Source organism: Dipteris shenzhenensis, chromosome 11 (assembly GCF_047967505.1).
Source record: "Dipteris shenzhenensis isolate YYH24624 ecotype China chromosome 11, Dip_SZ_1.0, whole genome shotgun sequence".
NCBI lineage: Eukaryota > Viridiplantae > Streptophyta > Polypodiopsida > Gleicheniales > Dipteridaceae > Dipteris > Dipteris shenzhenensis.
The window spans coordinates 32,630,361-32,702,449 of record NC_141606.1 but is presented as its reverse complement, the minus strand read 5'-3'; the positions used below and the strand labels follow the sequence as shown (position 1 = coordinate 32,702,449).

The window sequence follows — 72,089 nt, the reverse complement described above, 5'->3', positions numbered from 1 at the left end:
TCATATTCTTGGTATGTGCATCATGCGTGATCAGAGTAGGAAATTCCTTTCCCTTTACCCCGGTTATGTACAATACTCGAACACATATATAAATGAATGAAAAAGAAGATTAGGGTGTTCTGCACCCACCAAAAAAACTTGTGTGGCTCTCTGTTTCTCTCCCTCCCTCTTCCGTTCTGCTTCCGTTGAGAGCACTCTCAGTCCGGAATTAACTGTCTCAAAGGATGGATTGTTGACCAAGGAGCATAGAGAGAGGTCAGAATTCGACAAGGCTCTCCATTGACACGGATGGAGAGAGAGGAATTTGATGCACAAAGGCACGCAGAGAGGGAGGAGACTCTCAAGATAGCAAAGAGTGAAAGACTTTTAAGACATATTATAAAAGCATGATAAAATCTCTTAGACTTCTTGAGTAACCTTTGTTATTGCCGCTCTCATCATGGGCGATTTGATGCGGATGCTGAGAGAACAATAAGAGCCTCATATAGAAATTATAAAGAAACAATCTGTGACTGCTTAAATTTCTTCCTTGCATGTAATTATGTTGAGGATACAGATGAGGAGGCAGTGGAAGATTGGGTTATTGAGAAGATAAGAGAGACCAATGATGAGATCTTCTAGACTTTGGATAGTGGAAGATTGGGTTATTGAGAAGATAAGAGAGACCAATGATGAGATCTTCTAGACTTTGTGTTATTGAGAAGATAAGAGAGACCAAGATGAGATCTTCTAGGGCTGAGTTAATGTAAGGTGTTTTTTGACACCATATGGCTTTGAGTTTACTTCTTGTACAAATGTGATATGCTCTTTTTTAAATGTACTCTAGTTTTAATGACATGTCACGTCATTTTTCTAATTTGATTTTTTAAAATCTTACTTTTTGTCTCTTTTAACATGTGATGTCCTCTTTTTTTAATGTACTCTAGTTTTAATAACATGTCACGTCATTTTTTCTAATTTGATTTTTAAAATTCTTTTTGACTCAATGTTTTGTTTTATAAGAGCCTCTCTTTTTTTAATGTTTTATCCAAAATTATCTCACAAAACCAATTTGGACAATGCACCAATCCAAAATTAATGAAATAGGTGTTTTCTTTAGCTTTAAACTGCAATGCTTACATGTGCCGTGAATGCATTCAATCCTGTGCCACTCATGGTCTCCCTTTAGACAAACCACTGGATCCCACATAGAACTTAGGCTACAAAACCTTCCCTCCCTTGCAACACACGATGAGGATCCAGGTGGCCTATAGACTGCACATCGTCAGGGAGGCATGGGCGTCAATCCCCATGGAGCAATGCTCCAACATGACCAAATCTCAAGTCATTCATAGATTGCAGGGCCAGGTCAAAGTCTGTGTGTGTTTTGCAACAACAAACATTCCTGTCTTTGAGTTTCCTGACATACCAAGGCTTACAATGCTCAAAGCTCCTCTCCCCAATTGAAATGTATGGATTATGATCCATAAACTTAAGATACAACTCCGTTTGCTGACCCAACATGCGGGAACAACAGAACAGTGAGCCCCCTTTTTACTACTACTAAAAGAAGACAAAACATAGTCTAATTAAAGTATATAATGAAGCATAACAATTTTCAACCACCGCGTGGGTTTAGGACAATCATCACAATTTCAATCATAGGGCTAGATTAGGACATGTTTAGGACAGTCAACCACGAGGCTGGTTTAGGACATTGCCACAATTTCAACCAGTGGGATGGTTTAGCCTGACAGTCTCAACTTCACACATTAGACAATAACAAGTATATTTCTTTTCATTTTTGAATTTCACAATTAGAAAATAACAATATATTGCTTTTCATTTATGAATTTCACAATTTAATAGGGGTATATGACCTGAATAGTAGAAAATTAAATTTAACGAATTTAAGTACTAGGAAACACAATAATTTCAACCACTGGGCTGGTCAATAACTAATTTCTATTCAACCACGCTGGTTCAGGACAATCACATAACTACTGATTGAGCTGAAGTAGCCACCCACAGTTGCATGATGTTCCAACCACCCAACTGGTTTAGTAAAATAACAATGAATTGTTAATTTTTTCTCAACCATGCCACCGGGTTGGACAACAACTAATGTCTATTCAATCACGCTAGTTCAAGAGAATCACATAATTGGCAATTGAGCTAAACCAGCCTACAATTACATGATGTTCCAACCACCAGGGTAGTTTAGGACAATCACATTTAGTCCAAGCCTGGTTAAGAAATGAAACAAGTAAATCAAAGCTCAATCACAAACAACCACCATGCTAGTTTAGGCACCACTGACCTGTGTTGTATCTAGCATGTGTATGATGTGCTCCACACCTTACATCCCATCCGCTTCTTATAGATGTCCTTTCTATTTGGAGAAACTCTTGTATTTTCATGCCAAAGCTTCATCACTGTAGCAATGACTTCCCGCACTTAGGCTCTCTCTTCTTTTCTTGCATTCTATTGAAGCCCACAGACTTCTGGGATCAGGATGATCATGCATTGCAACTTCTACTCTACATTCAACTGCTAGAGCCATGTTGGTCCTTCTCTGATTGACAACATCTTTGAAATTGTTCGCCCAAGCCATTTCTCCTTTGTTTCAGAGGACACTAACATAGCTAATGTCGCCCTCTTTGTAGCTAGTTCATCTAAGCTTTGCACCCCTTTCACTTTCTGTAGGCCATTTCTCAGGTTAGAGAGCATTGCCTCTTGGGCGTGCATCTCCCGAGGTGTTGGTAGGGTTTTTACTCTACAAAATTTAGGGTGCAGGCTAAAGCTTGTGAAGAGTCGAGACTGGTAATCACCTCCACGGCTTGATGTTGCTGCCTCAAATGTTCCCACCAATCGTGACACCATAGCTCATGTTCTTCGCTCTGATGGCAATAATTGAATGTGTCCATCTGCAACCACTTCTTGCTGCTACTCTGCAAGGATTCGTTCTTCTCGTTGTTTCTCCCTTTTTAGATGTTGCAAAAGTGTCTTCCGTTGTTGATTCAATATCATGCTAGCACTTTCCTCGACCCACACTTTGTTCCTTGCGCCTTGACCTGGCTTTTCAGCTTTCCTGTCTCATAGCCTCTGTCTGTTTCTCTTGCAAGCCATGGCAAGCTGCATGTTGCCATTGCCACCATGGCCACAATCATCCCATAATAGACCCAGAGAACCTAGCTGCTAGTGAGGCAATTAAAGAATAGAAGAGAACTTACCTGAAAGAAGACAATTCCAAACCAAAGTCTGTGCAAGGTCACATCGAGGTGTGTGCGGGATGCAGGACGTTTGCAAGGCAGGGGCAGGTTGCAGCTACTTAATCTTCCAAGATTTGATGGGCAGGAGGTGTGAAAATTTGAAATTCGCAAGAGTAGCGAAATTTCAACCGCTGGTTTTCCCCCCTCCCGGCGATACACATCAGTAGAATTGGATATCCCGGACAAGTGCAATGTGGCGTAAAATGCTTCAAAACACAAATAGGCCAAAGGGCACGCTATTGGGTTTGATGCTATGTATTATTAAATGCAATGACCTTTGGCATGCTTATGATCAATATAGCAAGCAAGTGCATGGAAAAAGAAACAATTAAAAATTGTAAATAGTGTTGGATTTATTAAAATATGTTTTCACAGTGCACAAATTGCAATTTTCCAACTTCTTCCATTTTAGGGTGAATCTAGATACCAATACCAATAACTATCAATGTTTTAAGACCACCATGTAGTAGTCCCACTAATTTGGATTCCAAATTTTCAATCCGTTTTGGTTTTCAACAAATCAAAAAAAAATTATGGACCATGCCCATTAACCCATGCCTAATGTTCTCATTTAGGTGTGTCCTTGGGTTAAGGAGAAGCTCACGTAGTGTATTTTTAAATGATTACTTGGTTGCATGTATGTATAGAACAAAATTTTGATGTTTTTGAATAAATTGCTATATTCTATAGTCTTCAAGATGCATGCTTCACATGCAACATAGAACTTGTAATGGTTTACTAGTCTCATTCCATAATTTTTTGCTCTCATGTTCAAGTTTGGAATGTGTACTACAACTTGAAGATAAATTTTGCTGAATTCTATTGAGCAATGCTATGGGTCATGCAAGATACGTATATACAAAAAAGTCCCTGAACCTCACCAAAAATGGTTACACCCAAGCAAACAATGACCCACTCAAGATGGGACTAGTGATAGTTAAAGTCAGATTCACATGCCTGGGCAACAAACAAGTCATTCTCAGCATGTCTAGTGTCCAAGCACACCAGGGTCTTAGAGAGATGTTTAATTGTCAATTGTTGTAGCTTAAACATCCTCTTTGTATCTAGAGTCTAGCTACAAGGATCGCAGTTCTCAATCTCTGATTCCTCCTTCTCTACTCTAAGTTGCTTCACAACTGCACTTACACTTTCCCAACTCCTCTTCATAACCATTGCATTTGTTAATGAAGTGTTTGCCCTCTCCAATTCTTGTGCAACAGTTTTAAGTTCAGCATCCAAGTGATCAATCATAGAAATTATTGTTTCCTCTGCATGTGGGTGGCAAACAAGCATACGACCCCTATTTTTCTTGCCTTGTAAACTATCTCCTTGATATGGGGGTTTCTTCAGGACACCCCTTCTCTCATCTATTTTAGGGATATCATCTAGAAAGTAATATTCCTCATCATCATGGATTGCAAAAATTCCTTCATTATTTCTCTTCCACTTAATGGTGTGGCTCTTACCAGAGTTTTGGAAAGTGAAGATAGTTTGAGGTCCTTAAGGGTTTCTCAGATACTGATTTGGGAGACCTTGATCTACATGCTAAAGATATGCAAGACTTTGCCACTGATGATTGAGAGGATGTGCATCACCAATTGATTAAGAAATGGATTTTAAAAATGATCCAATATATGTTGCAATGTGGAAACATTTCAATTTGGTTTGAATTTTGCAAGGTTTAGCAAGGATGAATATTGACACCTTTTTTGATGTTGTGTGTTTTTCTAGATGCTTTTGCAATTGAAATATCCATGCTACCTATAACAAACGATGCTAATATGGGCAAAAATGTAGGTGTTATGACAAAAATGTAGGCATTATGACTTTTTGGCTGTAATATTGATGGAAATATTCTTGGCCAAAAAACTAAGTAATATGCATTGAAAAAAAACCTCGTAAAAGGAACTAATGGTATTAGTGTTTGACCCTTCAAACATTGCATGTCATCCATCAAGAAAAGGATCTAAAGAAGTAAGCCACTCGTATGAAGTGACAAGTGATAGAAGAAGCTAGGTCTTGGCAAGATAAAGCCAAAAAATTAGGACTAATAACAATTTGCAAAGCATCCATGGAAGGGTTAAACCCTATGGAAGATCTCACCTTTGCCTCTACTAGGGTACAAGCAGACTACAACTATGCAAGGAAACTATTTGTTTAGCAAAAGCCTTCATCGGGAGCGACCCATAACCTCATATCCTACGAGATGTGCACCCAACTCTTGACGTTCAAGGTGACCCTAGAACCCACGCTTGTCATGGTATATGGAATAAATGGAAAGATATTTCCTACAATAGGTTGTCTAGAATTACCCATATTGATAAAGAACCATAGCATGGCTAGTAGATGTTATGTTATGCCTACAAGTGCCATGGACGAAACCCTGGGGGGTGACTATGTAAAAAACCCATATAGCACATGCAATCAAGGGGTATAAAAAAAACCTCTACCTACAGAATTTTATAACCTATATACACCCCTTTTGTGAATTTTGAGATGATTAAAGTATCCCTTATGTATGGAAATTTTCACTTTTTGAGTTAAACATCCCCTTATGTATGCATATTTTCTGTAACTACATAAAAATATTAAACCCCTTCTGTTGATCGCACGTGCAATCTTACATATTTCTTAGTGTCCCCTCCTAGGGGGCAAACATGTCATTCTTGTGGTAGGAGTTGGTGCTAGGTGGTCAATTGCCAAATTGATTGGTGTGAACGCAATTGCCAAATTGATTGGTGTGAACACATAGAGACCTTGACAAATGAATGCACCTCGATCATTTGGATCGGCTTTATGATCTCAAGACCATTAGCAACTTGTAAGCCTAGCAATACACCAACCCTAATCAACAAGGCATCCACTCCATTGAATATAACCATAGCTTCCTCATCCACTTTTTCTAGTCTTAAGATGGTATCTGCATCCTTTAGTGCAAATATGAGGCAAATACCACCTCCACATAAAGAGGGAAAGTAAAGGGACCACCCATGACAATATCTTTCACATCTATAGCCCCTCCCTCTATCCCTCCCACTAAGAAAAAAGAATCCCATTGGATCCCAAAAGGAGTGCCTCCTAGATCTATACTTTGCATTCCTCAAAAAATTAGTCTTTGCATTTAAAAATCTAGTTTTGTGCTTTAAAACTACATGCTTAACATTGTCGATGTTAAATGAAACTCATGTCTGGGGATATTATAAAAGTAGCAGAGCCTCTTAACAAAAGCAACAGCTTAAAGATAAGCATTTTTTGATGGCCAAGGTATGTGTGTACTCGATGCCAAAAATTCTTTGCACTTAGGATAGCATACACACAACATGATGCTTTGGATACTCAAATTCCAATGCAAAAGTTGTGGATAGCAATTCAAAGGTATATTAACTATAGTGAGCTATGGTTATGAGAGCATGGTGCCTTGTGTGCATAAATAAAGTGGCCATTTGTTATGATCATCTGCATATAAATAAAGTCACTGATTATTGAAATGAAACTTCCACCACCATGAAGAAAATAGACCAAGTTTGTTACTATGTATCAGTGCAAAAAGATTTATCAAAAGATAAGAAACGTAGTGGGTGATTGTACATGAGTTTGATGCCCTACAAATTCATATTAAGAAAGACATTAATATTGTGATTACTGAATGAATTCAAAAAGTCTTGCATATTTAACTTCTTGATAAATTGTCAAAGAAAAAATTTGAAACTTTTTAGAAGTTTAAATCTTAATAATTGCTCATCACCTCTCTTTGATTAAAGGATCAAAAATGAAAGTAAAAAATGTCATTTTATTACATCACCACCATCAAAAATGTATGTACAATGATATTTTATTCTACTCCAGTCAACTAATCTACAAACCTCAGAGCAAGATTTATTTTTTCAATAGGTTGCATAGACAACTTCGTTTTTACCAGCAAACACTTACAATTCTTGCACTACATGCTCAGGCATAACCTGGGTCATCTTCCATCATTCTTCTGCAAGTGTTTCTCCTTATATGTGGTCCACAAGTACTTGGTTGTGCATCCTTGTTCCAATAGTCACGCGCATAAACAAGAATTGGACTATTTCATAATAAAGTGTCATACTCTAGACTATATCTCTCTCTTCTTGCAAAATTTTGCAATTCTAGTGTAGCTAGTGGTTTTCAGCATGTTTGCCTTATGTTCTTGCATCCGTTGATGCAAATCCTCTAAACTCTTGCCCTACATGTTTGCCTTGTGTTCTTGAGTCCGTTGATGCCAATCCTCTAAACTCTTGCCCGGCAACTGCTTTAATTTCCTAAAGGATTTTTTGGGCTCCTCTGCAATATCTTATTCCATGCCCTAATCAATTATTCCAATATGACATGCACCATTTGAAGTAAGTTTGAGTAAGATGTAGATCTGTGTGGAACTATTGAGCTTGATGCAATTGTTCTACTCCTTGCATGAGAGCATGAGTCAAATGGATACAAAAGTATTTTATTCTTTCTCGCACATCTCTTGGTTCACTAATTGCATCACCAAGTCTTCCTTGTGCCTGCACCCTCCTATCTATGCCTCCTTTGAAGTGCAAACCAATGTGCTTCCTAAAGGACCCTTAATTCTATGGCAATTGGAGGAAGAAATGAGACAAGCCCCCACCATTGAAATATGTGTGATTGTCCATATGGTCTCTTTTAGGGTTTTTGCAATAACTCTCACGAGAACTAGATATAGTACTTGCATTGCATGTTCTCTTTGTGCTTGTTATTTACGTGTATGAATATCTCCATTGTATTGCTTTCTTATATTGAATGAAACCTGGGGAACTTATTCAATGAGGCAACAAAGGGTTGTTAATCATAATCTTTGAGTGCAATTTGTAGAGTCTAATATAAATAGCTTGCAAGAGAAAGAGATTCAAAGCATAATAGAAAGCACAAACTAGATACATAATTTCAAGGAGAGGATTTAAGATTGCACAAAAGAAATGCTTGAAGAGGATGCCCTCAATTGTGAGTTGGCCAGTCTGGTTGATTGGGAGTCAAATGAATTTATTTGGATCAATTCCATAATTGGTAATGCATCCACATAGTTTAGAAAGTTGATGATAAAGATCCAATACTTATCACTCATATTAGTGAAAGAAAGATGGAGGATTGGAATATGGCATGATCACAAAGGTATCATGATTTGATAAGACAAGAAGAACCATGGGGAGAATAAAGCATTATTGAGATATGGAATTGCAAAGGAATGTGCTCAACATTCGACAAAGGAAGGCATTGTAGTTCTGAGAGGCAAAGTGCTTGGAGGCACCATACCAAGATTACAACATCCAGCTAGTCAAGTAGGAAATGTGACTTATCTTTGCACTTTGACAGAGCAAGAGATCTTTTAAGGAGAGAGGATTGGGTCTAAAGGATATGGGACCATGTACAAGATTCTCCCACTGTTAACCTATGCTTAAGCGTACTGCTTGTAGAATCTTTCATGATGTTGCTTGTAGGAAAAATTGTATAACTTTTTTTTTTTTATATGTTTTAAATCTACAAATTTGAAACCCACGAAGCAAGGTGCATGATACAACACTATGGTCCTAACACTAGCATGGGGCTAACAATGAAAGATTAAGTAATAAGAACAATTTAAAATTATAATCAAAGTGCAAGAATGAACGAGATACAATAGGATGATTAAAGCCACCTCCCTCTTTGAGAGAGTCTAGGGATTTGACTCTTGGAGTGGTCCCGTCTAGCTCTCGTGCCTTGAGAGCGTGTACACCCAAAAACATTTATGTGACATTTAGCCCAACACCCAAACCTATTTCATGGGGTGGTACTTGGCCCCAGAGAGAGAAGTATTTCAATTCTTGATGCAAGGTGTAGAGGAAGCATTGCAATTCTTGATGCAAGTTGTGGAAGAAACATCCCTAATTCCATTAGGAGGATTTTAAGGGTAGAGGGAGGTTCAGGATTTAGAAGGAGGTTCCAAGGTTCAAAGAGAGGTTCCAGAGTTTAGAAGAGGTTCAAGGGTTAGAAGGAGATGCCAAGGTTCAAGTAGAGTACATGGTGGAGAACTCATCTCCCTCGTAGATCATGGAGGTCAAGGGTTGAGGAACTAAGGGTTTAGGGGGAGCATAGGAGTGGGAGAGGAAGTAGGCGTAAGATCATGGGGGGAAAGAAGAGGGAGGAGGAGAGAGGAAGAGGGAGGAGGAGGAAGGAGGAGGAGGCCTTTTACAAGTTATTGGAAATATTTATCGAGCTACTTTATGCTTACACTTAAAATGACAATTACTCGAACACAAGAAGGCAAGTGGGTCTTCCCACACAACTTACCCTTGGAAGAACATTACCTAGTGCAAGGCCATTGTGGGATCCCCACCTTGTATACTTCATATTCTCCACCGCACTAGCTTGTGTTGCGATTCTGTCGATTATTCTTCTTATTCATGGCTGAGAATCTCGCTCAAGTTCAATATGAGAGGCAAGTCATGTGCTCAGACTATAGAAGACAACATACAAACTTTGATAAATTATTTTTTTGAGTTGCAACAACTCTCCTAGCTAATGTTTGGCTGCTACAGAGATGATTTTTCTCCTCCTCGTGCTATCTGGTTGTTGAAAGCGGCATCTTGTAGTAAGTTGCATCACCTAATTTCCCACTTGTGACACCATCAGCATAGTGAACGATGTGTACGAACGAATTTTTCTCTTCACAAAGGCACGTTCTTACCTTTTGGTCGAACTAACTACAGTCGATATTCGAAAGATCTTCGAAAATGTTTACGACTAATTTACTTTGATGCATGTTCTGACATCTTTGTAGTGAAAATTTTGCGACCCAGTTCCGTCCTAAAATCCTTCTAACTAATCGCTCAAATTCCATTCTCGCAGTTCGGTTAGTTGCTAGATTATAACACACGACTAACTCAGAAGCTGGCCGCGGTTCATGACCTCCCACACAAGGAAACTTGCTTTTCTTACCGAGCATTGTTTCTAGACTTTCCTAAATCTGTTCTGCCACCAGACGGGTCCTCTTCTCACTTGCCATTTCTTATTGAGGAAGGTAAACTGCGATTCTTGAGCTACCAGGTTCCTGTAAATTGTTTTGGCAGAAACACGGCTAAGTATGGTCTTGCCGTTCTGCTGACCATCCATCGCAAGGATGCAATTGGTTGGCTAATTGTCCGGTATTCGTTCCAGTACAACTGCTAACAAGTTGGACTCTCCCTGGAACCTGGTCAGAGGCTCGTTGGTTAAGAGGATACCCATCTCTCCTGTGTGCCCACTGTGTGGGAAGGCTTTGGGAGCCTTAAACCATGTCTTTTGGTCGTGCCAGGTTTCCAGGGAAGTTTGGTTCAAGGTCGAAGCGGCAATCAGAAAGGCGGGATTAATGCCAAATTCTACCTCAAAGGCTGATGGAGATTCGTGTTGCTAGGGGAAGCGATGAGATTTCCCTTCACCCTCGCTGCATGCTGGCCGTATGTGCACCCAACAGTGTTTCTACCAATTTGGAAGATGAGAAACCATATGGCTTTCAAACTTCAAATCGAGTTGGGCCATAGAGAATCTGCAATCATCGCCATGGTTAAGTCGAACTTCATTGATCTAGGGTGGATGCTAGGAGAAAAATCTCCGGTCATAAGCCACAGTCTTCGCAGTATTGCTTCCCACATGTAACTACCAGTGTAACTACCAGTATAGCTTTGCTCTATTAGTGTAGGCCGAGGTATATCCCAAGAAGATGGCCAATTTTTGTATATGGTCCTTTTTGGCTTGACCAGCGATTTTGCAACATATATAACCTTTTTACCTTTTTGTTTAAAAAAACTAAGAAGCTGTCCAAGGTGGTGGGAGTTGAAATCTGCATAATTTCTACTAGCTTTGTGATGTATTATTGTGTCCTTACGTTGTATATAATGATCTATGTTGCATATTAAAATCATTGTATATAATGCTCTATGCCGCATGTTAAAATCATCTGCATTGCCTTAAGTTTACCTTTGGAAACTTTTACAAGTATATTGCTGTGTATATGAGCCAAATGAGCATGCTGATTTTTGAACCATGGATTATTTATGATGCGTACTAGGAACAAATCCCGCTCGGTGAGATATTTACATGTTTGTGGAGTACTTAGAAAGTTGGACTCATGTCAAGCTATAGTCCAAAGGTATCGTGCAAGATTCCACCTTCAAAACTATATGTGATCACCACACTTCTATTAGTTTCAGATTCTAAACACGAGTAACATGACCCGTCTACGACGGGCTAGAGACCCGCTCCACTGGGTCTCAAGGTGGGGTCTTAAAATGTCTTTGATTTCAAGAAATAAAAATGTCTTTGGAGAAGGACCTAAACACAATGCAAGCATAAATCCACGTGTAGAGGACGGATTCTTGGTTGCTAATGCTCCCAAATATTGAGAACCATGTCACTGTGGGCAGCCCTCTCTTTGGGCTCTCACGTGTCTCAGTGTAGAAGATGATGTCTCTGCCTGTGTATGTCTCTGAGAAGCCACCTGGGTCGGACCAAAGTGTACCATTACAGTTCCATACAGCCTTACTTAGCTTGTTTTGTGCACTCCTCTCCTAGCTCTGACACCGTCATAGTTCACCCTCTTCCTTCTCCCCTTCTCCCTTGTCCCCTTTGTCAGCTCTTTCTCGAATAATCACTTTGCCATCCCTGTAGGCAGTGCATTTCCCTGCTTCCCTTGCTGCCATGACCGATAGAAGGAAGGGTACTCATGCGCTTGCAATAGGGTTAAATGGTTCACTACTCCGAGACTACTCCTCGAGGTTGTAGGGTTCTTGCTTATATTACAAACGCGAGGCGTAAGAAAAATTCCTCAAAAACATGGTAAGAAAAGCTTTTAAAATCCAAAGATAAAAAGTTTATTGATGGATTGCAATGTAGGAGCGGCGATAGTAAATCTACGAATTGCTTACAATTTTTCCCTGATGGCCTACTCACAACTGATGCTCATGCTGATCTCTATCATCATGCCATTGCTTGTCACCTTCATGCTGCCCATAATATGCATTGCCAATATTTGGCTCACTTCTTGCTTGTATTGCTGCCATACCCATTCCTCATGATCCACCAACAAAAGATGCGCTTGTGTTTCCCATCAATTAGCTACCATTTATCTTGAAATTTGGTTGACTTTGCTACCACAGAAATTGTGCCATGTCTTGCTTATGAAACCACTATACTAGAGGTAAAAAAGTGCACTCATGCTATTCAAAAATCATTGTCACCTATTTTCTCGTCAAAAGCAACTGCTATGCCAATCTTGTTGTTCATGCTTGTTAGAGAGGGAGTTGCCTAAGCTAAAGATGGCTAGGATTACCTTCTTCCTCCTCTTCCTCCCTAAGAGAATCCTACAAAGAACCAAAGTTTCAAGATTCGTAGAAAATATAATCCTGGCTTCAATGCATTCCATGTTGTACTGCTATGTGGATCCTTCAGGATTTAAAAACTTGGATAGAGTATTTAGACATAAATTATAGTAGAATATCCTCACCTGTGCTTGAGATTCCAAACCATTCTTCTCTAGAAGCCTAAGGGACTTTGACAAAAGGCCTCCTTTCACCAACTTATAGTTTGACCTTATTTTCATCTACCATCACCATAGTAAAATGTCTCTACATCTCCTTGTGCTTGCCAAGTTGACACAACCCATGATTAGGCTTCAATCTTATTCACTAAATCTCTCCAAGATCAATAGGAGGCAGCTTGGGTTGGGAATCAATCATTGTCAGCCTTCATTTGGCACCAACATCTCCATGGATCCGCACCCAAAATGGGCAACTTCAAGAAGGATGTTCAGCTCTAGCTTCTACCCACCAGTCAAAATGGCACTCGTTGATGACCCAGCAACAAAACCATGGCATGTTTCCAACAATGGAGAATCTTTCAAGAGACCATGCTCCATCCCTTGCAACTTCATGGCAAGTGCAATCCCCTTATCCCTCCTAGTTCCCATGCCCAATCCATAGAGCTGCAACATGCTAGCTACCTGCTGCTAGTGAGAATCACAAATCAAGTGAAATCTTTGACATGAATTATCGGCCGACATGTGTTGGTAATGGATGATTACAACAATGATCCCTGGCATCCATAGATTCATTTACATGAAGAGAGGAGGGTTAATGGCAAATCAACTAAACTCAGGAAGATTTCAGCCCATGCCTCCAAGCTTCAAGCCTATCAAAAATTTTAAATGGAAGCTTCAAGCCCACTCCTCAAATACAAAGGGTGCCACATGGAGGGGCTACAAGTAAAGGAAGGTCTCTCCTTTTCTCTCTATGTGGCACCTTTGCTCCTCTACCAAATGGCAACTTTCATTAGAGATAGAATAGGAGAATAGGATCAAAACATGTACATATTAAATAGATCACATAGTGGGAAGGAGACATGCATTTTTCTTACATATTTTGATGGATGGCGTTTTAGTGGGAAGGCATTAAATAGTAAAAATTGAGAGGACATGATCGATAACATGGTGGGTGAAGATGGGCGCCATGGCATTCAAGGAAGCGTACATTCTCTCTCCTACAAGCAAAGACATGCTTCTTTCTCTTGACTACCAAAAGGGACCTCTTTATCTAAATAAATGTAACCCCTTAGGTCTAGATGCTGTATTCCCCGAAGAACCTTTACCGCCATCATTCTCTCTTACTTACTTCACGATGGCTGTCTTTGGTCCAAAAATCTCTTCTGAAATCTTCATACGATCGTGCAATGCCCATTAGAGCAAGTCATGTTGTTGTTGCTGATCGGACAAAGCGCGATGTGTACTGCCGTATGCTACACTGCCATGTGGGATGTCTGCATCTTGTGATTGGATGGTGTGTGACTGTGTGTTGCACTGGTGGGCCACATCATTAACACACGCCGTGCGAGTGTCAGTGCCACAATATATTGAGATTGATACTACATGTGACATTTATGCTAATGTTTGTTCATTGCTTCGTATAACTTTGCCATAGTTTTCCCCACATTAATGGCACTTAAAGCATCCTTAGAGCATTGGATCTATCATTCATCCCCTTAACTACTTCTTCTAAGGTAGGAAGGTGAATTTGTCTCTCTCTCTCTCTCTCTCTCTCTCTCTCTCTCTCTCTCTCTCCCTCTTCCTATCTCTCTCTCCTCTTTCTTCTCTCTCACCCTCTCTCCCTCTCTCCTCTCTCTCCTCACTTGCTCTTCTCTCTACTCTCTCGCTCTTCTCCCCCCCCCCTCTCTCTCTCTCTCTCTCTCCCCTCCCTCGCCCTTCTCTCTCCTCTCTTGCTCTTCCCCCCCACCGCTCTCTCTCTTCTCCCTCTCCTCTCTCTCTCTTGCCAATCTCTCTCCTCTCTCTCTCTCTCTCTCTCCCCTCTCTCTCCTCTCGACTCTGTTCTCTTCTCTCTCTCTCTCTCTCTCTCTCTCTCTCTCTCTCTCCAGTGGACGCGAAATCGCAGATCCCCTTTGAGTGCCATTGAAGTTTGAACTGGCCACAAAAGCCGGGGTGCAGTTGTCTACCGTGTCGCGCCATAATCTGCCACATCAACCCGTTGATTGGTCTCTTCTGCCAGCCATGCATCGCGCCATCCCACGACACATCATCCCTTGCACACTGGTGCTTCAGCTTGATAACCACCATGTGACGCATCCTCGAGATCCTCTGCTTCTACCCTCCAACCATCGACCTTCTATACCCGTGCCACATCATTAGCTCTGAACCGCCATCTCCGTCATGAACTCAAAGCTATTATTAGTTGTTAGTCCGTGCGCGCCACGTCACGCCATGGACTACAGTTCTGCCCACTTGTCTCATAGTCCACCCCCTCCTGCAGTTCTGGCCCCACGTGCCATCATTGCGGGATGCCATGTGCTGCACATCAGCCACCTTCTGCTCAGTGCTACGCACGTAGGCACTCTCCGATGCACCATGTGGCACTGCTTCTGCCAGTGAGGGCCTCCATTAATGCTGCCAGTGAGAGTAGTCTTCAACAATATATCCTTAATTACTACTAATCAGGAGGTCGAAAGTTTCATAACTGAATACAAATGATATCGCCTTTATCATTTTTTATACTGCTTTTTGAGCTTTAACATAATATCCTTCTAATCGTTTTATTTTAAAAAAGGCAAAGGAAAGGGATGAATAATCCAATGGGAAGGGTGGGAAGGTCATGATTGCAATAGAAAGGAGGTTATTCTCGACACGAACGTTTTGATGAAAGTGGAGTTCATATAAAATTAATGCGGAATAACAAAGGCTGAAGGTATTAGCACATTGATAAATTTGAAACAGCTAACATGCTGTGATTCAAATCAAGTTGACATGAGCCAAACAACGTGGTTTTTACATCAAATAAGTTTTGAAATATCACAACAAGGTTTTAAACAGTCCACACAGGTGCTAAACACGAGCACTTATGATTAGCTAGTTGCCAGGATCTCTAGTAGAAATTAACAACTCTCTCTCTCTCTCTCTCTCTCTCTCTCACACACACACACACACATATACACACAAGATAAACTAGAACATCCGCATTGGAAAGCACTCCAACTTTGGAGGCACTTATTAAGCCCTCCTTTGCTACCATAGTATAACTCACTTCAAAAGACCTACAAGCGAATATTTGCCTGCCTAACCAAAAAGAAAAAATCATGTGTGCATGTACTCATTTCTTCATATATGTCCTGTGCTTCAAAACTATTCCTCAGAATTTAGAAAGGAGGCCTGAGAACTGGTCACTTCTGCCAGCTTCATTTCTAAGCAGTTGAGGCTGCAATCATACCAGTCTTACGAGCATACGAAAATATACCCCCGGCATCGATGACAGGCCCGGCGTCTCCTAAGGGCTTCAATGCATACTGTATGTTTTGTGTGTGATTGATCAAGACGTTGCTTTCTAGATCAAGGGTGACATAGTCACCAGTTTTGCATTCCTTGGAGAGCGATGACTCACATTCGATCGGATAAACCTCCCCAGTAGACACGCTGTTCCTGAAAAAAAGCCTCGAATACGTTTCAGCAACCACTGCCCGTACCCCTGCAGCCCTCAGGGCGACGGGGCCGTGCTCCCTGGACGACCCACATCCGAAATTAGCCCCCGCGATCACGACAGGGTACTTAGTCTTGGTTTCCCCCTCCTCAATAAAACGGCCATAGTTGGAAGGCAAACCGATGAACGCCAAGCTCCCCAGCTTCTCGTACTCGTCGGGCTTGGAGGGCACGAGGGTGAGGTGCTCGGCGGGGATGATCTGATCCGTATCGATGTTGTCTTGGACGACGAAGCACTGGCCTTGAAAGGTCTTTCCTGCGGAGGAAGCAAGTGCGATGGGGAGGAAGGGGCGGCGGCAAGGACCAAGGGAGGAGAAGCTCTGAGGGAGAGAAGGGAGCTGAGGGAAGCTCTGAGGGAATTTTTGTGGAAAGGGGTGGAGACGGCGGAGGAAAGATGAAGGTGAAAAGCTTGGGAAGGGGAGTGAGGGGTGGAAGTGAGGGCAGACCATAGCCATAGCTGTAGATCGTCAAGCTGCTTCTTCTTCACTGTGTGTTGTGCTTCCTCTTCAGTGGAGCTGTGTAAGAGAGAGCGAGAGAGAGAGACAAGCTTGAAAGGTTGCCTGAAGGTTACCTTGCCTCTTACGGAACCTTGTCATACACTTTGGCTTGGACACTCCCTCCCAATGACGAATCTTTGGGAGTTAGTCATACATTTTGAGTCATGATCCCCATGAGGAATCTTGGAAGATCCCAACTACATGAGGAATCTTGGTAAGATTCCAACATACCCTCCCTCTTGGTAAGCTGAGGCAGTTTCGGCATCCCCCCACTTGAGCTAGTTGCCCACGTTTGATTCCCTCTTGTCAACGTGGTCCACAGCCTCGTAGTTGGCTTTGAGTGGGGGGGAGTTGGGAAAAAAGAAGAAAAGAAAATGAAAAAAAAAAACTATATCACCGAATCCCTTTGAATAGCGCGGTGTGCCCCATACTCGCCCCATATAGTTGGGCATGTGTGTGTGCAGTGTGGGGGATGTGTGTGTGTGGGGAGAAGGAAAACAAAGAGCAAACAAAAGAAAACTCTTGTTTTCTTAGAGTGCTTGCTCTCTCCAATCAGAATCCGTCACCTAGGTGTTATGCATGTTGTCAGTGTGCTCAGTTATCGAGATCTTTTATTGTTTTAATCTTCAATTGATGTTTTCTGGGAGCATTTATTATCAAAGGCTAGCATATCGTGTATAGTGCTTCGTAAGTATAAAGGTTGACATGATTATCTCTACCACCATGATCGTTGGCCACTTGGTAGCTCCATAGCACTACTAGAAGAAAACCGTCCTTAAGTGTATTTTGAACTAGTAAAAAAATGTCTTAAAAAGTGAGAAGGAGGTTATTTAAAAAGATAAATTCTATGAAAGTATTGATCTTTAGGGGTATTTAAAAGATATATCCTAAAAATCAAGGCTAATAATCCCTATTTGGAATATCGGTGAATGTTGCCTAACGACTTTACAAACTAAGCTTATATAAATAAAAGTATTATATTAAAGGTTATATTGTATATATTTTTAATAAATTGTTAAACAAATTGATCCATGACATGGCTTGGATAATAACCCTTGACCAAATGGATAAATCATTAGGGTCATTGTTTGCTTGGGTGTAGCCATTTTTGGTGAGGTTCATAGAATTTTCTATATATAGGTATCTTTCATGATCCATAACTTATGCATTGCTCAACGAAATTCGAAAAACTTTGTCTTCAAGTTGTAGTACACATTCCAAACTTGAAAATAAGACAAAAAATTTATGGAATAAGGATTTGGAATGAGACCGTTAAAGAATTACAAGTGCTATGTTGCAGTGAAGAATGCATCTTGAAGACTATAGGATATAGCAAGTTATCCAAAAACATCAAAATTTTGTTCTGTACATACGTGCAACCAAGTAATCATTCAAAAGTACACTAAGTGAGCTTATCCTCAACACAAGGACACACCTAAATGAAAACATTAGGCATGGGTTAAAACACCTGGACAATGTTGTGCTAAAGTGATGCACACCCATTTGAATTTGAGGGCACACTCCATAACTTTTTTTTTATTTGTTGAAAACCAAAACAGATTGAAAATTTGGAATCCAAACTAGTGGGAGTATTGCATGGTGGTCTTAAAACATTATAGTTGTTGACATCGGTATCTAGATTCACCCTAAAATGGAAGAAGTTGAAAATGTGCAATTTGTGCATGTGCAAAGATCTTTTAATAAATCCAACACTATTTACAATTTTGAATTGCTTCTTTTTCCATGCACTTGCTTGCTATATGGCTCATAAGCATGCCATAGGTCATTGTATTTCATAATACACGACATCAAACCCGATAACATGCCCTTTGGCCTACTTGTGTTTTGAAGCATTTTAGGCCACATTGCACTCGTTTGGGATATCCAATTCTGCTAACGTCGTGTATCACAGGAGGGGGGAAACCCAACGACTGACAATTTTGCTACTCTCTCGAATTCTGATTTTTCACACCTCCCACCCATCGAATCTTTGAATATTAAGTACTTGCAACCTGCCCGCGCCCTGTAAACACGCTCCAACCTACACGCACCTCGACATGACCTTCCGCAGACTTTGGTTTGGGATTGTCTTCTTTCAGGTAAGTTGTTTACTATTCTTTGCTCGCCTCACAAGCTAGCTTCTTTGGGTCTATTTTGGATTGATCATGGCCATGGCGCTTAGGGAGTTTACCTCTCAAAATTTTAGTATACCACGTCCATTCAAAAGGAGGGGTATTTGAACTCAACTTTTTGAAAATTTTTAACAAGATTACAATAACAAGAGGTGTGTTTAAATTCAACTTTAGGGAAAAATCACTTAGTTCATAAGTGAAGAGGGGTGCTTTTATTGGGACTTTTCTTTTTAGTTAAGGGGTTTTTTAATACCCCTTGAACGCACGTGATACATAGGGCACCTCCTGAGCCATGGAGTCAATGGCAACATACAACTCGCCAAGGCTTGCAACAAGAGAAGCAGAGAGACGCTGTGAGCTGAAAAGCCTAGTCAAGGCATAAGGAAAGCGATGGCATGGTATTGAAACGACAACAGAAGACACTTTTGCAACATCTGCGAAGGGAGAAACAATGAGAAGAAAGAAGACTCCTAGTAGAGAAGTAGCAAGAAGCAGTTGCAGATGCACACATTCAATCATTGACATCAGAGCAAAGAACACGAGCTATGGTGTCAAGATTGGTGGGAGCATTTGAGGCAGCAACATCAAGCTATTCGGGTGATTACTAGTCTCGGGTCTTCTCAAGCTTTAGCCTACACCCTAAAGTTCGTAGAGTAACAACCCTACCAACACCTCAGGAGATCCACGCTCAAGAGGCGATGCTCTCTAACCTGAGAAAAGGCCTACAGCAAGTGAAAGGGGTGCACAGCTGAGATCAACTAGCTACAAAGAGGGCGACATTAGCTATGTTGGTGTCCCCTAAAACAAAGGAGAATGGCTTGGGCACATAATGTCGAAGATGTTGTTAATCAGAAGAACCAATGTGGCTCTAGTGGCAGTTGAATGTAGAGCAGAAGCAATGCATTATCATCCCAATGTGAGAAGTTTGTGAGCTTCAATAGCACGCAAGAAAAGGAGAGACAGCCTAAGTGTGAAAGTCATTGCTAGAGTGACGATGTTTTTGCACGAAAATATGACAGTTTCTCCAAATAGAAACGACATCTGTAAAAAGTAAATGGGGCGCAAGGTGTGTGAGGAGCACATCATACACATGCTTGATACAGCGCAGGTTAGTGGTGCATTAACCAGCTCGGTGGTTGTTTGTGATTGAGATTTGGTATAGTTTTCTTGTTTCATTTCTTAAACTAGGCTTGGAGTTAATGTAATTGTCCTAAACTAGCATGGTGGTTGAAACATTATGCAACTGTAGGCTGTTCAACAACGCTAGTTATGTGATTGTCCTGAACCAGCGGGTTTGAATAGACATTAGTTGTTGACCAACTCGGTGGCGTGGTTGAGCAAAAATTAACAGCAATATATTTCGCAACAGAAAAGCAATATATTGTTATTTTACTAAACCAGCCCAGTGGTTGGAACATCATGCAACCATGGCTACCTAAGCTCAATCACCAGTTGTCCTAAACTAGCGTGGTTGAACAGACATTAGTTGTTGACCATCGTGGTGATGTGGTTGAGTAAAAATTAACAGCAATATATTTCTCAACAGAAAAGAAATATATTGTTATTTTACTAAACCAGCCCAATGAACACTATATAAGAGAATTTGGGAAAATCCCAATTCCCATGAAATAAAATATAGTCACTTCAAAAGTAAAATTTGATATTTTTTATTGAAACATTAGCTCCATTGAGGACCCAAGTTTCAGTTATGTTGGGGGAGACTAGACCATGCACAATACTTTCCCAATTCCTAGAACCCAAGCAACAAGCTTCCATATGTTGCTATGGCAAAAGGCCTTAATAGATGTGAACATGGTCCCATAGCCAAAACATTTGTGATTTGCTAGTGAAAGAAAGATGTTTGTTGTTTCATATACATCAAAACCACAAACAAAAGCCAATTTATAGATGTTGCATTAGGAAGATTCATTGGAGTAAATTAAATTGCAGTATTGATATATGCAATAGGATTGTTATAGAGCTTTGACATCCATCATATAAATGTGGTGTTCAAAAACAAAATTAAACTTGCAACAACTGTCAATTTTTATTTGGTATATTAGATGTATCAAATTAATGCCAAATGCATATGTTTCTATGTTGATAAATTGCAGTATTGACATATGCAATAGGATTATGGTAGAGCTTTGACATCCATCATATAAATGTGGTGTTCAAAAACACCGTTCCATCACAATAGAGTTCATGAAACTCTCCATCACAATAGAGCTCATGAAACTCAGAGACATGGTCTTGATAAAAACCTTTTTTTTAATTCCTTTCTTGTGCTAAATATAATCAAAACCATTGACACATAGCCAAATTTGCAACTAAATTTTGCATCACATCGTTTAACACAATCATTTACAATTCCATACTAGTATTCATACTCACAAAGTAGCTCATCTCCGAAGGAGATATCCTTTATGGTTTGCATAGTAATGTAGCCATGGGCACTCAAATCTCCTTGTGACTTTTGAGCCCAAGGTGGTAGCTTAGGGATGTATACAAATATAACATTTGTTCTTTCTTTATAATACATTGAGATATTTATATATCCAGCAATGTTTCCATACAATACATGTCCCACAATACATTTCACATCTGTCAATGGCTCAATGGATCTTCAAACATTCCATAAGTCTTCATCCTTGGGAAAAACTTGAGGTGAGATCTCCAAGTATCATAATCATACTTTGGACCATTATATACCATCAAATCTTGTTTCTTCTTGATGCTCGTATGTACAAAAAGACCATATCCTACCCCAGGTATTGTTGATTTCTCTACTTCATAATGGATGCCATTCATTTCGAACATGTGCTCAATGGGTATGGGCAATTCATGTTTCCATAAACCATTGGATGCAGGATCAAAATTTGTAATAAGATAGCTCTTCAACTTTTTAGGACAATCTGCAACACCTATCATATGTTTAAAATCAAAGAATCATTCTTTTAGTGGAGGAATACAAACTCACATCACAAAGCACATAGCATCTTTTGCACAAGGTACTAACTCAATGTCTATTAATTCTTTCACAAAACAAATTGAAACATAATGTTTTGCAAATCGAACTAACCAAATAGTATCCAAATATAAATCAAAATGTAGCTACAAATGTTTTAACTGAGCATTTGTGTCTGCAACTCTAATTAACAAGATCACCCAGATTCACTAAGCGTTGTCTATGCAATAAAATTGAATCAAGTTGGCTAAGAATGCCCTTGCAGCATCAGCAGTGATTCCCCTTTCCTTGCATCCAAGAACCATAGCAAAGCATTTTGCCTCACTATCTTTCAACGGCCCCATTTTGGTAATTTTTCCTAGCATGCATTCTTCCTCTTCATTCAATGTAACATGTTGAGCATGCACCATACTTCTTGTAGTAGGACAAGTCCCTCTTACTCTAGTTTTGGTTATAGGTGAAGCAATACCTTTCTCTGTGTCTTTTTTTGAACTATGAGTAGACATATGAGATTCGACATCCATCCTTTTGAGCACTTCTTTGTTTTTTTCTTTGAATTCAAGGATCACTGGTTGAAAATAATAGAACATATCATGCCCTTCGACAATCGGAGCTTGACCAAATCTGTTAGAAGAGATGGCACTGCGCACATCTACTGCATCATCTAGCATCTATAGGTATGTCAATAACTCATGAAGCAAAATAGAATCACCACAATCTATATCAAATTTTGTAGGGAAAATGCAATTTTATGCTGGATTAACACAACCTGTGTAAGGCGAAACGTCAATGAACACTGTTCTTGCTGGTTTGCATTCCTCTTTAAAACAACACCACACTCTCTTTGAAGTACTGGAAGAACATGATTGATGAGCTTGATAAACCAAACAATAGTATAGAGGGCATGTACAAGAGATTTTGGCCAAAGACGCAACATATTGATTGTGTGCAAGTAGTTGATAATGAAAACGATGAGTTTCAAGGAATTGAAGAGTTGAATGATCACTACTGTGGACCTCAAAGGAAAAAGCCAAAACAATCATTTGATCTAATGGTTGATGTACAAAAAGGACACTTTCTTTTGGTCCGACCAGCAGAAAAAATTTACCCAATTTGGCTAGGCATTGCTCAAACTGATGTATAGAAGGATAATAAATCTAAAAATTTCAAGAAGGTTTTCATACAATATTGGGCACCCATATGCAAAAGACGCAATGCACAAATTGAGGAGGTGTATGCAAATTGTTAGAACAAGATTTGGATGTGCAATAAAGGTGATCCTCCACGTTGGGAATCTGTTGATGCTATTGTATGGTCATGGGTTCCAAAAGGTAACCTCTCAAAGAAGGTTTCCTCAAAGAGCAGCAACCTCCCCATCAAGGTGAAGATACCAACCATTGCATGCAAGCGAGCTTTATCTAGTTTGTCTCATAGTACAGATTCCAACTCTGATGCTAACTCCACCATGGAGTGAAGGTACTTGAAAAGCATGACTTTTTTTTTCTTGCACAACGATAATTTAATTGAATACTGAAAAATATTTGGAAGGTATGACATTGATATTTTTTCTTTATCTTTTTTTTTGCAAACCATTACTTTGTGGTTGCAAGTTCTGCACACTTGACAAAATATCAAGGACTAGTGTTGCATTCTTACTTTTTCTCCAACTAAACTAAAATGGTGTTTTTGAACACCACCTTTTTTTGAGAAGAGACAAAAAATGCTTCGCTAAACTCAATGATATGATGTTTTTTTCTTGGCTAATGCAGAACATTCACACTCCAAACTGTGAGTTTCATATACATGGCCAAATCCAGTGAGAAAGTCAATGGAGTGCACTCAATGCATTGTAATTGAAACCCCTCAAAAACTACCATGCATTGGTCGAAACCTCAACATTTGACATTTTATTTATGTTGATGCAAACCATGCACATTTGTGAGATTTAGATGGACTACCAAATCTATGAGAAAAATCAATGAAAAACATTGAATGTTACATAATTACAACCCCTCAAAATTTCCCAAATTATCAGGATTTTCCCAAATTCTCTAATATGGTGTTAGTAGTTGGAACATCATGCAACCATGGCTGCTTCATCTCACAATCACCAGTTATGTCATTGTCCTGAACCATCATGGTTGAACAAACATTAGTTGTTGATGGTCCTGGTGGTTGAAATTACTGGGTTTCTTAGTACTTAAATTAGTTAAATCTAGTTTCCTTCTATTCAGGTCATATACCACTTGATTTCTAGATCGAGATGGTTTGGACTTAATGTGATTACAACTCGGTGCTGGTTCAAGACAAACAATAGTTTTTGATTGAAATTGTGCTTGAAATCGTGAAATTCAAAATGAAAAGCAATATATTGTTATTTTCTAATTGTGAAATGCTATTTTCTAATTATGAAATTCAAAATTGAAAAGAAATATACTTGTTATTATCTAATATGTGAAGTTGAGACCGTCGGGCTAAACTAACCTGGTGGTTGAGGTTGTGACAGTGTCCTAAAGTAGCCCAATGGTTGAAATTATGATTGTCCTAAACCAGCTCGAGAGTTAAAATTGTGACTATCCTAAATGTGTCCTAAACTAGCCCGATGGTTGACTATCCTACACGTGTCCTAAACCAGCCTAGTGATTGAAAGTGTGATTGTCCTAAACCATCCCGGTAGTTGAAATTGTGACTATCCTAAACCAACACGGTGGTTAAAAATTGTTTTGCTTCTAGTAGCTTGATTAGTTCAACTTAGATTCATTATATACTTTAATTAGACCGCGTTTTTGCATGTACTATGTTTTGTCTTGTTTTAGTAGTGCAAAAAGAGGGCTCATTATACTATTGTTCCATTTAAAAGAGGGCTCACTGTTCTCTTGTTCCCACATGTTGGGTTAGCAAATGGAGTTGTATCTCAAGTTTATGGATCAGAATCCTGATATTTCAATTGGGCAGAGGGGCTTTGAGCATTATAAGCTATGGTACATCAGAAAACTCAAAGACAGGAATGTTTGTTGTTGCAAAACACACATAGACTTTGACCTGGCCCGACAAGCTATGAATGACTTGAGATCTAATCGTGCTGGAGCATTACTCCATGGGGATAGATGCCCATGTCTCCCTGATGATTGCATAGTTTGTCGACCACCTGGATCCTCATCATGTATTGCAAGGGAGAGCAGGTTTTGTAGCCTAAGGTCTCTATGGGAGCCAATGGTTTGTCCAAAGGGAGACCATGAGTGGCACCACATTGAATGCATTTGTGGCGCATGCAAGCATTGCACTCTAAAGCTGCTGAAGAAGACATTTCATGTCGGTCCAAATGAAATGATGGAAGACAACCATGTTGCTCTAAAATGGAGGAGATTTGAAAATGTCAATGTTGAAGGATCCAATAAAAAGAGATGGCTACTATTGTATAAGAGCATGGAGCTTATAGGTCCCGTGGTTCAATCCATCCCAAAATATGTGCTTCACAATTTCATGGCCAGCTGCTAGTAGGATGAGCAATTCAAGACATGCCTTGCCAATTTTCCCCATGACACTATTATCTCTGTCATAGATTTTGCTGAAAATTATCCATTTCTAGAACAAGATGAGATACAAAGTGCTCATAGCAGACAACAATTCTTGTGCATATGATGTCTAGCCATTTGTTTTATTCTTCTACGACTAATGCCAATCTTCTTGTTGACTCACAGGAGTCCAGGTCAGTGCAACGCACATAGCATTTCTACATTTCAGATGATAGGGAACACGACACGTTACTTGTGTAGCATGCTTTTCTACTGCATTGGGAATGGATTTTTTAAAAAAAAACCATGCAAAAAATATAAAACAACATTGGATGTGGTTAGATGATGCCACTTCTAAGTTTAAATTAGCCCGTTGATTCTACTTTGTCTCAAGGTTCAAATCCCTGACCGGTCTAGATGTGGAATTTCTTTGGGTCTAGCCATGGCAAGGGAGGGGTAAGGGTGAACATGATGGATGTGGTGATGTTATTAAGCTCTGTTTAAACACCAATTAACATGCCATCAAAAAAAGCTCAATGATGCCCATGATGTTGTAACATGGCTTATAGCCAACCTCTCCACAGGCGTGCATTCAACTTTATACGTGCTATCCTAAAATTGGTTGCAAAGTGCTATACTAAAACAGTCCCCTTTAGGCTGGTTATCTTTAATTGTTAGCTTTCAGCCATCGAGCTACTTAAGACATTAAAGTAGTTGCTTCATCCACCTCATGGATTAAGTAGTCGTGTATAAATTCAAGATACATTGGACTTTACTTTGGTCGACTAAAATAAGATCAGTTAATAGTTTTCTCAAGAAGACCTAAGATAATTCATATATGCTCACATATTATTGGCACTAAGAATAAACCAACTGTCTTTTTTGAGAGATTTAAATATTAACACAGAAGCAGGTCGATACAAAATCAAGTATTACGAGCACCATAGATCATGGATGATGGCAATCCGGGAAAGTCCACAAGTCCAAGAAATGCCTGTAAGATTTGTACTTTTTCAAAAATATGAAGACATTTTGGGGCTTAGGAAATTTCTGAAATCCCGACTATCTTATGTAACCTCTATATAGCAAGCATCTCCCAACTCTTTAGGCACTATCACAAATCTGAACTCACACTCTGTCTACCTGTATGCCTATAGTAACTCCTCCTTTCGCTGGGGCTACTCTTCATCCTACTCTTGATGCTGCATACATCATTGAGCCTCTACCATCTCCTACCAAAAGAAGCCTACATCATGAGCTTGAAAAGGACCTTAAGGAACAGGAAAAACGATAGCCATGAAAATGAATATGCAACATATCCGCCGCCTCCGTATCAAACAATCAGTTACAAAGCATGTTCTCCTTATATCTATTTTCCTCCCTCATCTCCCGGTCTGTTTTTGCGAGGAGGTCATCCAACATTGTTCTTAGAAAGAACATGAGCATTCCAAAGTCTTTTGGGCATGCCATAGTTTTGCAGTAGGTGGATCGATGTACAGAGTTTCAATGGTTGATAAAATTTTTGCCCTCCTCTTTAAGAAAGCTTGTTTATTTGGATGATGTTCTAAGCGTGCACACCATAATTTGATTTTAGTTTAATAAAAGGTGCAAATAATGATACAAAAATCTAGCAAAAATTGATCTTTCTTCTCCTTCAATTGCTTAGTGATATTGAATGATGTTTATTTTTTATGAAGTGTAACTAGTACCTCATTCATCAAAGATCACATCCCTACAAGTAAGTATCTCAAGACCATGATTCAAATCCTGCAGGCCTTGTGATTGATGCTATAGCTTTAATAAATCTCTCTTTGATTTATCATAAAGTTTCTTTTTATAGTAATTAGGGAGGCATACATAAGCTCTACAGACAAATATTCTTAGATGATCAATTTTAGGCCTTAAACCTATAAATAGCCTCTTCAAGAATTTTGCTTAGGGCAAATGGTAGATGGCTGGGAAAGTTTTCCAAGCCAAGTGTCCCTCTGTATGTTGTGATGCGACATGGAAGTGCTCAACTCAGTTTATTTAGAGTGGGAGTGGGGGGACTTCTCCAACCACCAATAGAGGGAGACCCGGAGATGGATGGGATCCTAGACTCACTACATGAGCCATTGGTCACGATAGTGGGGCATCTATGCCTCCTGGCATCTCGGATTATGAGGTCCCCCAGTGGCCACTCTAGCTCTAGGAGGGCCACCCTCTTTGAGAAATTCAATGGGACCCAAAGAGTGGTTCTAGCCATCTAGACACGATTGTGTTCCACCCTTCGACCTCGAAAGTTCTAATTTTTTTTCTGATTGACCACTCACAAAGGAATGTCTTGGCTAAAGCAGATGAGTGTGGATGGGCATTGTCCCAACTGCATAGAGGGGGTCCTAGAGACGATCTTGCACCATATTTGGACCCACTAGAGTGCTCAAAGGATCTTGCTAGGATCCCTTTGGATTGTGGCCTAGATGCAGATTATCCATTGAGAGTTTACCTAGGGCATGGTGTCCTGATTGATGGAGCAGGGATAGGCCTTCCATATTGATGAGGTCTCTCTAGCCTATAAGACACATAGCAGCGCATTCATCGAATTGACCTACATGAGGCAGCTCCCCCTTCTCGACAATGTCCTCCCCGGCTCTTGAGGATGGTGTGTGGGAGACAATGGCTAGCATCACGGCATGGAACATTTGGGTTGCATGTTGCAACCTAGCAATGGGAGTTCATTGAATTCCATTGACGACCACTTGTCTTTGTATATGGTAGGATATCATCTACATTCTGTGCACCATGTGGGATTGCAAGACATACGACTCTAGAGTGACTATTGAAAGGCGGGAACATTTTTGTAAGTCATGGCTTGCACAGGGTTTTCACATACTCACATCGCACAATATTTGTTGGTTGTATACTACCCCTCCCCTTGGTTTTAGCCCCTGTCTCCCTGAGATATCCTAGGAGCTGAGCTGAATTTTTAGGATGCAAGATGGCCTTTGCCAGACTTGAGGTTTATTCTTGGTCGACACCTTCGAGACAGCCAACTTGTATGGTTTTGTTTCCAAGCATAGATAGAAAGTTCTTTTTTCTATTATTAAAAGAAAGATTGCTTGATTGAAGGTTTTCATGGTCATTTATCAAATGGGGACATTTGTGAGGTAAGAAAGCATGACTAAATGACCTCTATGCATCAATTTATTTATTTTACTTCATGTCTTATTTTGACTAACCACCAAAGATATGCATTGTACACGTGGATGGTTTCAAGAGAAGTAAATCCATATGAGTTCTCAAGGATGAGGATGGAGCATATAGAACTCTTGTGTTTAATGGAGAAAGAATCACCAACTTGGTTTTTCAATATATAGGAGCATGCGATAGTGCACCTTGTGGAGGAAATTCCTGTTGTAGGTGCTGTCACTAGTCAAATGATGTTCTTTTTTTAGAGATTCTTTAAAGACATTAAGGGATGTGTTCGTCAAAATCATGACTGAGAGGTCTATGGCACAAGGATAACTTGTTTAGGCATCCCTATTTTAAGTTACAAAATATTTGAAAATTGTAAACCCATAATCTCCAAGAATATGGGATGATGAGGGTGACGAGAAACTGATAGGCGAGCCATAACAAGGCAAATTATTGGGATAAAATTGTCTCATGAAACTCGAGAGTAGATTTCCACATTTGACCACACAAATTCGAATAGAATCCTCCCTACGTCATTTTACCAATCATGCACCTACAGGATTCCAAGCACTCAATGTTGTCCTTCACCTTCACAAAGGTATCTAACTATTCTTTTGACGACATCTCAATGTCATAAATCCATACTATTACCTCGAGGTCTACATGCCTTACATCTGTAACACATGCAGATCTCACAAGGAAAATCTCTCCTATTTTTACCACATGTGCTACCATCTTGACTACTTTGAATCTAAACTAGACTCCTTCTTGTTCTTATAATCTGCCTTCTTGTTTCTACAATCCTTCGTAAAATGTCTTGGCATATTACTGTAGAAGCACTTATTTTTTGCTGCCTTTTCTACCCATTTAAAGTGTCCTCATCATCTTCTAAAAAGATTTCATTCTTGAGATTGTCATCGTCGCTAGGCCTTCCCTTGCCTTCGCCATTGGCCTTGTCCTCCCCATATCCCTTGTACTTATTTTTCCTAGCTTCCTCCTATAAGACTAGCTCCTTGAAAGTCATTGACACCATCCACTGCCCTACAATCATAATTACTATGAAACTCTTTGTAGCTCCTTGGAAGCATGCTAAGCACCATCCTATCCAAATTTTTGGCCTACATGAGCTTTTCCCTGACAACCTTCTTCATGATGTGGTTTTGTATTGAATCCCCCTCATCATGCTCATGCCCTATAGCTCTTGCTCTAGATCAAGAATCCTTGTGTCATTGTTCACCTCATCAAATTCTTTAGAATGGTCAACACAAAAGAGGAAGTGTACACTACCTGGATATGGGTGGCACTAAATCCATTGTGTTGCCAATGATTGCAAGGGCCTCACATCATGGGTCACCCAATCCTTCTCTGGTGTTGGATTCGTTGGTGTCATCATTGAAGGCCCACAGAGTCACCATGAACTGAGGCATTAACTCCACAAACTATAGTGATCTCCCATGTCGATCTCACCACATGGACCTTAATCTTCCATAGAGGGTAATTCATCCCATCTAACTTTCCCTTTTCTCCAAAATAATGAATGTTTCTAACGTGGGGAAAAGTGGTCAGCAAGACACAGAGATGTCCACAAAATACCTTCCATCTACTCATCCTTTTCCTTCTACTTGCCTATAATCTCTCTCTCTCTCTCTCTCTCTCTCTCTCTCTCTCTCTCTCTCTCTCTCTCTCTCTCTCTCTCTCTCTCACTTCTACCAATTCTACTTGTTCTCCTATTTTGCCATGTTCCCTTTCTACATGACATTACCTTGTCTACACAACCTTTAGCATTAGCATTAAATAGCAATAGTGAAATATAATTTTGAAATAGTGAAACATTTATCCCACACTTAATTAAAAAAGAATGTCTCCATTTATCTCATATTAAACTAGAACATGCATGGCTTCATGTTTTTATTCCAACATATAAATTATTCTTGCATTACCATGTTAATGCTTCAGGTGCTCTCACAACTCCATGAGAAGTGCAGATAAACAACTCTACTCCTTATTTTTGGGGTTCCTGTCATTTGTAGGCATCTCTTTGGGTGCAAATTGTAGAGTGATGATTCACAAAACATCTTTATGAACATATACCTCTGAAGCCTTATACCATGTTTGATCTTTTTAATGAAAGTAGGCTCTTGAAATTGAAGGGTCCATATGCCATAGTGTGCAGAGATATGCATCTTGATTTTGATTATGAGAGAAAGAGCTCTATAAATTGGAATTGTTGGTGAAAGCTTAAGCATTTTGCCAATCTTGGCACCTAGCCCTCAGACGTGCCTCAGGGTCCAATGGGAGTCTGCTCCAAGCCCCAAACAAGCTAGCTGGTCCATAGACCCACTAGGCTCGGCCTATGTTTGTCCACTGGCAATGCATACAACCATCCTATTCTCAGACTTTTATGTGCCAAATAAGGGGCTAGCACTCAAAATCCTCTCTACACCTAGATGGGGCCCATATAAGTCCTCTTTCTAGCCTATGCCAGACCTAAAAAAAGCTGTGAATAGTGGGGATCCCCACCCTATGAGGGGGGCCTTAGAGAAGAGCCACCAATGGGATTGTTGCCACCATAGCCCACCTATGCATGGGTATTCCTGATAAGTCCCATCTATAGGAGGAGCTTCAAGGGATCTGTACCTAGGGTAGAGCTATGAACCACTAGCTTTGCCAAGGGGCTCTACTCTACATCTCCATATTGATGATGCTCAAACCACCTCTAGCCTATAGTATATAATGATTGTCTGCCAAGCAACCCTAGCCTTGGTGTTCCTTGTGCCATCTAAGCTGGGCCCAGAGGAAATTCCACACCAGGCCCCTAAGTTGTCCCATGCAACCCCTGTGAAAGCATCAATAAGAATCAATGTATATACATATATATATGTACATTAGTTTGGTAGAAGGACATAAGAATGTCCTAAGACACTTTTATGTCATGTTAACTTAGCCACTTACTAGAATTATTCAAAAGCATCGATAAACAATTTTGGGGTTTTTATTATTTTTTATAATAGCTTATATGTTTAAAAAAGCCTTGGAATTATTTTGGATCACAACCTACACCTATTACTTTGAGTTCTACCTAAAGTTTTAAGGTCAACCTGACATCGAAATTTCAAGCTATTTTCTTAGATTTTAGAAACAATGGCCATACTTCTTAATTAGAATGAGTTTTTTTAGAGTTTGTATGTTCTATAGTCCAAGGGTAACTATAACACATATGTTTAGATTGCTTTGGGGCTAGATAATCGTACTTATTATGATTTAACAAGGAAAATTTTGATCTTTTGCAAATTCTTTTACATGTCTAACAAGTTTTAAACTCAACCATACTTTGTAAATGGCTTTAATAGGATATTATGGAGTTGAGTAATTTTTTGGAGACCTAATATCATGTATAACACCAAATCTAAACCATATTTTGATTGTTCATTATGATGTAATTATACTTTATAGAGTGCCTTTAATCATGAATGAGTGATACAAATGTAAAAAATTTATATGCATAACACTTACATGTGGAATAATTCAAAACTAGAAAGGTGAGGTTTAATGTGAAACCTATTTTACTTAATCTATTTTAGGTTTAGCCTTTATTATGATGTGGTGACTTTCCCTTATGATATAATATTGTTATAGTTAATATATGACACCTTGTGGCTATTATGTAGTATATAAAGATGTTTCTTTATGAAATGCGACTTACAATGCAACCCGCTAGGCTAACCACTCTTGTAAATTGCTAAATCAATCTTGCCAAAATGACTTTTTAATAAAGTTTTATAACTCTTAGGTGTTTGATATACTTATAAATGCTCTGAAAAAAAAATCTATATCATTGAAATCATTTTTATTTTTAAAGCATGCTAGATAAACTTTCAAATCTGAGTATTGTTTGGGTGAAACATTGTGTTATCATACATTTGTGAGCATCTTGTAATCACATGTAATAGTTTTTTGTGCTCCTTATATTTTTAGAAAATAGTCATATGATTCTACCTTAAGCTCAAGAGAGGAAATCACTAAAAAACACATCTACATCAAACTTGTGATTTTTTTGCCAAAACTTCAAAAGGACACTTTTATGTCATGTTATGCTAATAAAAAACTAGTGCTAAATCCTAAACCCTAAACCCTATATCCTACATCCTAAACTCTGCACCCTTATCCTTAAACCCTATACCCTAAACTCTAAACCCTAAACCCTAAACTCTATTCCCTAAACCCTAAACCCTTTAAACTCTATTCCCTAAACCCTAAACCCTTTACCCTAAATCCTAAATTCTATACACTAAACCCTATATCCTTTACCCTAAACCCTATATCCAATATTTTACACCATACACCATATATATGAAACCCTATAACCTAAATTCTAAACCCTATATCCTATATCCTATACCCTAAACCATAAATTATAAACCCTAAACCCTATCATATTAGAATGTTTCCATTGGGTATGATACTTTGCATCAGTGTTAGTCGCACCTACTTCAATGCCTGTGCAAGGTATCATACCCATACGATGTCATTTGTATTGCTAGCATGCATATTTTCTTGCTTCTCCTCATGTGTCATGCATGACTATACAAAAAAATGCATCGGGGTGGTTATCTCTATCATATGTGCGTGTCTCCAATGGGTATGATAGTTTCCACAAACCTTAATCATATTTGATTTAAAGCATCATACCAACAAATGTTGATTGCATGGTTGGGCATGTACTTTTCATTATCTCTCACTACACGTAATGCATGAGTGTCAAAATTATGCATCGGGACACTTCTATCATATTTGGTTGTCCACTTTGGGTATGAAACTTTTCATTGGCATTAATCTCAATTACTTGAAGGCTCATGCCTTTAAAGTACCATACTTGTCCAATTTCATTTGCATTATTGGGCATACATATTTCCTTGTTTCTCATGTTGCATCATGCATAAGTGTCAAAGAAAGGCACTAGGGTTCCTCTATCATATGTGCATGTCTTGAATGGGGTGCAAAACTTTTCAAAAACCTTAATGATACTTGATTTCAGGCCCATGCAAATAATTGTATAGATTGGATATCATTATGCATGGTTGGCCATGTATTTTTCAATATTTCTCACCATGCATCATGCATGAGTCTCAAAATTATGCATCGGTGTGCTTCTATCATATTTAGGTGTCTACATTGGGTATGATACTTTGCATCGGCCTTAATATCTCCTATTTAAACGTCTATGCAAATTATCATAAACAATCGTATGTAATTTGCATTATTGGGCATGCGTATATCCTTGTTTCTCACCATGCATCATGTATGAGTGTTAAATAAATGTATCCCTCTATCATATGTGCATGTCTTAGATGGGTAAAACACTTTGCACAAATATTAATGGTACTTTATTTAAGGCCCATGAAAAGCATCGTATAGATTGGATATCATTATGCATGGTTGCACATGTATTTTTTAATATTTCTCTACATGCATCATCCATGAGTCCCAAAATTATGCATCAGGGTGATTCTATCATATTTGGGTGTCTTTGTCAGGGATGGTACTTTGCATGATGTTAATATCACCTACTTGAAGTCCCATGCAAAGTTTCATACCCATCGAATGCCGTTTGCATTGTTGGGCATGCATATTTTCTTGTTTCTCATCATGCACCATGTCAAAAGGAATGCATCCGGGTGCCTCGTGTAGGATTTTGAACATGCAATAGTTCATACGGCTCCGTCATTAAGATCCAAATTGTATATTCACTTGCACATAAAATTAAAAAAATAGACGTGAATATTTGAAACCTTGCACTATGTAGAAATATTGCGACACACATGGAGCAAAACACTGTTCATTGAAATTGACACACGGACAAAATCTCAACTCTATACCCAACTCATGCCTGTCAGCCTTGTTGCTAGTCTACAACCAAAAAGAAATGACTATAGATGCTGTTGAATGCAGGACTTATGACTTTGCTAAGGACCCTATCAACCAAGCTTGCAAGCAAGTTTCACATAGATAAGGAAATGACCCTGGCTCGAAGCATGTCATGACAAAGAGGGGGATAACTATAGCCGACATGCCTTCTTGAAGGATTTGCTTGTTGAAACCAGCAAGATTTGTCTCCACAAAACTCCATGGGTTGCCATCATGCACCAAAACCTCCAGATCCACCAACGCCAAGATGCTAATAGAAATGTGTCAAGTGTCTTCTACAAGTCCCATGCATTGGCTATCATGCATGGACCAATCATAAACCATCAACCACCACATACTGAAGCCTCCCACCAATGCTTACAAACCTTTGAACACTATGCACCACCCCATGAGGGGATAATGATCTAGTAATCCCAACAAACCCCCCGATGATTAATGGGAGTGAAACACAGAACCTGAAAGAACCAAGCACAATGATCTAGAGCATCTAAAATGTGATCAAATAAACAACAGAGTCCAACCACCTCGAATGATCACCACGACAGGTAATTCTAAAACATGCTCCTAATCTCAAAAGGCCCGATCTTCATAAAGGCCCAGTCTTCATCAAAATGCCCACAACAAGTAATTCTAAAACATTCTCCTAATCTCAAAAGGCCCAATCTTCATCAAAGTTTTCCTTTACACAAGTCCAGCTACTTCACTATTCGATGGCATTTCAGTAGCAACACATGCTTTGTATTTGTCTTTTTTGTCTTCTTCATCTCTCTATTTCCTGAAACATTGATGTTTGAAATGTCCAGGTTTCCCATTGTAATTGCAAGTCTTATCTGTTATAGCTTTTCTTTTCTCCTTTGTAGCATAAGCTAACTGTCCATGTGGTTGCAAAGATTTAACTCTTTTCTCCTCACTCAAAAGAAGTGCAACACCATCCAAATAATTTGAGTCATCATCTAGAATTCGAACTGTTTCCTTGTACCTAGATGTCAAACTTTTGAGCAATACTAAATATTACTTTCTTGTCCTCTTCTTCAACTTGTGACCCCAACTCATTGAGCTACTTCAGCAAGGCCTGCATATGATTCAAAAATGTCCCTAGACTCTCCATGTTCCTCCATGTGAAGTTCGTAAAGTTACTACTTCAGTAAAGTTTTAGGGTGCTTCATTATGATGCCAAAGAGTTTCTCTAGTATCCTCTAGCTCTCACCATCAATTTTTGTAGTGTCAATGATGGAAATAAGGCTAGGCCCAAAGCGCGACCCAATAATCCTATAGCTTTATCATTTCATTGTGACCAAACAACAACATCTTGATTACCTTCAAGCTTCTTCACTAAACTATTAACCAGTCCCCATAACTCTTTTTGCATCCAAAAGATCTTTGTAGCAAGTTGCCAGGACAGAAAATTCTTATTGCTAACCTTAATGATATCACCGTTAGAACTTTTAGCCTTCTTTATGGTAGTTATGGCCACAAAGTTGTATTGCGTTGAAGGACAATCAGCAAATCCTAGAAACAAACTTTGGGGAGAACATCAAGAGGCGATCTCCTCCTATGTTGACGACTACTATTCCATCTCCTTAGCACTTGGGGTATAATAACCAGAGTATATTGTTTATATATCAGCCTCTTTAAGATGCATAAACATCTCAAGATTTTGTAGGTCCTTGCAATCTTTACTTTGATACCAAATGTAGGATTTTGAACATGCAATAGTTCATACAACTCCCTCTCTCAGATCATAATTGTATATTCACTTGCAATGTAGGATTTTGAACATGGAATAGTTCATACAACTCCCTCTCTCATATCAAAATTGTATATTCACTTGCACATGAAATATAAAAAATAGACATGATTTTTGAAACCTTGTACCATGTAGAAATATTGCAATACATACGGAGCAAAACACTCTTCATTAAAATTAACACATAGAAAAAATATTGACTTTATATCTAGCTCATGCCTGTGGGCCATATCATTGGTTTACAACCAAAAAGACATGACTATGGATGATATTGCATGCAGGACTTATGAGTTTTCTAAGGACCCTATCAAATGAGCTTGCAAGAAATATTCTCATCCACACAAATAAGGAAATGACCCAGGCTTGAAGCCTGCCATGACAAAGATGGGGAAAACTATAGCTGATGTCCTTCTTGAAGGATCTACTCTCACTGACACCATCAAGACTCGTCTCCACAAAACTCCATGGGTTGCCATGCACCAAAATTGGTGGGGAGACCTCTCAAGAGGTCCAACTATTGTATGTTGTGCATGATTCATGTGGAGTCGACTAGCTGGTCGCATGAACACGAGGTGGCCACTTGAACCTAATTTGTCCATGTAGAGTCGCAAGCTTCTGATGATACGTGTACATAGGTGGGAAATTCATGCATGTGTGGTGGCTCTTGGATATTGCATGAGATGCATAGTCTCGACTCTTCCACTTAGGTGGTGAGGTTGTTGGTGTGATGGACAATATATGAGCATCAGATGGAACTACTATCTTTCTCTTTTTTTAAGCTATATGCCTATAGGCATCACGGCTCTCTACTGCATAGTTCTAGTCTGTTGTCTTTGAATAGTTCATATACAGCCAACAAACTGGGTATGGGTGAGGCTTCTAGGGAGTCAAATAGATTGAGTCGAGTAGAGTTCTAATCAATATATGAGTGATTGTCCATCTCGATTTGTTCTGAGCAAGAGAGTTTCTATTTCATGGTTTTCATATTGCATGTGAGAATTCCATAATATTTTGTGTGTATGAAGAGTTTCCCATTTAGCTAACAAAAACCTCGAGAGCCACTAGCACCAAGATGCCAATAGAAATGTTTCCAAGTGTATTCTACAAGTCCCATGCATTGGCCAGCATGCATGGACCAATCATAAACCATCGACCACCATGTAGTGAAGCCTCCCACTAATGCTTGCAAACCTTGAACATAACGCACCACACACCATGAGGTGGAATGATCTAGTACTCCCAACACCTCGATCATATCTGTGTGTCTCCAATGTGCTAAATTGCTAAAAGCTCTCTAAAAAAGGTGACCGCTCGCCTAGGTCCACTCACCGAAACATTTTTCCCTTTTGAAGATGAAAGAATCTATCTCTATATTCTTAAACCATAAACCCATGTTGCTTCAACTTAAGAAATATAATTTTCTTCTTTGTTTTAAAATTTGATGGATAAAATGTTTCTTCAACATTGAGTTTTAAATTTGAAGCATGTGTCACACTTTCCTTTCACCCTATGAGCTTCAAAATCATTTCTCATCTTCAAATCCAAGCTCCAACTTCCTCCATGAAATAAAGTTCATACTTTTAAATTTTATGCTACCAAAAGAATTGGAATAATGATTTGATACCACATGAGGCTCCAAGTCACAAAAATGACAAGTATTACAAGAAACAAAAATTTAGAATAGAGAGAACATAGCCTTCATTTTAAAATTAGAGATTAGCAAGAGAAGAAAGACTCTCAATTGGATAAATACTTCCAAATGGGAAGTATAAAGGACTACCCCACCACCACTTCTAACTAGGTTAAGGTACTTAAGAGTAGCATAATTCAAGAGCTGTTTATAAGGTGGGATATTAATGTTAAGATAGGTAGGTACATGTAGTCCATAGCCAAAGAAGACTCTTGTTGAACGAAAATATTTTGATAGATGTAGAAAGAAAATCAAATATCTAAACGGACAAATTTAATAAACAATTATGAGTGGTACAATTTAGTGGGTTACTTTATTTTGATCTAAAGATGAATCGAGAAGATGAAAATAGTTGTCATTTTTAAAAATAATGCAAATTTGGATTTTGGAATGCACTTTGTTGATAAAGTTGAACGGATAGAAATTTCCATTGATGAAACAAACTTTTCATATGAAAAAAGGAAAATGTTGAACATGAATGAATGCAAATTTCATTCCATTAGAAGGCAAAAAATTTCGCCATGTAAAACTTTCATCGAGGGGGAAAAACATTTGTCGATGAAAATTTCAATCCATCAATGTTTTTCCATCGATGAACTTTGGGATTCCAAAATCCCATGGGATTTCAAAATCCAAATTTCAATGACAGAAACTAAAAATCCCATCAAAAAATTTTCATTAACAAAATTTTTTTCTGGCGATGAAATTCGAGATTCCAGAATCTAGCGATTTTCATTGACGGGGGAAATTTCTGTAGAGAAAAGTTTGCAAAATCATACAATGCAAAGATGAAAGGTGCCACCTTTGAATGCTTGTTGGTGTTACTCAAATCCTTCTTCGTCACCTCACTCATCAGCCATGTGTGTATCACGTTTGCCCATGAGATTCTATTACCTCTCTTAGTAACTTTGAGGATAGCATAGCTTTCTCTACTCATGGTGTTGGTCTTCATGAGGAATTGGATCCTCTCTAAATACCATTCCAATTGTTGTCATCGATAAAAATCTTGGACCTTGTTGATGAAGTAGTTCTTTGCTATCTCTACAGATCCAAACTCCTTATTCCTATCGACCTCGACATCTTTGTGATAGGAGATCTCTTCTTCTATCAATGGGAGGTTGAAGACTTGGGAAATCATTGTTGGGTTGACCATGAGACTTAGTTTGATCATGCCCCTTGGTCATTGGAAGCACCCATACTGCTACAGCGCATTGGGCTGAGACTTCCAAACCATGGCAAGCTAGCATAGCCGAGCAAGCTAACTTTTTTCAGCCACTTTGTGTGTCGACTAAGATCTAATGAGACACAGAATTGCTTGAAGCTCATTTGAAGCATATGTTGCTTAGCTGGGGGCATCAGTTCCTCCTCTTCTGATTCCTCAGCTCTTGGTGATGCGATTGCGATGGGTTTTGCATCTATGATGGCTTTCTTGTAGGGGATTTTCCACACTTGTGTCAGCCCTTTCTTCTTTGCCATGGTTGCTTCAGCAATGGCGATGTCATTGAGAAGGGCTAATTGCAAGTTCTCTTCTCCCACAATCTGAGAATGGCAAGTGGAAGGGAGCGCTTAGGTGCCATGTAGCTGCATGTGAAGTTCTTGAGAGTCTAGTGTGATGTCAATGAGAACTGCAGACTAGCTTGTGTGAGCTGAAGTGTTGTACGCATTGGAGTTGTAGTTGGCACTTCCCCCAGTAGAACACTACGTGCAGCTATGAGTGTCGAATTGGGAGTGGCAAGGTGGTGCGATGTGTGTGCCCAAATCGTGTGAGATGGCTTGTCAATCTAGTGTGTGTGCGTGTGTGTGCGTGTGTGCATGCATGTGTGTGTGTGTGAAATAAATTGTTAAGAACAATTAATGTTTGTGTGTGTGTGTGTTTAGATTAAAAAGTCCCATCAATAATTGAGCCATACAATTAATTCCATCAATTGGATAAAAAGTTTAAAAAGACAAACATATAAGGAAAAAATGTTTGAGACATCTAACTTGAAAAATGCAACTAGAGTTTGCAAAAATTTAGATCAAAATTAATAATATTGAGTTTGACAAACAAAATATTGAAAAAAGATGTCGAATCCTTAGGCACAGTCTGGATTCCGAGGTCAGGGTCCACTTACCTACCACCATCCAAGCAAACTAAGTGTTAGAACATCATAGTTACGTTTGGGTACACAGGTAATGCCTATTTTTCCCGGCTTGTTATCGCTTTACCTAGGAATATAGACAACCATATGGATTCTTAGTTAAATAAAAAAACAATTTAGCCAAAAGTGAAGTTTAAGTCACAAGTAGAGTAAGGAGCGAATGAGTGCATGGGTTAAGAAGGGATTAAAGGAGGTATGGGACAACTAGTGGGCTTGGTATTTGGGTGGTTAAAAAGAAAGTGTAAATAGAAGATTTCACGAGGGTACATAAAAGAATAATTCATTAGTTAAGAAAGTATTCATGTGTGTGTGTGTAAAGAAACAAGTGTCTGTGTGTGTGAGATACATTTACTAATCAAATCGTGTGTGTGTGTGTGTGTTATACATATGCATAGTATTCATTTCCACACACACACAAACACAGGTATATATATATATATAGAGAGAGAGAGAGAGAGAGAGAGAGAAACTTGTGTATCACATATGTGCACATTTGGTCAAGCGTATGTATGATTGTGTGAGTTTACATGTGTACACATGTATATGTGTGCTATCTCATGGTGTGTCTACACACATGCACATGTGTGGTGATTCTTTGGGCAATCCTGAGTGTAGTAGTGAAATTCAATGAGATACCTCAATGAAAGCGTCCCAAAACCTTGAAGTAAACTTGGTGTCTTTATCACTCAATCAACCTATGTAATCTAGAATTTCTTTAGGAATACTCATGTAACATTAAAAGCTATATAAGTCTTCTTAATAGGGAACTATGGTCACTTGATATATTAGCACAAATATGGAATCATATGTTGAGTTGGCTAAAGGTAGCTCCATGATGAAATCTATGCTTATTCATTCCCATTTCATCTGAAGTACATCCAAACGATGCAAATTTCCATGCATTTTGACTCTTTAAGGCTTGATGCTCTAGTATACTAAGCATTAACACACATGGCCAAATAAACCTCTTTTAAGTTCAAGCCAAAAGAAACTCTTTTTTACTAACATGTAGGTTTTAATATCGCTTGGATGTCCTTCAAATCAAACTATCACATGGGCTTGAACCAAGACTCTCATTTTTAACTCATCATCATTTAGAATACGAATATCCCTCTTCTAATGATGGGTGAGAGACTAATGGTCTCTTTCACCTCCCATCCTAGGTAGTTAATGATCATGATAGTTATTGTAAATAAATATGGCATTCTACAAAGAACATCTACAATCACATTCTCTTTACCTAGTTTGTACTTGATCTTACAATCAAACTGTTGCAAAGTTTGCATCGACCACCTTGATTGGCATATATTGAGACCGGATTTAGAGAAAATCTAATCATAGTTTTGACAATTTTTCGTAGGTTTCAGCACGATGTGAACCTAAAAACTTGATATGAACGTGAAGGTAGAAACAGAAGACGAGCTACTGGTTGTGACTGCATAGCTAGAGAAGATCCTTGGATAGAGAGAGTAGACTGTGTGAGCTTGCAGTAAGGAGTCACAAGCTTGGTTGTGGGTTTTCCTTCGCAAGCACTGTTCTCAAGTGGACTGTGGTTTGGTGAGCAAGAGAGTGGCTGTAGGAGCGACTCAAGGATCTGGCTTGAGGGTTGTGGCTTTTGTTGTAGATGGAGAACGGTATGTCATCAATACTATACGGGCTAAATGTTGATTGTAAGGGTGAATTTTATGCCATTCATAGCTTTAGGTCAATTGTAAGAAGTAACATCTCCATAGCTTTAATGCATGTAATATTGCAAGCAACTATAGCTCATGAACAACATAGTTCCTTTCATATTCCTTGAGTTTTTTAGATTTATAGGCTACCACATGACCATCTGACATGACAACATTGCCTCTATATGAATCCACTCACATCAGTGTGAATACCTTAAATAGCTTGTTGAAATCGAGTAGGTATGATAATGGGTTGGTCTCACCAATGCAACTTTTAATTTATCAAAATCATTCTCACACATTGGAGTCTATGTTGTTTACTACTCAATGATTGTCTAGTCAAGATGCTTTTCTCTCTCTCTCTATGTTGTTTACTACTCAATGATTGTCTAGTCAAGATGCTTTTCTCACCAAGCCATTCATAGGAAGTAATAGTAGGTCTAGAATAGGGAGTTACTCAAGTGGTTTTAGATGGAAGATGGCAAGGTGGAAATAACACCCATGGAGGTTGGTCTACAGTTGAGCATCCATGATACATCTCAATCGATTGATGCATCTTAGGATCGACGGATGGTGCATAGTCTACTTTATCTCACCAACACTAGGATAGATATTTCCTTTGCATTAGAATTGCTCAATCAATTCTCTGTCAAACCTAGGAAGGCCCATTGGGAGGCAGGCATGAGGGTGCTAAGGTACTTGAAAGGTATATGTACCTACGGTATTACCTATAGTAAAGGCATCGAGTTAGGTGGATTCTCTGATAGTGTGCAGGTGATGGTGACATTAGGCAATCAACTACAGAGTATTGTTGCATACTTGCATCAAGGGACATTTCATGGCTAAGCAAGAAACAACCCTCTCTTTCCCTTTCATTGATAGAGGCAGAGTACAGGGCTACTTGCATAGCAGCATGCAAGATGTTGTGGCTTAGGTGGATCCTGGAGGACATGGACATGACTCAAAAGGATGCAACTATGATCATGTGTGACAACCAGAGTTGCATTGCAAGTTTGTGAGTATACTTGGAGCTAAAGGCCAAAGAGAGGTGCAAGTGATTCTATCCTCCTATTTCCAACAGATAGTACATTTTGACCACGTCTGATTTGACTTTGGCTTCTTCAATAGCCCCTCTCCAACTAGTTCACTCTGACTTTGGCCCGTGACTCTAGCCTGGCCTCTTTTCATGGTTAGACATCTCTTACCTTTTGCATTTTTTTGACTAGCATTTTTTCCTTTTTAATGGGGAAGTGTGGCCTTTGTTTAAAAAATCATCATAAAACCTTTGCTTTATGTTAGCTCTTGCAACATCACTATAGTGCATCATTTTGTCACTGGAAAAGGCATCTTCTCAAGCCTAGCGGTTAGTTCTAAAATGATGTATGCCTTGATTAGCTCCCCTTTAACTTCTCCTCAGGCCTGGTGATAGTCCTTAGATGAAGCATCTGGTCCCTTGAGCATGCCAAAGTGTTACCACTTCATCCCACCTGTCGACTCAGAGAGGTCCTTCCCCGATAACACCTCAGAGAGGTCCTTCTCTTCACCGTAGGTGGAGAGGAGTCTCGTAATTATTAATAAGGGGCAGCTTCCTTGTTAAAAATTGTATCAAGAGGTGATGAGGGGGGAGGAAGAGAGACGAAACTGGGGGAGCCAATCCAAGAATCAACTCAAAGCATGAATAGCTCTCAATCCTCAACTCATCCATCCAAAATCCACAAAAGGTGGGCATACAATGAAATAGGAGGAGACTCTCCAAAGTCTCCTTCCATCCACTTGGACAAGTGGGTGGCCCTAATAAATGCCAAGATTCCCCTAACTCAACCAACCTCAAACTCTATGATTAACTCCGCACAATAGATTGTGACAGTTATGCAAATTTTGGGGGTTTGTCGTGCCTCTCTGTCTGTGATGCATGGCAAATAAGGAGTGTGTGAAATAGTCTTCCATGTTTCCTCATTGGCACATCTTGCAAATTTTTTCTTCCTTGGGAATGTTCTTTTTTGTATGCATGTTTCCACCTCTAGGTTATGTGAGCTAGTCATTATCTTGCATATGTTGAAGATAGAGATGTCCTCTCACTATGGTAATTTCTCTGTTTTTGGGAATCAACATTTCTTTTTGTTCCTGCCAAATCTTGGCCAAGAATTTCTATGTTACAACTCTCTAATGGCTCAAGTCATCCAGTCCCCAATGCTCCATCCATTCCACCACAGAGATAGTGTTGGAGGAGGAAGAACAAGTAAGGCATCATAACGGGAAAATACACCGACGGCAAGAGGTAGCTAAGGGCCTTAGCACATGGATGGGGCTAGCATGGGTTTGGGACGGGAATATTTTTGTCATCATTACTCCCATCCTAGACCAAGTGGATTAGGATGGATTTAGAATGGGAGTGGCCACTTTTTCTCCTATCCTGGACCATGGCCTCTAGACCTTAGCAACCAAAATGGGTTCCCCTTTTTTAGGGATTCAAAGGCATGGAAGGATAAAACATGTCCTTGTCCCCATGTGGAGACCACCTCCTAAACACATGAAATGATGCCATGTGTCCTCCTCCTTCCACCTAAACCCATCCCTATTCTTTTTTCGTTAGCACATGGTGGGATGGGAATATGATAGAAGTATGCATGGGACCACTTGGGACCACCTTTTCCCATTCCCATCCTATTTCTTCCCATCTGCTAAGCCCTAAGAACCATGAAGGCTCAAGAGGGAGGATATCTATAGTGAAGACCAAAGGACATGGGAAAGGTGAAAGGATCTACGAGAGTTAGCAGAGAAGAGAGCAATAAGGCAACGCACGAAGGATCACGAGGTGATGAGGTAGGACTCCAATGGCAATGATCAGAGCTTTACACAGTGACAAGAGTACAAGATAAGCAAAAAAATACGAGGAGTTGCAAGACTATCAAGGATAACCAAGGGCAGGTCTCCAGGATGTTAAAAAGAGCAGTCGTGGGTGTGAACGTAGATAATTAATGATGTTGGGAAGTACTGATAGGAAAGTGGCAAGAGCAAGAACCAAGAGGAAAGATGCATGGTGGAAGAAGGGCAAAGTAGAGATCGACCAGGAAGCGAAGAAGTGGACCTAAGAACTTGGAGAGGCCATCGGTTAGGAAGTAGCATAGGTACAAAGCGCAGTTCACATACTTATAGCAAAGTAGAGGTCGAGACAAAGAAACCATGTTAATGTTCATGGTCATGGGAGGGGTCCGAGTAGTAGTGTGGGTAGGTTTAGAGGTTTAGGTGTCTCGTGAAGCTAGGAGGTTTACATCGTGTGTTACGATCTTACCATAGAGTGGACATAGAGCATTAACAATTACATCACAGGGAAGTATATGCTAGGTTAAGAAACTAGAGAAGGGAGGGGTAAAAATGACTTTAATGTTTCATTTTTCATAAAAAATAAATCAAGGATTAAAAAATAGAGGGGTTAAAGGTGAGAGAAAAAAAGAAAGGGAATGCATGGATTACACCTTGTAGTTAATGCTCAGGGGGGAGGGGTGAGGGTGCTTGTTGATGAGAAATTGTTATCATGGGGTTAACAAGGTTTGGGGGGCTTCTTTATGGATTAGTTAAAGATGATTAGTTAGGGTGTAGGTAAAGGCATATGTGCATAGATTAGGTACCAAAATAGGGGTTCCAAGTTATATAAAAGACATTGAAAAACAATGCCATCGATTAATAAAGAGAAAAGGCTTAAGAGGGGGAATAATTAAACTTAAGAAATAATATGTAAATTGCCACAAATAAATTACTCAAATCATAAGCAAAATTATGCAATGAACATCCCATACAATCATATGAAATACTTACATATGAGCCACTAAGAGCCATTCCATCACATGAAATAAAAGGAAGAGGAAGTTTTATTATAACAGCCCATAGATGAACCAAAATAATGTGGGATGTTCCAGCACAAGGGAAGTAAGTGCATAAAAGATGATGTGTGTGTGTGTGTGTGTGTGTGTGTGTGTGTGTGTGATTGTGTAATCGGTGGGATATGTGTGTGTGTGGAGTAGGGATATATTATTTTGTGGTTGTGTGTGTGTGTGAGTGAGAGAGAGAGAGAGAGAGAGAGAGAGAGAGAGAGAGAGAGAGAGGGAGCAAGGGAGAGAGGGAGAGAGGGAGAGAGAGAGAGAGAGGGGGGGGGGAGAGAGAGGAGAGAGAGAGAGAGAGAGAGAGAGAGAGAGAGAGAGAGAGAGAGAGAGAGAGAGAGAGAGAGAGAGAGAGAGAGAGAGAGAGAGAGAGAGAGAGAGAGAGAGAGAGAGAGAGAGAGAGAGAGAGTCTATTAATGTCCACGGGAGACCAGTAGGTCTATGGGACTAAAAGACCCATGTAGTACATCTCCTTAGGGAAGGCCCATAGCAACTCCCAAGTGAAACTCTGTTATTTAGGGTACCCTACATAATGTCTGAAAAACATAATTGGCCATACATTAGTTTAAGACTGGGAGTCTTTGGTTATTGATTTAAACTCTTTGATTAGTGCTATACCCTCACGGTATACTAGTCATTTTCCTTCTTTCCTAGAAGCCAAAGAACCGAAGACAAATACAAACACGCATAATAAATATCTAAATGCATGGGAAGGAAAGATCTATAGCGTGCTATGACTATGGCGGTCTATTGTATGCTATCGAAGGAACCAAGTTCGCCAGACGGGCTGAGGATGGATATGGCAAATAGATGCTTTGGCAGTTATCACTGTTGCGGTGATCGATGAGAGGGAATGAAACCATTGACACCACTCAATCTGCATAGACCATTTCAGTCTCCTAGACATGGCACCCCGTCAAACAAGTGCCATTGTCAATGTCCTTGGTTTAATGAACATGCAAGAAAGAAACCCAAGCCTCATTTGTGTGTTGACACGCTGAGGGGTTTTTCGTGCTCTCACTTGGAGTCTCGACTATGACATCTCCTTGGGCCAATCCGTTTAGCGAGAGAGAGAGAGAGAGAGAGAGAGAGAGAGAGAGAGAGAGAGAGGGTATGGGGGGGCTTTTCAATGGCATAGGTGCTGGATATGGCGAGCTGGGCAATTGTTAGAAGGCTAGTAGTGGCCAACTAACCAACCAACTAGAAGGGTCGGGGACTAGCCCAACTAGTCGGCCTATTCACACAACAGCCAACTAGGAGGCCCTCCCCCTAGCCTATAAATAGGGGCCATTGTCCCATTGCTATAATAAGTTGATAAGGTAGAGTTCATGCACTTCTCTCTTGCATTTTATTGCACATATTTGCTAGCTCCTTTTGCCTAATTTTTGATGCATATTTTGACATGATATTAGAGCCTAAGGTCAATTGAAGCCTTCTAGAATATGAGAGCATGTAGGAATGCAGATGATTGGTGCTAATTGGAGTGGACTTGGGCAGTTGTAGAAGAAGGTGCCACTGCTGGATAGCAACCTTGCAAGCAAGTGCAGCCTCTTCTTCAAAAAAATTTCCTACCGACCTTCACAAGAACAAGTTTGCCCCCTTGAGATGGCAGTTTTGCTCAAGATGGTGGAGAAACCATCCTCGCCACATCCCTGGTGGATCTTGAGTTGGATACAAACAACCATGGCATTTAAAAGGTAATGATGGACTCTATTCTATAGTCTTATGACTTTATCACAGTCACAGTTCCAAGCCTAGTTTCGAAGGAGGAGGAAATTACCATGAGAGTCTTGAGAAGGAGTAGGAGACCCCGACATAGTTATGGTATCGTGTCAATGCCCATGTGCATTCCTTCATCGTCCTCAGCCACACCCCCCAAGTGATCAATCAGATCGAACACATGACATTGGCCGACGGGATTTGGCAACATTTGGCCTCTCTATACAATTAGATGTCTCCCATGAAGAGAGTCTCCTTGGAAGTGTAGATTCGTGTACTAAATCTTGCAAAAGTCTTCCATGATGTGGGAGCACATCAACAAGCTACAGGGTCTTCAGTAAATTGGGGTACATGGCTAGTATGTTGTTGTCTCATCTGTCCTCAAAGTACTTAGCTTTCTATTCCTCTTTTATCCCTAGTGGGAGACTCAACACCCTGGACCTTGTGCCGATCAGAAAGAGTAGTTTTCGAACTGTCCATAAGGTGGAGGTACAGAGGCTGTGACCACCTATAGTCAAAAGTGGAAAATTGAAGTCTTCCTAGTTGAAGTCTTTCGAGAAATTTTTTGACTCGGATCATGGTGTCCTGAGGGCTTATCAGATCTATAACTATTGTGGCAAGAAGGGACACTATGGAGGAAATGTCCTCAATGGACCACCAAGAAGGGTACAAATTCCTCAGCTATATCTAGAAAGACTCTAGCATTTGTGTACTCGGTGATTATGGAGAGGGTGGCTTCCTCTTCTTTGAGCAGGGAGGAGGTTGGTGTCACTAGTTGGGATACTTGGCAGTGGATTCTAGACAGTAGTGTTTCCAAGCAACTGACTCCTTCTCAAGAGATGTTCCAGGACATTCGGAGCCACAAAAATTAAAAAGAAATACTTAATGCTTAAATAATTTAATAATTGTATTCACCTTTGGTTTTTCTCACTTTACTGCTTTGATGGCCAATATATACAAGGCTGGTTTTGAAATTCACTATGTACTATGGTATCTGGTGTTGAGCATTAGTTGATCATAGCATCTGATACCACATTGGGGCTATGAGTACCCAATTGGAGTGGGTGTCTAAGGTTTTAGTCATGTGCTAGGCTTGTCACACATCTAGGTGCTATATGCCAAGCGGTTGTAAGGACTTCCTTCCATGTCAGACACTTGAAGGTGGTGTGCTTAGTGAAGGACAAGTCTTTGCCTATTTATGGCCTTGTACATGAGTGTATGAGACATCTACGTGACTTGTATTCTCTTTGTAAACAATAGAAACTATGCATTGCTTTGTGACACCTTGCCTCAATCTCTCATTCCACATTTCTCTTTAGCTCTCCCTCTTAAAGTTTTAACATGGTATCAGAGCTATCTTTTGTTGAATTGAGGGTTGGGGATTGGTCTACTCCTTGCAAGATATCCCAGGTTATCTCTAAGTGAGAGAAAGAGATAGGGTGAGAGATCTCAAGGTCTAGTCTGCCATATGAGCACCCTTTGTGACAAACTGCTATGAGGCCTTGAATAAAAGTGGATAGCAAAAAGGACTATCATCGATGTCTGTGTGTGGATACTAAAGCAGCATCAAGAGATAGAATCCTTTGTTCTTCTCTCAAAGATGTTCCATAGTTTGTGGTCAAACTCCAAATGCAACCTATTTTAAGACAACATAGTCGATCGGTTGTTGACACCATTTCTTCTCAACAGGGCTTATCAGTTGAGGGCTTGATTCATAACAATCACTTAGTAATCTCTTGCTGCAAGCAAGAAATCTGCTACCATGTATACAAGGCTCTCTAAGAAGTATTCCTACCACTATTCTTGTGGCTTCTGTATAAGTTCTTCATTCTTCGTGATGTTCCAAGGAGAAATAAATGTTTCATAGCTACTCTCTATCATTGGATTATCAGCCCCTTCTAGACTATTGCCAGAGAACTTTTATGTTTTGTTTGAGTTTTTTGAATATTGTGTGGTTGGAGCATTGATTGCCAATAGAATTTTGCTATCGGACAATAAATTATGCAAAAGGCTTCTCTCTCTGTGTGGCCATACTCTCTACTCCCAGGCACTGTCTCAAAGTCTTATAGCTTCTTTTCATCTCTCACAAGCTACATTGCTCCAGCTAGACCACAACAAAGTCTCCTTTGTGTTTAGCTGCATACAAATTGGATGACAGTGTGTTGGAAATCATATCTAGAGGTATTTCGAAATCTGTGGGTTCCTTTAGGTTCAGAAGGCTCCAAAACCTCTTCTCCCTACCTTCAATCATGAATCTGTGATTTCACTACATGTGGGAGAATCTCTAAAGAGCAGGCGACGTGCAAAAGTATTCCACAATGTTTCGAAGAAAAGGGAGAGATGCTTTTCTTTTGACACATGAGTCGTGACCACTTTGATTTTTGGTCCTTTAACCCCTCTTTCCAAAGTTCTTACTGTGAATTCAACTGTACAATTGACTGAGCCCCTTTGATTCATTTACAAAAAATCTGTATTTCTTTGTGAGAACTTGAGCATCTTGTATTGTTCATAGTGAAAGCATCTTGAGGAAGCATGATAGGCATTACCATCTCCCAAATTTTTTTTATAGTTGCAATCTATGGCAGAGTAAGTGGCAGCGGTGCTGCAAACTCATGGCATAAATCGGCTAAGCATTCAGCTTCAAGCTCAAAAGTATCTGTAGTCCAGGTCCCATCCAATCTTTTAATTTGAGCAATGCATTGTCTTTGTCTGGAAGTGTGCAAACTTTTGAAGAAGCCTTTTGATGAGCAACCCTTATCCTCAAAGGCTTTTTGCCATGCACTTTTTGGGTCATTTTGCAATGGTCAGAGCTAACACTATTCCAAGTGGTCCTGCATTTTTCAGTTTTCCAATTGCTATATGGTGTCAGTTCCCTAAATATTTGCGTACTACACCCTTATGGCAAATGAGTACCAAGCCACATCCATTGGATTGCCCACTTTTATTATAAGAAATCTTTGCATGGGTAGCCACATGCCCAAGAAAGATTCCAGTGACAGAGCAAACTATTCACACACCTCCCATGCCCACACACGCAGCTAACTACAAGGTTGTGGCCTATGTAAACAAGCAACATATGTTCCTCATTTTTCATTTTTTGTTCTTTTTTCTTTTTTTCCACACCCCCCTTCATACCCACACACACAGCCAACTACGAGGTCGTGGCCGAATGTGGACAGGCAACATCGGATGTTCTTCCGGAGGGAATCGAACGCGGGCAGCCAGCTGAGGTGGCGGAAGCGCCCAAAGAGCTGTAGCTAAGGCTTGGAATGTTAACAAGGTTGAATGGTAACATTCCTAATGTAAGTTGGAATCCTAATTCCCAAGGTAAAGCTTCAAGAAGCAAGCTTCTCTCTCTCTCTCTCACACACACACACAGTGAAGAAGAAGAAGCTTGAAGATCTACAGCTATGGCTATGGCCATTCCTGCATCCTCCCCTGCTCTCCATTCCCAAGCTTTTCACCTTCATTTTTCCTCTGCCTTCTCCTTCCCTTCTCACAAAAACTCCCTCAAAGCTTCTCCCTCCCTTCTCTCCCTCACCTCTTCGCCCTCTCCCTCCCTTGCTCCTTGCCATCGCCCCTCCTTCCTCCCCATTGCACTCGCCTCCTCCGGAGGAAAGACCTTCCACGGCCAGTGCTTCGTCGTCCAAAACAACATCGATACGGATCAGATCATCCCCGCCGAGCACCTCACCCTCGTGCCCTCCAAGCCCGATGAGTACGAGAAGCTGGGGAGCTTGGCCCTCATCGGTTTGCCTTCCACCTATGGCCGTTTTGTTGAGGAGGGGGAAACCAAGACTAAGTACCCTGTCATCATCGCGGGGGCTAATTTCGGCTGTGGGTCGTCCCGGGAGCATGCCCCCGTCGCCCTGGGGGCTGCAGGGGTGCGGGCAGTGGTTGCTGAATCGTATGCGAGGATTTTTTTCAGAAACAGCGTGGCTACTGGGGAGCTTTATCCGATCGAATGTGAATCATCGCTCTCCAAGGAATGCAAAACTGGTGACTATGTTACCCTTGATCTGGAAAGCAATGTCTTGATCAATCACACGCAAAACAAACAGTATGCATTGAAGCCCTTAGGAGACGCCGGGCCTGTCATCGATGCGGGGGGTTTATTTGCGTATGCTCGTAAGACTGGTATGATTGCATCCTCAACTTCTTAGAAATGAAGATGCTGGCAGAAGGGACCAGTTCTCATGCCTCCTTTCTGCTCTGAGGGTTTTGGAAGTCGTGCTTTCTCAGTTCGTGTTTTTGCCATGCCGATCTCTAGGGGAATAGTTTTGAAGTAAAAGGGCATATAGGAAGAAATGACTACATTAACACTTTTTTTTTGGTTGATTCGAGGACTTGGTTTTCAGTTAGCGATGCAAATATTCGCTTGTAGGTCTTTGCAGTGAATTATTCTGTCGGGGCACAGCAGGGTTCAATAATTGCCTTAAGAGCTGCTGACTAAAATTTCTCCAGAGTTGGAGTGGTTTTCCAGTGAGGATGTTCTAGGTTATCTTGTGTATATGAGAGAGAGAGAGAGATTATATGATATTGTTAATTAATGTCACACTGGAGATCCAATAAGATATATGGGGCAGCATCATGATTACAAGTTGCAGCTATATGCATTTCTCGCAACTGGCTGATTCTAAGTGTTTGTGTTTAGCACCTGTGTAGCCTGTTTAAAATGTTGTGCGATATTCCAAAAGTTCTTTGATGTAAGGACCAAGTTGTTTGGCTGGTTGTTTGAGTTTCTGCAGATTTTGGGGTGATCGAGAGCCTGTATGTGGTGCCTCCTTGTCTCTGATGCATGACAAATAACAAGTCTGTGAAATCGTCTTCTATGTTTTCTCGTTGGCACATGTTGCATGCAGATTCTCTCTTCCTTGTGGGTGTTCTTTTTTGATGTGCATGTTTCCACCTCTAGGTCATGCGAGCTGGTTGTGATCTTGCATATTAACTGCCTCTTGAAGACAGAGATGTCCTCTCACTAAGAAATATCTCTATTATTGAGAGCCAACATTTCTTTTTGTTCCTGCCGGATCTTGGCCAAGTTACAACTCTCTAATGGCTTAGGTTCTCATCCAGTCCCTAGTGCTCCATCCATTCTACCCTGCTTTGTACCACCCCTTTTGTTTGATTGCCTCCTTTGCCCTATGGGGGTAGTTGTTTTGTGTCCATGTTTGCCTTTGTATCAAGGTATTTTGAATTTGTTGGCATAGAGCTTCTCCTTCCAAAGGCAACATGTTTGCAAGTGTAATTGAGGCATTGAATGTGGTGTGTGTGTGTGTGTGTAAGAGAGAGAGAGAGAGAGATTAACGTCCTCGGGAGGCCTCATGGTACTATGGGACCAAATACACCAAGCGAAAATAACTCGTACAAGTCTCAAAGGGCTGAAGCAAAGGGTGTACTAGGTCCGGCTAAGTGCTATACTAAGCTAAAGAGCTCAAGAGCTCCAACAAAACTCAAATATAAATTGAAAACTGAAAACTGAAGGCTGAAAGCTGAGACTCAGAAGCCAAAACCCAGCAATGTGGTGGCTCTTTGGTGGGCTGCGAGGATATCCCGTATCTGCATCTATTGAGCGGTCTTGCGTTGTGGCGGGGGGACTGGTCTCCTCGATCTCTAGATCCGATGGCTACGTCAAGAGATGTCTCATCTTTGGCGGCCCTCTCTGACGAGAGATGAGATAGGCCGGACCTCGATCGTATGTGCTCTGGTCACTCTCCGTGTCTATTAAAGTCATCGAAAGACCGAAGGGTCTATAAGATTGGAAAAACAAAATACAATGAGCTGAGTGTTTTAAAGTTTACAAGAAATTGAAGTTTATCTTTGTCTGCATCATTCATTTCAGCATGCATATCATTCTCTTTTTTTTTTACAAAAACCATGTATGCGAAAATTGGAGACTTTATTGCTTTACGACATGTAACATCAGATACAATGGGGATAGTCTCCCCTTTATTCTTGGCAACTAAACGCTAGTTTTTCCCCCTACGGATAAAACTCAGCACCCTCTCAGGGTATTCTATCATTCCATCGTTTCGATGGAACCATGGTGTACCAAGTACAACATCATGCTTCTTGAGAGGAGAGATTAAGAAGTCCTCCTGATCTACATAGCTCTGCACATGGACACGAAGCTTTCCAATCAAAGTAGTAACTTGCACTGGATTCCCCTGGAACATTTGATCAGCATCAAGAGCTCTACCTAGCTCTTCAATTTTTATTCCTAATCTCAGGGCTAAATCTTCAGATATGAAATTGTCTGTAGACCCTGGATCAAATAGGATTAATGCTTGCTGATCTCTTATCTTTTCCCTTGATAGCAAAAGCTCTTTTTCCTTTGGGTCTGAGGTACTACCCAAAACATCTGGGACTGCTCGCACCATTGGCCTCGGTGGTACTTGTGGCTTTTTCTGCTCCTTAGAACTCGAAGGCTTCTCAGGGCACTGGGCAGCCATATGCCCCTCTTTCCCACATCTAAAGCGTTTCCCATCTCTGTGGAATTCAGCTACACGTTCAAGAGTGAATGGAGATTTGCCTTTATATGACTTTGAAAACTGAGTATCCCTCGGCTTCTGAGCCTGAAACCCTTTCTTTTCAACCTTGGGATACTCTTTCTTTTCTAATTTTAAAAAATCAATTTTCCTTTCAGCACCTCCTACATGCAAGGATAGCACTGTGGATGGATCTTGTAACGGCACAAGACTAGCTACTGAAGCTGAATGCATAAGGTCTTGAATGTTCTTTGCCCCCAAAGCATTCAATATTGCCTGAATTCTTGGACTGAGACCTGCTCTGTACTTTCTCATTTGGGTTCTTTTGGAGATCTTTTTGAAAGGTGTAACCTACAAATAAGCATCCCAAAACTTTTGGTTGTACACATCCATTGTATCTCCTATATCCATATGCAAACTGTAAACTGTTTAGGCATGAACTGCTAGTAGAAGGCTTCCTTGAAGCCCTTCCACCTCTTTGGGGTGACCCATCTGTGGTCTGTGCACTCCACCATGCACTAGCTGTTGCTGTCAAGTGCAAACTGACCATTCTTACCTTGGAGGATTCTCAAAACTTTTCTGTACCAAATGCAGCATTAAACTGCCTGATGAACTGCAATGCTTTGTCTGTATGACCATATTGTCCATTATAGGTGATAAACTTGATAGATTTACCTCCGTCTTTGAATTCGTTGGTCTCTCTAGAGGACTTACTCTTCCTAGACTTCTTGTGTTTCCTTCTTTTCTTGGATGGTTTATCTGATAAAGAAGAAGATACAGAAGTCGAGCACGAGATAGACAGTGAAGGAATGAGAGATCTCGGTCATGATGCCTCGATCCCTTCTTGCTATGAGATCTCTCTCTCTCTCTCGGGCTGTACACGAGAGTGTGCCTCTGGCATTGGCACATCATAAGTTGCATTAGGCATATTTTCTGCTTGAAACAAATGCTGAGCTCTTGGATTCCTTCTGAGATTTTCCATCTCTTGCATACGAATGTGTACCATCTACTCAAATTCTTGCTGATTTTGCTGCACACTTCTCTGTCTTGGATATGCATCCCTATCTTGTGAATCCCACTGGATAGGTGATTGAGCCATTCTCCTTCAACTTGTCTGAGATCTGCAAGTTTCTCTCACACACAGTGTATGCAACTGATGCACGCAACCTTTGCTTTTCAAAGAGAAAAAAAAAAAAACCTCAACAAGAGGTGTCTTGCATTCACAATCTATGCCAGTACCAGGCTGTCAACTCAAGGCATATATCCATAAAGTGGCCAAAGCATCAATGACTGTGTTGCCCCTTTCCTGGTTGCTACAAAAAGCACTCAGAATGCATCTGATTCATCTTTCCAGTGCACAAAGGCATGCATTTTCTCTTTTCTGCAAATCTCTGATTTTATTGTGTTTCTGCTTTTTTTGACAGTAAATTCTCTCTCAGGTAGGTGAAAACTGCTAGCGACAACAAGAACCTTTGCACATTTATCACTGCGCCATCGCCAAGCATTTGGAGAGCCTCTGCGTGTGCCTTTTTCACGGGGCCATGAAAGAGAAACTACCACGCTCTAGATGGCTCAGCCCCGACACTAATCTGATTTCTCCTGGTGCCAAGGTCACGCAAGGTTCCCATCAGACGTGCGCTTACTCATGAAACTTGGTCAACAATCTCTATTGCTTGGCTGCGCGTCGCACACATAGTTGCCAGGAGTTTCTGAAACAGGAGGTTTCAAACAGGTTTCATACGTTGAAACGGGTTTCGAAAAATGAATGAAATGGGTTTCATTCGGAATGTGAAAATAGGTGCATTCATACCTAGGGTTTCATTCGAAATGTGAAAATAGGTGCCATATACAAAAATGTGCAAATAAAGATTGTAAGTGACTCCATAGTGCATACATGATACAAAAAACATACATATCAAGTAAAAGCACCATACATACTGAATCTTGATCATACAAAAAGCTAGTCATCAATGATCATACATTATACATATTAGAGTACTCAATGATCATCTTCACACATACATACTGAATGATCATACATATTGATAATTGAATCTTGATCATACTGATCACACATACTGAATACTGATAATAATAAAAACTAGAGTCATCAATGAACCTCCCAAGACCTCCATGGTGATGGACCATGAAGGTAAAAAGGTCAAACTACAACTCGAATTCAAAGTACTGTCTATCAATAATAAGTCACAGGTGACAAAGTCACAAATCAAAAGTCAAGCCTCATCATCAATGTCAGCATCTTCCTCCTCAACCAAATCCATGTCCTCATCAGCCTCCTCCTCACTGCTACTGGAACTCCCAGAAGACTCATAAAAAGCATCCTCATGAGATGCAGGTGCAATTGAAGTACTAGCAGTAGCTACTTGGGAGGATCGAGTGTTGTGAGATGAAGCCGTGATCTTCTCGTACAACATGGCGTAGATATCCCCCTCCTCAGGTGGAATCACCGGCATCTCCTTGCTTTGTGATGTCGATTTTGTAGGGATTCACCTACCAAGGCTCAATGGGGTAGTTCGTTTGCTCGAGCAATCGTAGATTGCAGTGGCAAAAGACCAACCTCTCCAATTGCATAGTGGACAATCTGTTCCTCTTCTTGGTATGGAGGAAGGCCCGTGTACTCTAGTTTCTCTCACAAGGTCCAGAGCTACAGTCTTGTGAGAGAACTCGCATCGCTATGTGTCTCTGAAACAAAACAAGAGACATTCTCAGACTTTACAATTTAGTGGCAGCTTCCAATTGCTGAGCTATACCCACATGTTTTCAAGTAATAGAAAAGTATTGCCTCTAGGGTTAAGTATTACCAAGTGGGGTGCCTCAATGCCATATTTTTCCCACCAAGAAACTGCTGCTAGCTAAGTCTCCTCTCTCTGTGCATTGCGTGATCCAAAAACACCACTTCAGTTGCAGAAAAGAAGACGCTCATCCTCCAGCTTCAAAAGCAGATCATCATCATCTCCCACGATCTTGCTCATATAAGCTGACCACCCATCCTCTAATTCTCTATCGAGATATTGCTGCTCATTCCTCCATAGAGGATGAAGGATATGAGCAACAGTATGGATTGGCCTATTAAACCAATCCCAACGCGTGTTCCAGATCTCCTTAAGGTCTTCAATCCTTCATAAGAAATTATGAATCAAAGGCAAAACCAATAATGTTTAGAAAAAATGAAAACATAGATTAAAAGGAATTCTAAGCATGCCACTTTGCTAATTGGAAAAATGCTAAACTTCAAAGGATGACTCATGAGTACGGGATACCTGTCTGCAAATAGGTGAGTACACGCATCAAGGGCTTCCCCCACTTTGTCCATGAAGTCATAGAGAAGCCCAATGGTGCTCCCCTCCATATCTGTCAATTGGAGAACGCTGTACATGGGTTTCATTGTCTTCACTAGAGCTGCAGCCTCCTCCCACCATGCATCTCTCATGACCATGTGGCTGAAACCAATTGCTTTGGGCTCATTCCTATCCCCCCATTGCTGCCAATCACGGGAAACAACTGTACGCAACAAGCCATGCCGCACTTGAACAACCCTCTCCAACATTATGAACATGTAAGCAAACCGTGTCTTTGAGGGCTTTAAAAGGTCGAGGTCACTATTTTCCCTGAACATGCTCAAGACCTTGGGTCTTTTGGTTACAAAATTTACCAAGATCAAAGCTGTAGAAAATATATGAGAAACCCAAGGCAACTTTGCCATGTCCTCAATGGCAAGATCCAAACTATGAGAAGCACATGGTGTCCAAACAATAGTGGGAAACTCATCCTCAAGCATCCTTCCCATGGACACACAATTGGAGCCATTATCTGTGATCACCTGCACCACATTTGCTACACCAATCTCAAGAATAACTGTGTGCAAATGAGACCATATATATGCACTTGTCACCACTGTCCCTGAAGCTGATGCATCTATAGCACGAAGGAACACAGTTCCTTTGCAAGAGGAAACTAGAATGTTGTAGACATTTCTTTTCCTCACATCTGACCAGCCATCACATAGCAAGGTGCAACCATACTTTTGCCATGTTCTCTTCAGAGGCTCTAGCTCTCTCATCAATGCTTCTTTCTCATGGCGAAGCTCTTTTGTACACAATGTCTCATAGCTCGGACCCTCCCACTCACAACCAATATGCGAGATAGCTTGCATAGTAGACTTCCAATGGGCGGTTCGAGTAATATTGAAAGACAATGCACATTGCACAAACAACTTTGTTACCTCTCTAGTTGCCTCCTTCATAGCTGCCTTTTGCATGGCTGCCTTCATATCTCCTCGCTTAAACATGGGAAGGGCACTTCTTTTAGCTGTGGGTGTGGATCCTGAAGACTGTGACATCTGCAAAATGTCATTCTCCTCCCTCATTGATGCTGGAATAGCTGAGATATTTAATTCAAGCTCATTACATGCATTGACTCTATCAATTGGAATCCCTAGCATTTTAGCTTTCTAGGCCTTCAAGCCATCATACACCTCCTTTGGCACACGAGAACAAGGGCCAATACCAAAGCCCTTTGTTTGAGAAAAGTGAGCCTGCAATCTCTAAAATGTCCCATGATGCGGCTCAGCACAAAAGTTACAGGTCCACTTGCCTATGCCACTCTTATCATAGTGTGCACCAAAGGAATTGAAGGTGACATTGCTCCACAACGCACTACCTTTTCGAGGCATCTTCTTGCTTGCAAAAAGCGATGTAGAATAGCAAAAGTAATTGCAGCTTTCCAGCCTACATCATGCATGCAAGATGAGCAAATGAATCAAGAGAGGAGCGTTAGAACTTAGATTTCAGAAACATCAAAAAGTTCAAAGAGCAGATTTTAGCCTGCATGAAAGGATGCAGCGCCAAGTTCAAGAAGAAGGGTAGACTGTAGAAAGGACGATTGAATGCACATTGGGGATGATTGGGGGCACAAACCTCGAGAATGAGCAAGAGGGAGCGTACGGGCTGCACAGACGGAGCTACGAGAGTACGGAGTGCACGGGTACGGCGAAATGCATGAAATTGCGATTTTGCCCTCTTTTGAACCCTACCCAAAAATTGGGGCTTTATGAAACGCGTTTCATATGTATGAAACGTTTACACGTTTCATACGGGTTTCATACAAGTATGAAACACATTTCATATATATGAAACGTTTACACGTTTCATACGAGTTTCATACAAGTATGAAACATGTTTCATATGCAACTATGGTCGCACATAGCAATAAAGTAGTACTCTGCACCTTGCATGGGTTCTCCATCAGACACCTGAGCAATCTAAGGCACTTAGTGTAGTCTTTTAGTCGACGCCTCGGGACTCGGATGATGGAATTCTTCACACCTATGTTCTGGACTAACGCCAGTCTGAATTTGCGTCGGCCCTTCTTTACTATGGTCTCTCAACCAACAGAAACTCCCGTTAGTGGTGTTCTACGCTGGTCACTTTGGATTTCCACGCAAATAATACTTGATCGTCACAGCTTCAGAAAACTGTGAAGCCACGCTCTGATACCAATGAAATCTCACGCTCATAATTTACTGCAAAAACACTCTCATAAGTACTCTCTTTCTCCCTCTCCCTCTCTCTTCCTGTCTCTATACACAACTAGGGCCCAGGACAACATGTCAGGCTAGACCACCCCGAAGGTATTTTATTTCTTGAGAAAAAGTGAATACATAGCTCAACGTAGAGCAGCTGCTCTAATTCCCAAAACGTGAATCCCATATTACATGAGTTCTTAGGCTCTCTTTCTTGGCTACAAGCCACTTGTCAATTTTTGCATTACTTTCCTAATTACATGCCACTAAGGGCAACTTTGGAGTCTTCGAAGCACTTGGTCATGCGAACTGCCTCCTAGACTCTTGTTAGGCTCCATTGCGCTTAGGAAAATAACTCTTCCTAGTACCTACAACAATCAATCAAAGCACACCACCATGGAACCCATTGATTGTTAGCACTTTGCATGCAAATAACACACAGTGGACTAATTCTAGTCACGGTGGGCATCCCCACTGAACACATATGCACACATAACAAATATAAAAATATATATTTATTCTTTGGTTGACCGAAGTCAACGCTCTTGATCATAATTAAGAGGCTTTGACCAAGGGTCAAGGCATCTTAATTATAGTCAAGTCTCTCCAACCGAAGTTGGCACAACTCTCCAACCAAAGTTGGCACATCTTGGTTAACTGCAGTTAACCTTCTTGGTATAAACCAAGTCTTCTTGACCGAGATTAGGCTTACTTGACTGAAGTTAAGTATCTGTGACCGTAGTCAATTCTTTTACCAATAGAAAAACTATTTTGACCATAATTAACCCAGATGGAAAAACTCTTTAATTATGATCAAATAAAGGGTCAATTGTACTTTGACTTAGGATATTTACATTGTGGTGATAGATCACCTGGGTGGGGCAGGGGGGCTCGCAGTAGGATCCTCATTGCCTCATCCGTGAGCACAGTCTGCAATGCTGGTGGAGGTGCTTGAGGGGTTGGCACTCTACCATAGTTGGGTGGCCCTTAGGGTGACTTATAGAAGTTTGTCAGCTGGATAGGAATTGGGTTCACTAGTCTTGGCCTTGTGGGACTTGGGGCCGGCATGCATTGTAGCATGCAACGGTTATCTGATTGTGTAATTCACAGCAAGACCTTCTTTAAACCTTTAGTGAGGAATGAGCGTTGTTTACCATAGAGAGAGATAGAAGATGAGGATAGAGAGAGAGTAGAGTCGACAACCGATTGGGTCCCGGTACCCACTGAGGGCCCCCTCCCCCAATCAGAGGAGAATTTGCTTTATACTTGGAGAACTGAGAAATACAAAGAACACTCTTCGAGAGAGCACGGAACGTGCTTCTGAAGAGCTCATTGTGCACATGTATAGCAGACCCAAGGACCTGAGAGGCAACGCTGACCAATACTGAGACCTTGATGCTGTCCACACTTATGATGTAGGATGCTGCTGCAAGGCAAGGAAGAGGCTCGTGCTGTCTATCGGAATGCAGGGTTACTGCGTGAGTGAGAGAGTGAAAAACTAGAAGTGATAGATCCTATGAGAGAATTGAGAGATGACTGAAATATAGAGCTGAGAGTGAGTTGTGTAAACTGTAAAAGAGTGCCGAGAAGGCTGAGGAAACAGTGTCCAAACCTCTCCGTTTGCTGGTCCAAACCTCTGACTATTGTGCTACGTGGTCACCTTTAGATCGGGCTGAACTAATGGCCAAGGGACTGAGGCTAGATCAGGGCCAGATCTGAGGATCTCAAGGGCTGCATAGGAGGCTCGAAGTGAAGCTGTAGGAGGACTGAAGGTAGGAGCAAACTGAATGAGAAAATAGGGCAGCCAAGGGGCTCTTTCGTAGGGCTAGACTGAGCCAACCTTGTTTGTAAACAGACCGACTCAGTCTGTTTTATAGACTGACTGGCCTACAACTAGCCTATGAAAAGCCCTCCCTGTCTCATTTGCCAAGGGAGTTTTTGGGCAGCCTTTGCAGGTTGCCTTCCCTACTTACCTATCCAACGTTTGGGGACCCTAAAGGGACTCCTAACCTAGGCGAAGACCTAAACTATAAGATGGAAACACTTAACCTATTGTTCTCCAGTGGTACTAGTGAATAAGAACTAACTATTGACTTGACCTAAGGCTGAGAGATTGACCTACGTAGCTTGTGCGTGACTGTCCTTCGACAAGGGCTCACAAAGGGGTCACAACATACAATAAAATCTCCTATCTAGGAACTATAATGCACCTGTCGATGTAGCCAGTGTATCACCTTGTACCTAAGTGTAGGGGTGCATGTGACATTTCCTCCTCCTTAACTTGGCGGTAGGCTCATTGCTTCCAAGTAGTCTGCCAATATCCGGGGAAACTTCTAGAAAAAATCTTTGTCCAACCACACTGCTTCATGGGTACCTTGACCATGGAACTTGGTGTAAAACTCCCGGATCTTGCGTCCTGACCCATGCTTGAATTTATGAAGAAGGATCTGTTCTGGCTGCAAAACTTCAGCTTCATCAAGAACTTCAAGTTGTTGCTCATCGGAAATCTTTGAAAGAGGAGGTCCAAAATATGGCTTCAACCAAGCTACATGGAACACGTTGTGCATAGTCCAACTATTTGGTAGGGGTAACTTCATTGAGACATTGTTGATCTTTTGAATAATAGGAAATGGTCCAAAGCTCCTGAAGGACAGCTTAGGGCATCGCTTGCCCACCTGCTTCAATCGTTGCTTGATAATGTGCAAATCACCCATTGATCCTCTTTATACTGGACATCTCGTCTAGATTTATTAGCTTGGCATGTATTCGATGCTTGAGCTTTGGTGATGCGGCTTTTCACGGACTTCGTAATCTCTGCCATGGATTTGGTGGTTTTGTTGGCTTTAAGAGATGGAGACACCATCCGGGTAAGGAGTGAGGTAAATCGTCATCCAAACCCCGCTTCATAAGGTGTGCAACCAATACTCAAAGAATAGGTATTGTTCAGAATGGCCTGCACAAGCGGAAGAAACTGCTCCCACTTTCCTTGAGCATCACGACAACATGATTTCAAAATATCAAATGCCATACCATTATACTTTTCTGTCTCGCCGTTCGATTGTGGATGGAAAGTGATGGATATCTACAGCTTAGTACCAAAATTATTAAACAAGGCTCGCCAAAAGTTAGACGTAAACTTGGAGTCCCTGTCGGATGTTATGGTCTTTGGCAATCCTCCAATGGGATACCAATACTTGATAAACAAACGAGCTACATCTTCAGCGCTGGCCGTTTGTTTGTAGGGAATTAGCATACAATATTTACTAAAGCGACAAACAATAGTAAGACATTGAGTATTACGAGTACCTGCGGATGCTGGAAGTAGTCCCACAAAATCCATACCTATGTCCTAGAAAGGACCATCCGGGATTGGCAATGGCATCGTGGGAAGCCTTGCCCTTTTGGCATATTTGACAATTTTGCACATAGCCATATATGTCCTTCCGCATCTTTGGCCAATAGAAATAGCGCTCCAACTTCTCCAAAGTCCCGTTGATACCTTTGTGACCACCGGTAAGGGCATCATGGGCATCATGAAGAAGCACCTGCCATTTGTCTTTGAGTACACACAACCTTTTCTTATAGAAAAGCCAACCGTCCTCTAATGAGTAATGGCGTGGAGCAAGCGTTGTAGCTAACTGGAACTGCGTTCCAAACTCTGCTGACTCCGCATAGTGTGCCTTCATGCTATCAAGATCCTTTCCTTTGATTTCGAGCATAGTGGCCTGCTCAATGGTCTAGATGGAACCTTTCTGACTGAGAGAATCTACAACAGGGTTGTTTTTGCTGGGAACATACTCGATCATTTTCCCAAACTATTGGAATATCTGACTCCACCGCTGCTGCCGATCACTCCATTGCATACTAGGTATTGTCTAAAGCCACTTAAGGGCTTGGTGATCTGTCTTCATCATGAAAGTTCATCTGTATAGGAAAGGCTTCCAATGTTTTAATGCTTGGATGACACCAAGGAGCTCTCTATCATACATTGAATAGTTTTTTTTGGCATTGTTAAGCTTTCTGCCATAGTATGCCATGGGCCTATCTTCTTGCTATAAAACTGGCCATATGGCGACATTGCTAGCATCTGTGATTACTAGAAATGGATCATCAATGATCTTCATAACTACTGCTATCGTGGCCAACCGTTGCAAGTCGTGGAAGGCCTGCAAAGCTTTGCCTGTGACTTGAACTTTTTGTTTGTGTGTCTTTACCCCATCGAGTAAATCTATAAGAGGGGCTGCATATGTGGAGAAACCCTCCATGCGCAAGCTGTATGCTTGACACAAACCCACAAAGGATCGGATCTTCTCGATCGTCATGGGGACAGCCCAAATTGTGATAGCTTGGATCTTCTCAGGGTCCAATCGAATCCCTTGAGCACTAATGATGTAGCCCAAATACTGAATTTCGAGCAATCCGAATTTACTTTTCTTTGTGTTGAGATATAGCTGGTTATCACGTGTAATAACTGTAGGGCACATCGCACATCCTTAATATGCTGCTCGGCTGTCGCGGAAAAGATAAGGATATCATCGAGAAAGATGAACAGGCACTTCCAAATATACTTTGTGAATACTCGGGACATCATCTTGTTGAATGTTGGTGGTGCATTCTTCAAACCAAAGGGCATGACGATGAACTCGTAATGAGCTCACTTAGTTTGGAAAGCTGTCTTTGGGATGTCAGCTTCAAAAATCTGGACTTGATGGTAGCCACTCTTCAGGTTAATCTTTGAAAAAAATCTTGCACCATTGAGTCTTTCCAAGATGTACTCGATGCGAGACATAAGAAATTTGTTGCTTACCGTAAGCTTGTTGAGTGCTCTGTAGTCAACACATAGTCGTGCGGACTTATCCTTCTTTGCCACAAATAGAATGGGTGTAGCGAAAGGCGAAGAAGGTCTAATAAACCTTGCGCGTAGTAATTGAGACAATTGCTGCTCTAACTCCCCCTCCATAGACTTTGAAAGTTGACAAGGGAACTTACTTGGAGGTGTCGAGTCCGGAAGTAGATCGATGCGATGAGATGGTCTTTTGATCGGTTGGGAAGTAGCTGGGGTGGCAGACTATCCTGGAGCATGATGTCTTTGAACTCTTGGAGTAGATCCACCATTGCTTGCCCCATCGGAGGAGTGGCTTGAACTGCAGTGAGCTGACATTGGACATAGACAAGTGCACACATGGCACCCTTGCAGGCGGCACCACCTGTTTGAATATGAGAGATTAATGGAATCCCTGGTATGCTCCAATGACCACGTATCATGGCGGGCTCAGGTAAACCTTTCACAATCGTGAAGGTGTCCTGTCGCCAATCAGGCGTCGGAACATGCTCACAGAACCACTGAATCTCGAGGATCATGTCGCACCCCATCAAAGGAGTCAATATAAAATCCCGCATAAACATGGCCTTCTGAACTAAAAAAGTGAATTGGATGGCCTTACGCGTGATGTGTGTGTCCAAGCTGGGTGTGAACCAGTCCACTGCAAGCTCATGAGGCACCAAGGTGCACTCCACTGTCTTGGCAAGGGGAATGGCATCTTTTGAACTCCCCATATCGAATAGGACAATAAACTAATGCCCGTTAGCTGTGCCGTATGCTCAAATGAGCGCCTTCTTTTGATCTGGGAAGTCGTCCTCCTTCTTACCTTGAAAGACTATTGTGGGAACGGCGTTCAAGGCAGGGAAGATGGCATTTGTAGCTGAGGATGGAGGCGGGGCTAGAAGAGACAATACATTAGCAACGGACGAAGTAGGTGCTTTCGTAGCCTTTTCGGCAAGCCACTTCGGACAATCCTTCTTGCCATGCCCAGTGATGTGGTGGTAATGAAAGCAGTGATGTTCTTGGTGGTATCGCTTCTGCTCGTCGGGCTATAGATAGCCTCCCATAATACCCACTTTAGCATTCTCATCTAGAGTCATCTTTGGCTTGGATTCCTTCTTTTGACCAGAAGCCTGGCCGTCTTTCTTTTGGAATTGGTTGTCCTTCTGATCCTTACCCCCTGTGTTGTTTGACTGTTGCGAGGCTTTGGAATTCTTTCTGGACCTGCTTGGGCTTTTCCCTATTCAGCATCATCTCCTGATTCTGTGCAAGAGTCAGCGCTCGCTCGTAATCTGGCGGGTCGAAGTTCCGAATGGTAAAACGTATGTTTGTGTCCAAACCTTGAATGAATTGCTTCATCTTGGCGCTCTCCGTTACACCCAACTGTTGTGCCAGTGTGATGACCTTGTTACTGTATGTCAACACAGGCAAACCATTCTGGGAGAGATGAGCGAACTCATCCTCCAGGTTAAGCATATATTGGGGTGGGAGAAAATGGGCTTTGAAGCTGCCCACAAACGTTGCCCAAACAAAATTTGTCTTAAACGTTTTTGGGTCAGTATGCTTACTAGCCCAATGCTTCCACCAAGTCACCGCCTCACCTATAAGATGAGGGACTACAAGGCGGACTTTATCTTGCTCATCTTGAATCCGCGCTAATGGAAAATGAGCTACAAACTGATGAATAAATTGCAAAATTGCCGAATGGCCACACTTACCAGCATAGTTAACAAAATTTGGAGTGGACTGAGTGAGTGGTGTTACCTTTGTCGATGGCAAAGATGTGGCAGAGATGGCCGCTACCCTCAAACTTGCATGCATAGCAGCTAACATTTGTTTGTGTTAGAGAAGCATCGCCTCTCGGTCTAGCTTTTGTTGCCTCTCTGCTTGGGCGAGCTCTGCGCGTCGCAGTGCCTCCTCATTTTTGTGTTCCTCACGCATCAACAAGAATAGTTTTTCAAAATCTATGGTTCCTCTTTCTTCTAGCAGCTTTTCTACTGCTTTTTCCTCCAGACATTGTTTTGTCTGGTCCAGTTGTCTTTTGCTTTCTTCCAGCTGGGATGAATGTTCTTCGAGCTGTTGCAGCAGGACCTGATTTTGCTCTAGAAGGTTCGCCATAACTTCTTGAGCATTTGGCGGAAGCGTATCTTGTTGGTAGTCTTTAAAGTCTTCGCGATTGAAATCTTTTGCTGACCCTTCCATGGCACTTGATTGTGTGTCCTTTCCAGATCTCAACACAACCATACACTCACGATAGTCAAGCTAGATACAGACCAAAGCTCTGATACCAATGTAGCATGCAACGGTTATCTGATTATGTAATTCAAAGCAAGACCTTCTTTAAACCTTTAGCGAGGAATGAGCGTTGTTTACCATAGAGAGAGAAAGGGGACTTTCCTCTGCTGCTCCTCTGGTTGGTCCTCTAAAGGTTGACTTTGATAGAGACGTGCAGTTCATTTTTTGCTTGACACGTCAGAATCTTCAAATTTCCAAGTCTGATGGCGACTCTTGCGTCTTGGAAAACTGATGATGACTACTGGCACATGTAGATTTGACTTCTAAGATATAAAATGTCTACGATCATACGGTGAGGGTTCGTTGTCAGACGTTGGGAGAAATGGTGAAAATTTTGACAACAAGATGTGGATTAATTCTTTGCGCTTCAATTTTGAAGTTGTTTCCATGACTAGTTAGAAATTGTATGTTCTTTTACTTCATATTTGAAAGAGCTTCTATGTTGAAGACGTGGATTAATTCTTTGCGCTTCAATTTTGAAGTTGTTTCCATGACTATGTTCTTTTACTTCATATTTGAAAGAGCTCCTATTTTGAAGACTGACATCAAGGTTTTTACACAGGCACTTGTTGATCCATGTGTCCCTATATTTTCAAGTTCGATTCACCTAAATAAGGACGTAGTTTTCTTGGAAGAGCCCTACTCATTCTTTCACTTTTGGCATGAATTTTGAGCAGTACTTATGTGCATTATACGAACCAGATTTGTTGAAAGCACTACTTGCCACATGTTGGCATTCTCATACAATCCTTTAGACTCTCGTTTGATCATATCATCAAGAAATTTGTTGAATACTGGATCATATTTGCTATTCTTCTCAAGCTGAATACAGTGCGCAAGCTACTTCATTGTGTTTCTCTAACCTCTTGAACTCCAACCTACAACCAATCTCCAAGTGCATCACTTTATCTTTTGGCTGCTTCCAGGTGCAACCGTCCAAAGTTGCAACTGTGTGTGTGAAGAATCGACAAAACCCCATTTCACAGTGAAATAAAAACAATTTTGGTAATAGACTCAAAAGAGAAAACTACTGTGAAACATTTAAAAAAACCCGAGACATATACAATTTGCAAAGGTTTGTAGAATGCTTGACTATACAAACAGGTTTAGCTTTGATAAGCCATAGCAAGCCTCAATTTTATTAAAGAGGGGAGTCTATTTACCTGCCACCATCCAACAAGAAAACATGGTAAGAACCAACGTAACATTGACTGGGAAGACAGGTGTCATAAACACCCCTCCCTTGTTGTTGGGGTCACAATAAAAGTTACTACTTAACTACACACTTTTAAAGCTACGTTGAATAAGAAAAGGGGGATTTTATTTGTAAAAAAGGAAGACAAATTGGGTTAAGATAGAGGGGAATTTATACAAAATTTTGGAAAGAAGAAAGGGGGAAGTTAAATGTGAATTTAAGCAAATAAATTTAATGTGGAGGGGAATTTTTAAAGAGAAGGAACAATGAAAAACTTAGATGGACAAGGATTACAATTAGTAAGGGGAAAGAGGAATTTAAAAAGAGAAAAAAGATATAAATAAAATTGGAAGAGTAAAAAGGAGTATTGCTCTATGAATTTAAAGAAAATCAAAAGAATTCAAAGAGAGAATTTAAGAAAATTAAAAAATCTAAAGAAGGGATTTGTGAGGAAAGGAATTAAAAGAAAAAAATTTAAGAGAGATTTAAAGCAATACTTTCAAATGAAAAATTTTAAAAAGAGATTAAATTTAAAAAAAGGGAGCAAGAGAAGGGAGGGAAAATGCACTTTCTAATGTTAACAAAGGGAGAAAAATTGGGGGAATTTAAACACTTGAAAAGTAAAGAAAAGGGGGGAGATTAAACCTTTAGAAGATGTAAAGGAAGGGGGGATTTTAAAATTTAAAGATAGGGGGCATTTATATATTTGAAAAAGCTTAAAGAAAAAAACGGGGGGGGTTGAGAGTTTAATGAAGACATTTGAGTTTATAAATGAATGTTAGCAAAAGAAATGAGGGGGAATAAAGAAATAAAAAAGGGAAGGGAAAGGGGGGGGGTGGGGGTGGCACCTGTAACACAAGTAAGGGGGAAGCACCTAGTAGTCAAAGAAATTAGTGGATTGTGGTGGTGGGGGGGGGGGACGTTCTATGGATGGTGCGGGTATGGATAGTGGGAGTGACGTTGACGAGGACTGAGGTAGAAGAGCAGACAAAGAAGGGGGAGAGGTTAGCTGGTGGATGGGTGGCAAACGTGCAAACGGGAATGGGACAGAGGCATAGTCATGCGAAACAGTGCTGATGGGGCCTGGGAGAGAAGACAGAGTCTAAAGGGGGGAGGAGGTGTGGGACATAGAGAGAAGCATGCGAGACAAGGACATGATAGTGCTACGATTGGGCTAGTAGAGTAGGGTTAGTTTAGGTGGGTGAGACCAAGGAAAGGAGGGGAATTCATAGGTAGAAGGATTAGTTGGGAGATGGATGGTGCAAGGAGTGTAAGAGACAAAATAGTTAGTGAAGAGAGAGAGGCGGGAGGTGATTAGTCGGGTCGAGGGTTAGAGAGAGAGAGAGAGAGAGAGAGTAGTTTGATGTGGCATTTAGGAGGGGTTTAGCTAGGTGGGGTAAGCTAGGGAGAGAAATCTAAAAGGAAGAGAAGAAAGAGAAATTTAGAAGAATACTAAAAAAGGGAAAAAGGGGAGGGGGGGTGTTTAGTTAGGATTAGTTTGGAGAAGAAATAAAGTGAAATAGGAAAAAATTAAAGGAAATAAGCCAAAAATAAAGAAAAGACTAGGTAAATTTCAAAAATAAAAAAAGAAATTAGGAAAAGAATGAGGAAAATAAGGAAATTTAAGGAATATAACAAATAATTAAGGAAAACAAGGAAGATGAGAAAAAAAAGGAAAATAAGGAGAAATTTTAAGGGAAGTAAGGAACAGAAAGGGGGGAAGGGGAGGGGGGGGGGGGGAACTGGAGGAAAAAAGGAGGAATGGGTTGAAAGTATGTGAGTGTGTGGGGGGGGGGGGGGGCGTTGCATGTGTGTGTGTGTGTGCGTGCACGTGCGTGAGTGCACATGTGCATGTGTGTGTATGTGTGTGTGTGTACATGTGCATGCATGTGCATGTGTACATGCATGCGTGCATGCGTGCATGTGTGTATGTGCATGCACGTGTGTACTCACCTTTACCCTAGTAGAATACAACACACTAGGTGAGACAATAGGTCATAACCTAGTGTGATGACCTACTTTCTACTAGAAAGGGATATAAATATTTGTAAGTCCAATGTAAGGGCGGGGGAGAGAGAGAGAGAGAGAGAGAGAGAGAGAGAGAGAGAGAGAGAGAGAGAGGGAGAGGGAGACCTCTCTCTCTCTCTCTCTCTCTCTCTAGAATGTAGAAAACAACTTGGATCTACCCCCCAAAGAGATGAGAACACCTATTTCATTAATTTTGGACTTTTTCTGTTGTTTTTGGACGAAGCCCAAAAATCCTTCCCAAATGAAAAGTTTACTTTGTGAAAATATTCTTCCCAAATCAAAATTTTACTTTCTGAAAATATTCTTCCCAAATCAAAAGTTCACTTTGTGGCACTATCATATTCACATAAAAATATTGTGTTTTCAATCTAAACTTTTGCACCAACATGCAAGAATTTGAAATAATCCTATTTTAGAAATTCTAGCTATACCTAAGTTATTTTTTAATTTAATTATTTTTAATATTTTTCCTTGACGTGATAAATTTATAAATCCATGAAAGGAGACTTAAATATTTCATGAAAATAACATTGTCACTTGCAATATGCACAAAATTTTTAAAACTTTTAATAAATAGAAAAAAGACATGATGCCATAAGACCCAAGTTTTGTATTAAACCAAAGAATTATAATAGCAATTATAGCTACTCTCAGCTGGAGTCTTTGTATCCAAAATGATATAGATTGAACATATGTTTACAATTTAAATTGTTGCTCTTAAAGAGACTCAATTCGTGCCATTTGCATAATTTGACTCCCCATTGTCTTATTGCTCAATGTCATGACAGTCCCTTGCCAGGTGCCATCTGCATTAACTCCCACTTGTCTTGCCAAGCCTTGCCCCTTGGGTGCATTGACTCCCCGTTGTCTTATTGCTCAATATGACATGCCAGGTGCCATCTGCATTAACTCCCTATTGTCTTGCCAAGCCTTGACCCTTGGATAACATCCAGTGCATATTTTGACTCTCGTTTAACATAGGAGGTGATGACTCTGAGTATAATTGTCTTGAATTGGCTTCTTGCCTAGTACCCAATAAAATCCTTCAATGGACTTCAATACAAAGCTTTAATCATGGACATTCTTCATTTGCGCAGTCTCCTTCTACTTCCTCCATGGCGAGCATCCTTAAAAATTCGTGTATATGCAAAATACTTTGCTGTGGTATTTTTATTTTTCCTTCTACCTCATATCCCATGTGCTTCTTTGATTTCTTTGCCCTTGAATGCCAAGACACAATGATTGTCTCTGTCGAAACTTGAGAGACCGCTTTATCATTTGGGACCCACTCCTTCATTATACAATTAGTATACAATGTGTTGTTATCCATATTCTCCTTCCTGCCCTTTGGCTCATACCATACCGCTGTAAATGTTGTAGCTCTCCCTTGGTCATCCCTTTGCACATCAACTACTTTTGCAACCCAAAACTTCACATTCTCATATTCATCATCCGATGGCTCAACCACAACAAAACAATCGACCTCTATATCTACTTGTGGCGTAAACTCTCTCTTCTTCGGTCCACAATATGGACGTGGGAGTAATGATACAAATTCATTTTCAAAGACTGGAGCTAGGTGCAAATCGTTATGAACATTTGGCCAAAACATATTGCATTCTTCCTTGACATCCTTTGAGCCTCGCATTCTCTCAAGGTCCTTTACTAAATTTCGTGCCTTCTTAATTATAGTGGTAGTGTGTAGGCTTCGAATCAAGATATCTCCGAAGCATTTCCTCTTTGTATGTAATAAATGCTTTTAATCCTTCTATTTCAGTTAGACCTCTCATTGAATTCTTGTATAGGAGCCCATGTTGGTTACCTTTCCTTGCTGGGAATTGAAGTTAAGAGACTGTAAGGTTCTTCAGGTTCCCATTTTGTATCATGAGAATATTGTTGCCATTGCATTACAAGTTTTTCATCTCTTAAAAAAAAATGAAAGTAGTGTGGATTGGTATGACCTGTCAATGCATCACCACCCATTTGTATGAAAGGTAGAATGAAGCTCTTCCAATCATACATTCTTTCGAGCCTCTCACATACTGTACTTTCCTTATGACCTCCAACTTGCCTGCCACATCTTCTTACCAAGTCATCTATTGTCTCCACATCCTTGCATTTAAGCTCCCTTGAGACTGTGCTAAAAACCTAATCGATATCCTCATGTGTATGCCCAACATACAAAAATCCACATTCGACCTCATTGAAGATTGGATGAGCAACTAGCATGGAGCAGAATGCAAACATGAGTACATTCTTATTTTCTTGCCAGCAATTATCAGCTTGTATTCTAAAAGTCGGTGGTAGGTGACCTTTTTCTGCATGTACATTGCAAATTGCCTTCATAATAGATGTTACAACTTGATTGCTATCATGTAGATGCAA

At 40.6% G+C, this 72,089-nt stretch overlaps 1 protein-coding gene and 2 pseudogenes across 1 annotated transcript; 1 reads left to right on the top strand and 2 right to left on the bottom strand.

Annotated features, from left to right (window-relative positions):
* Positions 1-15,860: 15,860 nt before the first annotated feature.
* Positions 15,861-17,037, bottom strand: LOC147896926 (3-isopropylmalate dehydratase small subunit 1 pseudogene; annotated as a pseudogene).
* Positions 17,038-50,706: 33,669 nt separating this feature from the next.
* On the top strand, positions 50,707-51,914 carry LOC147896925 (3-isopropylmalate dehydratase small subunit 1-like). The gene has a single exon (XM_087381535.1). It carries the CDS (start codon positions 50,745-50,747, stop codon positions 51,495-51,497), a length of 753 nt encoding a protein of 250 aa, XP_087237661.1. The 5' UTR covers positions 50,707-50,744; the 3' UTR covers positions 51,498-51,914.
* A 4,142-nt stretch (positions 51,915-56,056) lies between these two features.
* Positions 56,057-57,645, bottom strand: LOC147896924 (uncharacterized; annotated as a pseudogene).
* Positions 57,646-72,089: the final 14,444 nt, after the last annotated feature.

What these genes read in the sequence shown, in the direction of transcription:
- LOC147896925 (XM_087381535.1), top strand. Translation starts at nt 50,745, where the DNA reads ATGGCTATGGCCATTCCTGCATCCTCCCCTGCTCTCCATTCCCAAGCT.